This window comes from Rutidosis leptorrhynchoides, chromosome 5 (assembly GCF_046630445.1).
Source record: "Rutidosis leptorrhynchoides isolate AG116_Rl617_1_P2 chromosome 5, CSIRO_AGI_Rlap_v1, whole genome shotgun sequence".
NCBI lineage: Eukaryota > Viridiplantae > Streptophyta > Magnoliopsida > Asterales > Asteraceae > Rutidosis > Rutidosis leptorrhynchoides.
In genome coordinates, this window is record NC_092337.1 from 5,241,552 (window position 1) to 5,313,640 (window position 72,089).

Genomic DNA, 72,089 nt, shown 5'->3' on the forward strand with positions numbered 1-72,089 from the left:
ATTCGTGTGATGTATTTTATTTCAAGACTGTATTGCTTGAGGACAAGCAACGCTCAAGTGTGGGGATATTGATAAGGCTAAAAAGGAACATATATTTCATAGCATTATTCCCCAAGAAAGACAAGATTTTAGTTGCAATTGTTCCATTTTCAAGTAATAATCGGTTATATTAAATAAGTGCGAAGACAAAAGGCGAAAACGACGAATTGAAGACACAAAGGTCCAAAAAGCTCAAAAGTACAAGATACAATCAAAAAGGTTCAAATTATTGATGAAGAACGTCTAAAAATGACAAGAGTACAAGTTACAAAACGCAAAGTACACGATATAAAATTGTACGAAAGGACGTTCGAAAATCCGGAACCAGGACATGAACCAACTCTCAACGCTCGACGCAACGGTGTAAAAATTACGAGTCAACTATGCACAAGAATAAAATATAATATTTAAATAATTCATAATAAGAATAATATTAAATAATAAAAAGTTGTTAATTGAGCATAGTTCAGGGGTCATAAATGAAAATTCAATTTCTAATTTCGCCTATAAAAGGCTATGTAACGATGAATTGAAATATACATTTTTTTCTATCCTAAATCTATATATCGATCCATCTATCTATTATCAATATCTATATTCTATATCTCTATCATAATGTTAACTTAATAAGATATAACAATAATCTTAATTTTAATTTTAAATTATGATAATAATAAGATTTATGATAGAGATCGTTTGAGTGTGTAAGTCGAAATTCTGTCCGTGTAACGCTACGCTATTTTTAATCATTGTAAGTTATATTCAACCTTTTTACATTAATGTCTCGTAGCTAAGTTATTATTATGCTTATTTAAAACGAAGTAATCATGATGTTGGGCTAATTACTAAAATTGGGTAATTGGGCTTTGTACCATAATTAAGGTTTGGGCAAAAGACCGACACTTGTGGAAATTGGACTATTGACTATTAATAGATGGGGGGTATTGTCTAATTGAGTGACAACTCATTGGAGTCTGTCGAACCTATCTTCAAATTAATTATCCTAATAATTAATAATGATTATGGTTGTCCTATTTAGTGACGTTGTCCTATTATAATCATTTAATTAATTATTTGGGTTGGGTAATTGATTATTCAAACTGATCAAGTGGGTAAATTAATACTCATATCTAATCAAAACAGGGGTGGATTACATACAGTGATAACTGGTGTAATTGTTGACATAAGTGATAACTGCGTCACAGTTTAAATCCTTAATTAGTTGGAATATTTGACTTCGGGTATAAGGGTAATTTGACGAGGACACTCGCACTTTATATTTATGACCGATGGACTATTATGGATAAAAACCAGATAGGTATCAAATAAACCATGACAAAGGACAATTAACCCGAGTAACAATTAATTAAAATCAAAACGTCAAACATCATGATTACGGAAGTTTAAATAAGCATAATCCTTTTATTTCATATTCTATCGCAATTTTATTTATTGTTATTTTATTTATCGTCATTTATTTATTTTACGCACTTTAATTATTGTCATTTATCTTTACGCTTAAAAATATAAAATCGACAAACCGGTCATTAAACGGTAAAAACCCCCCTTTTATAATAATATTACTACTTATATATATATATATTTACATAAATATAGTTATAGTTAAAAATATAGTACGTAATCACTAGCTCCCTGTGGAACGAACCGGACTTACTAAAAACTACACTACTCTACGATTAGGTACACTGCCTATAGTGTTGTAGCAAGGTTTAGGTATATCCCATCCGTAAATTAATAAAACTTGTGTCATATTTTGTAGTATTTTGTATTAAAAATAATACTATTTCGTACCCTCACGCTACCACATCAAGTTTTTGGCGCCGCTGCCGGGGAGCGCTAAAACGCTATATTTTTAATTATAATAATATTGAAATAAAATATAATAATATAATAATATTGAAATAGAATATAATAATATAATAATATTGAAATAAAATATAATAATATAATAATATTTTAGAATCAAATTTGATACGTAAAAGTTTTAAAAGTTTTAAAAAGTCGTATTTATTAAATACTTCAGGGGTATATTATGTAACTTATAATTAATAATTTCTATCATGTCGCTTTCATGTAAATAGTAAATTAATTAATTTATTTTCATTTACTATTCATGAATAGTAAATGAATTAAAAAAAAAAGTTTTGAAAAAAAAATAATATTATAATAAAAAAATATTCGTTTTAAAAAAAAAAAAAAAAACGTTTTTAAAAAAAAAAATTCGTTTTAAAAAAAAAAAATTAAAAAATTTTGTGTAAAAAAAAATCGTTTTTTTTTAAGAAAAAAAAAATTTTGTTTTTAAAAAAAAAAAAAAAAAATTTTGTGTAAAAAAAAAATTGTAAAAAAAATCGTTTTTTTTTTTTTTAAAAAATTTTTAAAAAAAAAGTTTTAAAAAAAAATTATATAAAAAAAAAATTTTAAAGTCCTTAAAAAACGAAATAAAAAAAAATTAAAAATTAAAAAAAAAAGTTTTTTTTTTTTTTTTTTTATTACCTTTAGATTTTTAGACTCTAGTTACAATTTTTAGTATTAAGTTTAGTTTTGCCATAGTTATTTTTATTTCTAGAATTTTTAGGTTTGCCGTAAAATCCCTTAAGTGCTTATTCCTTAGACTAAGATTTATGTGCTTTAGAATTTTGCGACGCCGTTTTTCGCGCTACTTTCTTATTTTTATTTTTCGACGCCTATTTTTCGACCTTTTATTTTTCGACATTTTTCGACGCGTAATCTTTTTCTCTCTTATTTCTCGCCATTCTAGTTTTTAGGACTTAGAATTTTTTCTACTTCTTCTCTAAATTTCTTAAAATTACGAAAATTTATTTTAAGTGGTTAAATTGATAGACATCAAAATTTTCTGGTTCGTAGTAATAGTTGGATTTGTACGTGGACCGGGTTATTGGAGCCAAACAGTACTCAATTATATTGAGACCAAACGAATCCTGCCCCTCTGCTGCATCTTTTGGCTATTCGAAACGTGGGCAAAATCAGAAAAGTCTATTGATTGGATAACTTATTATAATTTTTCTTTCCTTTTAAAAACTAATAGGATATTCAGTGAATGCACCGAGCAAGACGTTCACCACCTTTTGTACGTTCACCACCTGTAACTAGATCAAGACATTTAGCAAATATAACCGCCGTTGATTTTTCTTTAGAATCGTCATCCAGTCGACCAAGTACTTCAGTTCAAATTTCCGATAACCCAGTTTTTGAAACAAACCTCACAATTGAGAATCCGGAGAATACTCAGGGACAATTCCGAGACCCTGATCCACTAATTATTCCTCCAGAACCACCAATCATTCAAACAGAGATTGTTGAGGAAGAAACCATTAAATTAGAAACCTCTAGTGATTCGGATACAACACTTTCAATCATGGAAAATCTAGAACCTCTAAGTATGGAAGACCGAATGAGAGCCACACGCACGGGCCAAGGTCACGCCATTATTAAGCCAGACATTAATGCGCCAGATTATGAAATCAAAGGACAAATCCTACACATGGTAACTAATCATTGCCAATATAGTGGTGCGCCGAAGGAAGATCCAAACGAACATCTTCGTACGTTTAATAGGATCTGTACACTATTCAAAATCCGAGAAGTTGAGGATGAACAGACCTATCTCATGTTGTTTCCCTGGACTTTAAAGGGAGAAGCCAAAGATTGGTTAGAATCGTTACCTGAAGGGGCGATTGACACATGGGATGTTTTAGTTGAGAAATTTCTTAAAAGATTCTTTCCGGCATCCAAAGCCGTGAGACTTCAAGGAGAAATTGTTACGTTCGCGCAAAAGCCAAATGAAACATTATATGAGGCGTGGACAAGATTCGGAAGGATGTTGAGAGGATGTCCTCAACACGGTTTAGACACTTACCAAATAGTACAAATATTCTACCAAGGTGTCAACGTTGCTACACGAAAAGACATCGACATAACAGCCGGTGGTTCCATCATGAAGAAAACCGCAACTGAAGCTTACAAAATTATTGATAATACAGCCTCCCACTCTCATGAGTGGCACCAAGAAAAAGATATCTTTCGATCATCTAAAGCGGCTAGAGCCGATTCTAGCCACGACTTTGATTCCGTTTCCGCAAAAATAGATGCTTTCGAAAGACGAATGGAAAAGATGAATAAAGATATTCAAGCAATACGAATCAGTTGTGAGCTATGCGGTGGACCACACTTATTGAAAGATTGTCACATTGAACCAACCATGGAACAACGAGAGAATGTTTTCTATATGAACCAAAGGCCGGGAAATAATTATCAAAATAATTATCAACCGCCAAAGCTAAACTTCAATCGAAATCAAAACATTCTTTACAATCCAAAAGGACCCGAAAATAACTGGTATAACCAACAAGGTCCGAATAACCAACCAACTCAAAACAACACTTTCAATCAACAAAGACCTGGCTTGTATAAACCACCACAACAAACCGAAGAGAAAAAGTCAAATATGGAAGACGTGGTATTCAAGCTAGTTGAATCTCAAACACAATTTATTGAAACTCAAACCCAAACAAATGAGAGGTTTGATCAGTCATTAAGAACTCAACAAGCTTCCATTTTGAATCTAGAAAAACACGTAGGTACTCTTGCTAGCTTAATGAGTGAGAGGGAACAAGGAAAGCTACCGAGTAATACTGAAGCAAATCCTCGGAATGAGAATGTTAACATGGTTTCAACAAATTCTGAAAAACCAGCTCCGGAAGATGGGAAGGTTTTAGATGAGAATAAAAATGAAGAAGTTACACCACCACCACCAGAGTATGTAAAGCCAGTGGTGGCACCATACAAACCACCCATCCCGTTTCCAAGAAAAGGAGTTGAGTATGAGCAAGTAATAAGTAATAAAGATTGTGATACTTCTGGAAAGAAGAAGAAGAAAAAGAATAAGAAAATACAAGAAACAAAAGCCGTAGAAGTAAACCCGGTGAATACAGTTCCACCAAAACCTCCACCTAGGGTAGGTGATCCGGGTGAATTTATTGTTCCTTGTCTACTTAGTGATTGTGTCATGTATGATGCACTAGCATATTTAGGTGCAAGTGTAAGTGTTATGCCTCTTTCCTTATATAAGAGATTAGGTGTAGGTAAGTTAAGTCCAACGGATATGAGTGTTCGACTCTTTGATCAAACCATTAAGCACCCAGTTGGAATTGCTGACAACCTACCCATTCAAGTAGGTAATTTAACCTTTCTAGTCGAATTCATTGTCATTGACATAGAAGAGGACCCAAACATTCCTCTAATTTTAGGTCGACCATTCTTTGCGTCCACCGGGGCGTTATTTGATGTAGGAAATGGAAGAATGACACTTAAAAGTGGTGACAAATCGATCACCTTTATGATTCGAAAATCTAAACCTCCACCAACCAAAACCGTTGAACCAATAAAAACGATTGGTAAGAACCATGTTGTTTTACCAACTCCAACGGCAGTGCTTAGCAATAATGAAACGCCTAAGTGTGGGAAAAATGAAGTAACACCTAATGATGACTTGATAATAAAGAACCCCATAGTTGATACGAAATTAAATAACCCCGTTATTAACAGTTCAATGAAGAAACTTTTCAAACGGGTTATTGATGCTAAAAGTAAGGGGAACTTTAAGTTATGTAACCGGTTAGTATCCAATCTGTCGCCTAAAGAAAAGGCGAAGCTAGTTGAATTTGTGGATATTACGGAAAAAGCTGGTCACTGGCTTAAAGCAAAAGTCACAGATATGCAAGTTGATTATGGTCCAAGAGAAATTGACGATGAAGTTAATCACAATTTCGACACCACATCTACCTAAGTGTGAGGAGATTCAAATATTCTAAAAAGAAAATGCTGTTTGGAGTTAGTTGTTCTGTTCTCGTGTAGTTCCGAGAATGGAATTCGATTGGTCTTTTCCGCTAGCAGACACTAAAGAACTAGTTTTCTCCCTCCATTCTGAATTTTTATTTTTTTTAGGTTTTATTTGAAATTAATATGCATTTTAATTTATGTTTTATTGTGATTTTAAAAAACAAAATTTACTTTATTTCTTTAAGTTAAAAATATGATTTTTAAAATTCGTCGTAAGTTGAACACTAGGTCATTGAACCGAAATTGCTTTACCCGAGGGCGGGGCGACAAATTTTGTTATCATTATTTTTAATTTTATTGATCTAAAGGATGCCAAAAATATTATATATTATAAATTTTTGAACGTGGGTTTATGTACCAAACTTCAAAAATATGTATATATATGTTTGTATTTTATGTTATGTACACAACAGGGTAAAAACAGCGCACTTTCAAAGACTGTCATGAAGTTCAGCAAAAGCTACTGATTTTGACAAGACGCAAAAAATCAAATGTGAAATAACAATATGTTTGCAAACTCGGTATTTTTAATCACTTTTCTACGTTAATCACCCTCATGAATTTATAATTATAGTCTGATTTAATGCAAATGAGGGCATTGCATGATCTTAAGTGTAGGGAAGGGTTATAAATTCTCTCGGGTTTACACTTAGTTTAATTGCCAAATTTTGTGAAAATTTGAAAAATTTTCAACTAAATGAACTCAAAATCATGTTTATACATATTTATGAACGATGAAAACTAGGTGTTAATACCGAAATTATCGTTACCTCGAAAAGAACATAAATTGAGAAACAACTTAAAACGCTTGAATTCATTTAAAATGGAATAAAGGAGAATAAAAAGGCAAAGAAAGAAACTAAGTGTGGGGAGAATGTACCAAGTTATTCAATTAAAAACTATCTATCACATATTTTTGTACAAGATTATTGCAGGTACTTTTGTTTTGGATAATACTAATCAGTTTTACCCGATTTACTATAATACTTTTGAAAGAAAGATGGATCTACACGATGAATCAATTCCATCATTTGAAGGAAGTAAAGTCTTCCGAAAAAGACACACGCTTCTTGATTTAGGTCAAGAAGTTGTCGTCCAGACCAGCTGTAGGTTGACGAAAAATCTAGAAAAGTCATCACTAAAATCGGCTGAAAATCCACGGACCTCAGCATCAAACAGGGTCGCCAAGTGGTCTGATTTATCCTAACCATGAGAAGGATTTATCTCGTATAATGGGGAGGCACCGTGCAAATTAACTTGATAAGACTAATGAATCAGATCCCCAGAAAAGGATAATCTCCTTAAAGATTAAAAATCAGCTTTTAAGACTGATAATACTCAATCCTAGAGATTGACCTTAAAGATTGAGAATTCAAACTCATGGAATTCGATGATATCTAAACTCGAGCATGAACGAGAAAATATTTTGATCAAAAATACAAACCGATTTGTTTTCTGAAAAACCATTTTCAATGCGTTCATTACCATTGAACGTAAAATCCTAAGAAATTCACCTGGAATTCATTAGGTCACCTGAACCAAATCGGGTGTCAACCGTAAGAACGGTGGTTGCATAGCATGGTCGGAGACAGGACCTTGTGCCAGACCAAAAAATCATAGGATGATCTTTACTATTGCTCCTACAAAGGATAGTACTAGCATCCGACACGTTTTAAGACCATAATCATATGCTTGTCATTAGACATTGCCTTAACAGTTTCTTGTTCATCGCTTTCTTTTACAACCGGACGGTAGTTTGCCGAAAGGTAATATACGGGATAAGTAAACTGGACGTGTTGCTTTCCTAATACAAGGTTAGCAAGTGGGTAACACAAAACCACAAGTGTTGAGCTAAAATTTTCAAATCTGAAACCCACACAACCCACAAAAAAATATTTTGCAAACACCGGTGAAGGGTTATTCCGGAAAACTTATCTAGGGTAAAAGCTAGATTAAATTTTCAAAAAGATCAAATGTTTTCATAAAGATCCAATTTCCTTAAGGATCTACATTTTCATAGTCATGTGGGACTGTAAACCACCTTTCAAATGTGCACTTTGCTTTGGAAACCGAAAGTAAATCGGCTATTTGATTGCAAGTGTCGTTGACCTAAACCCAAGGCAACTATGGATGACACACCCACCTTTAACCATGGTTCTATCGTTACTATCATTGTTCATATCGCCGTATCAAAATCACTGATGTATAAAGTGTGAAGAATAAAGAAGTGATTCGTGTGATGTATTTTATTTCAAGACTGTATTGCTTGAGGACAAGCAACGCTCAAGTGTGGGGATATTGATAAGGCTAAAAAGGAACATATATTTCATAGCATTATTCCCCAAGAAAGACAAGATTTTAGTTGCAATTGTTCCATTTTCAAGTAATAATCGGTTATATTAAATAAGTGCGAAGACAAAAGGCGAAAACGACGAATTGAAGACACAAAGGTCCAAAAAGCTCAAAAGTACAAGATACAATCAAAAAGGTTCAAATTATTGATGAAGAACGTCTAAAAATGACAAGAGTACAAGTTACAAAACGCAAAGTACACGATATAAAATTGTACGAAAGGACGTTCGAAAATCCGGAACCAGGACATGAACCAACTCTCAACGCTCGACGCAACGGTGTAAAAATTACGAGTCAACTATGCACAAGAATAAAATATAATATTTAAATAATTCATAATAAGAATAATATTAAATAATAAAAAGTTGTTAATTGAGCATAGTTCAGGGGTCATAAATGAAAATTCAATTTCTAATTTCGCCTATAAAAGGCTATGTAACGATGAATTGAAATATACATTTTTTTCTATCCTAAATCTATATATCGATCCATCTATCTATTATCAATATCTATATTCTATATCTCTATCATAATGTTAACTTAATAAGATATAACAATAATCTTAATTTTAATTTTAAATTATGATAATAATAAGATTTATGATAGAGATCGTTTGAGTGTGTAAGTCGAAATTCTGTCCGTGTAACGCTACGCTATTTTTAATCATTGTAAGTTATGTTCAACCTTTTTACATTAATGTCTCGTAGCTAAGTTATTATTATGCTTATTTAAAACGAAGTAATCATGATGTTGGGCTAATTACTAAAATTGGGTAATTGGGCTTTGTACCATAATTAAGGTTTGGGCAAAAGACCGACACTTGTGGAAATTGGACTATTGACTATTAATAGATGGGGGGTATTGTCTAATTGAGTGACAACTCATTGGAGTCTGTCGAACCTATCTTCAAATTAATTATCCTAATAATTAATAATGATTATGGTTGTCCTATTTAGTGACGTTGTCCTATTATAATCATTTAATTAATTATTCGGGTTGGGTAATTGATTATTCAAACTGATCAAGTGGGTAAATTAATACTCATATCTAATCAAAACAGGGGTGGATTACATACAGTGATAACTGGTGTAATTGTTGACAGAAGTGATAACTGCGTCACAGTTTAAATCCTTAATTAGTTGGAATATTTGACTTCGGGTATAAGGGTAATTTGACGAGGACACTCGCACTTTATATTTATGACCGATGGACTATTATGGATAAAAACCAGATAGGTATCAAATAAACCATGACAAAGGACAATTAACCCGAGTAACAATTAATTAAAATCAAAACGTCAAACATCATGATTACGGAAGTTTAAATAAGCATAATCCTTTTATTTCATATTCTATCGCAATTTTATTTATTGTTATTTTATTTATCGTCATTTATTTATTTTACGCACTTTAATTATTGTCATTTATCTTTACGCTTAAAAATATAAAATCGACAAACCGGTCATTAAACGGTAAAAACCCCCCTTTTATAATAATATTACTACTTATATATATATATATATTTACATAAATATAGTTATAGTTAAAAATATAGTACGTAATCACTAGCTCCCTGTGGAACGAACCGGACTTACTAAAAACTACACTACTCTACGATTAGGTACACTGCCTATAGTGTTGTAGCAAGGTTTAGGTATATCCCATCCGTAAATTAATAAAACTTGTGTCATATTTTGTAGTATTTTGTATTAAAAATAATACTATTTCGTACCCTCACGCTACCACATCAATTACCTACTCCTTAAAAGAAATTTCGTCCCGAAATTTAAGTAGGCGTAGTAGTCGTTGTTTCTTCCTCGGAATCCTGCGTTTCCAGAATTGGGAATAAATGAGGGTATTTCTTTTTCATTTGATCTTGCCTTTCCCAAGTAAACTCGGGTCCTCTTTTGGCGTTCCAACGGACTTTAACAATCGGGATTCGGCTTTGTTTCAATGTCTTGACGGAGGTGTCCACAATTTCAACCGGTTCCTCCACAAAATGAAGCTTGTCATCAATAGTAAGTTCTTCGAGAGGGATGACGATATCGGGTTCGGCAAGACACTTTTTCAAGTTAGATACATGGAAGGTAGGATGAACGGAGTTCAATTGAGGCGGAAGATCTAAACGATAAGCAACGTTTCCAATACGCTCCAAGATTTCGAAAGGACCAATATACCGTGGATTTAGCTTCCCGCGTTTCCCAAAACGGATTACACCTTTCCAAGGTGCAACTTTTAACATTACTCGGTCACCGACTTGAAATTCGAGGTCGTTGCGTCTTTTGTCGGTGTAGCACTTTTGACAACTCCGGGCCGTCCGGAGCCTATCTCGGATTTGTACGATCTTCTCGGTGGTTTCGTGAATGAGTTCGGGTCCGGTTATTTGCACGTCGCCTACCTCGGCCCAACAAAGAGGTGAACGACATTTTCGGCCGTATAGCGCTTCAAAAGGTGCGGCTTTAATACTCGCGTGATAACTATTGTTGTAAGAGAACTCGGCGAGAGGTAAGTGCTTGTCCCAAGCTTTTCCAAAATCAACCACGCAAGCTCGTAACATGTCCTCCAAGGTTTGAATTGTACGTTCGCTTTGTCCATCGGTTTGAGGATGATATGCGGTGCTCATGTCTAAACGCATTCCCAACGCTTCTTGCAAGGTACGCCAAAATCTAGAAACAAAACGGCCATCTCGGTCGGAGATAATCGATAAAGGTACACCGTGTCGGGCTACGATTTCTTTAATGTAAAGTTGCGCAAGTTTCTCCATTTTGTCGGTCTCCTTCATGGCAAGAAAGTGTGCGGATTTGGTGAGACGGTCAACAATAACCCAAATGGTATCATAACCGCCCGTCGTTTTTGGTAGTTTGGTGATAAAATCCATCGTTATCCTTTCCCACTTCCATTGCGGGATCTCGGGTTGTTGAAGTAGTCCGGACGGTCTTTGGTGTTCGGCTTTGACTTTGGAACATGTCAAACACTTGGAAACATAAGTAGCTACGTCCCTTTTGATGTTCGGCCACCAATATTGTTGTTTAAGGTCGTGGTACATCTTATTGGCACCGAGGTGGATCGATTATCGTAACTTATGGGCTTCATCTAAAATGAGACTTCGTAGGTTCCCATAACTAGGCACCCAAATCCTTCCTGCGAAATATCAGAGTCCGGTTTCCTTAGTTTCGAATCGAGAGACGAGAATGTTCAAGAGCTCGTGTGAAACGTTTTCATCCTTGAGAGCCTCATCTTGGGCTACCCGAATTTGGCTATTAAGGTTGGTGTGGATGGTGATGTTTAAGGCTCGGACACAAAGAGGCACCGCTCTTTCTTTTCGACTTAAGGCATCGGCTACTACGTTTGCCTTCCCGGGATGGTAACGAAGTTCGCAATCGTAATCGTTTAAGGTTTCAATCCACCTTCGTTGTCTCATGTTTAGTTGCTTTTGATCGAAGATGTGTTGGAGACTTTTGTGATCGGTAAAGATAGTACTCTTGGTTCCATAAAGATAGTGTCTCCACATTTTAAGTGCAAAGACAACGGCTCCGAGTTCGAGATCATGTGTCGTGTAGTTTCGTTCATGAATTTTGAGTTGTCGAGAAGCATAAGAAATGACTTTCGTTCGTTGCATCAACACACACCCAAAACCATGTTTCGAGGCGTCGCAATACACAACAAAATCATCGTTGCCTTCGGGAAGTGACAAGATAGGAGCGGTGGTAAGCTTTGTCTTCAAGATTTGGAACGCGGATTCTTGCTCGGTCGCCCAAATGAATTTCTTTCCCTTGTGAGTTAATGCGGTTAGAGGACGTGCAACCAAAGAGAAGTTTTCGATGAATCTACGATAGTACCCGGCGAGACCCAAGAATTGACGAATGTGAGTCGGAGTAGTAGGAGTTTCCCATTTACTAATGGCTTCGATTTTTGATGGATCGACTTTAATACCTTGGTCACTTACAACATGACCAAGAAATTGAACTTCCTTCAACCAAAATTCACACTTGGAGAATTTGGCATAGAGTCTTTCTTGTCTTAAAAGTTCAAGCACAAGTCGGAGGTGTTCCTCGTGTTCTTCTTCGCTTTTTGAATAGACCAAAATATCATCGATGAACACGATAACGAATTTGTCAAGATACGGTTTGCACACGCGGTTCATAAGATCCATGAACACCGCCGGTGCGTTAGTGAGACCAAATGGCATTACAAGAAATTCATAACTACCATAACGAGTTCGGAAAGCGGTTTTGGAGACATCTTCCCCCTTAACCCTTAATTGATGATAACCCGAGCGGAGATCGATTTTTGAATATACGCAAGACCCTTGTAATTGATCAAAGAGGTCATCGATGCGAGGAAGAGGATATCGGTTCTTAACCGTCAATTTGTTTAGTTCACGATAATCAATGCACATTCGTAGGGATTCGTCTTTCTTTTTAACAAACAAAATCGGAGCGCCCCAAGGTGAATGGCTAGGTTGGATAAAACCACGATCAAGTAGTTCTTGGATTTGACTTTGCAATTCTTGCATTTCGGATGGAGCGAGTCTATATGGTGCACGTGCTACGGGTGCGGCTCCCGGAATAAGATCGATTTGGAATTCAACCGGTCGATGGGGTGGAAGACCCGGCAATTCGTCGGGAAATACATCAAAAAAGTCACTAACAATAGGCACATCATCGATATGCTTCTCATCGGACTCGACTTTCTTAACGTGGGCAAGGATCGCAAAACAACCCTTACGGAGTAGTTTTCTAACTTTAAGGCACGAAACGAGGTTGAGTCTGGTGCAACTCTTATCGCCATAAACAATCAAAGGTTCATCATTCTCGATAGGAATTTGGATTGCGTTAAGATCACAAAGGATGTGAGATTTCGTTTTGACTAACCAATTCATACCGATTATTACATCAAAGCTTCCTAGTTCCATGGGTATCAAGTCAATTTCAAATTCCTTACCCAAAATGTTTAACGTACACCCCCGGTAATATGTGTCGGCACTTAATAGTTTCCCGTTAGCCACTTCAATGGTATAAGTGGTATCTAGTGGAAGTGGTGGAGTGCTAAAAGAATGAGTCAAAGTCTTGGATACAAAACTCTTATCGGCACCCGAATCGAATAAACAAGTAACATAAGTGTTGTTGAGGAGAAACGTACCCGTGACTAATTCATTGTCATCTCGGGCTTCCTCGGTGTTGATGTTGAAAGCTCGGCCGCGTGTGTTGGGGTTGGCTTTCTTCTTCGGACAGGCATTTCTAAAATGACCCGTTTGGCCACATTCATAACAAGTACCCGATTTTGGTGCATTGGGCATCTTTTGAGCGACGGGGGCGGCACTTCTACAATCGTTGGCCATATGACCACCCCTTTGGCACCGGTGGCAAAATAGATTGCTACATTCACCATAGTGGTGTTTGTGGCATTTGTTGCAAAAGGGTTTATTTTCGCCATAACTTTTCTTGGCGTCGGAGGTGAAAGGCTTTTTGGTGAAGTTGTTGTTGTAGTTGTTGTTGTAGTTGTTGCTTGATTGAGGGGCTTCCCATTTTCTTTTGTTGTTACCCGACTTGTCCTCGGCTTTAGGCGCCGGTACTACGATTTCGTCAACCGTTTCGATCAATTGGCGGGCCATGTTCAAAGCTTGTTGTAGGTTAGCGGGTTTGGATGACGTCACCCCTTGTTTGATGCTCTTTGGAAGACCATACATATAAAGTTCGACCCTTTGAGATTCGGGGTTCACGAGGTTTGGGCACATCAAGGATAGTTCGGCGAATCGTTGATTATAGGCATTGAGATCGTTTCCGACCGCCTCCAAGGTTCTTAGCTCTTGTTCGAGCTTTCGGGTTTCTTCGCGAGGGAAATATTCGATGACCATCTTTTCCCTTAAATCGGCCCAAGAGAGGGCGTGAGCTTCATCGGTACCCACCGATTGTACATAAGTATTCCACCATGTAAGAGCGACACCGGCGAAAGTGTGAATGGAGTATTTGACCTTGTCTTGGTCCCGACGACCACTTATGCTAAAGACGGCTTCCGTTTGCTCAAACCATCGGGTGAGCACAACCGGTCCCCCGGTTCCATCAAAAGTGTGAGGTTTGCACCCCATGAAGGCTTTATAGGAGCATCCCTCGTTTGAGTTACCGGCTCCATTGTTGTTGTTGTTGTTGTTGTTGTTGTTTTGGTTGTTGTTGTTGTTGTTATTATTGTTATTGTTGTTGGATGAGTGACCGGCCATGGCCGCATCTACGGCGGTGGCTATCATGCGTTGTAGAGCTTGTTCGGGTGTTTCACGGCGTGGTGCACGACGAGGAGGCATTGTTCCTTCAAAACAAAAGAATACCGTTGGTTAGTATTCTAAGTAATACTAACCGTGATATGGAATAAAGATAGAGAGAAAATTTTCCTTGACTCGCCTTAAATTCTTTATGTCATAATGTCGGAACGTTCATATGAGTCACCGTAATATAATCCCGGAAATTATATTACCCTGATTCATATGTGCATTCGACATTATTTCATATAGTCAAGGTGGCGTGTCAATCAAATTAAACAACGTGAGATTTAGATGAAATAAGAGTAGATATGAGTAGAAGCGTTCAAGTATAAATGCACAAATAGTCAAGTAATTCCTACTTCAAGTCTATATGCCGGTTGTAGTCTAGACTCACCAATGTACCCTATGACTCGGGGTTGACACCAATGAACTCTAAATCCCTACAACCAACGCTCTGATACCATCTGTAGCGACCCGACCAAATCATGTTTGACGGCGCCGACTACTTCGGTCCCGTTGCGTGGTCATAAGTCTTTATTATGACTTTTGACCAAAATATGTCGCATTTATTTTATAAGAAAAAGGATGTTTCAAGTTAACAAATGTAGTTCGAAAGACTAGTTACATTACAATGTTTAACGTACGAATGAAACCTATGCGACACAATTTAAAGTAGTCAAAATACGCTCCATCTATGCATGTATACTCGACATCCAAGCAAGTATCAAAAAGAGTGCGGAAGCATGTATCAAGTAGCTTTCAAGGACCTGAGAAAACATATAGAAAACTGTCAACGAAAACGTTGGTGAAATCATAGGTGTTTTAGTAAACATTGCATTTGAACCACAAGATTTAATATAATATGATTATCTAAATCATTTGCATTTCAAAGTTGTTATTTGTTTCGCGGGCACCCAATTATCAAACTTAACTGTTTTGCACCCTTCGCGTAGTGTTAGAACATACACTAGACCCGAAAATATATTTCATCCGCTAACGGTAGCGAACCGTCCGAATGAGGCTCGTCAAGCCCATGTGATCACATAATATAAGTTCACGTTTACACCCTGCAAGTGTAACTAATGATAATTGAATTGAGGCTTTTTGTTCAAACCCGTACGTGGAATGTTCGCTTTCGTACTTGTGTTCAAAGTGTAAAAGTATGATACGTATATGTTTCTCATCCCATAGTTTAAAGCATAAAAGTTGTTTGAAGGATGGGACTATGATCTCACCTTGAGTGCACGTATGAAAAGTACTTCACAAAGTAACGTGTGCGAAGGATAGTGCTAGTCTTGACCTAAACCAATAGGTCGTATCAATAACGGTAAACACGATAGGTCAAAGATGTTTAATTAGTCCTATGGCTCGTTACGACTCGATTATGTAGCATGTGAATCAAATTGTCAAGTTTCATGCAAGATACAAGTACAGAAACAAGTTAGGAAGGTTGCATAATCATTTGGTTAAGTTTGACAAAAAGTCAAACTTTGGTCGGTCAAAGTCAACGAAAGTCAACACGTTCGGGTCGGGTCCCGAACTATTTTTCTGAGGTTTTTATTCATATATAAGCATGTTAGAACAAGTCTCATGTGAATCGGAGGTCTATAGTGTGCCAAACATTTTTCGTATTTTGACCAAAGAGGTCAGAAACTGGACACGGCTTAGGCCGCGCCTCGGCCCCAAATTGTCGTGCCTCGACAATACACGGGAACTGGTACCTGGTCAGTCTCAAATGTCCAAGTCTCAATTCCAAACACTTTCAAGCATAACTCGCAAACCGCTAATACTTAGAACTCGTATCTTATATCGTTAGAAAGGTAATTTGACAAAGAACACATCTAAATACATTTCACCAACCAAAAATGTTATTTGTAACAATCGGCTTTCCAAAGTAAATGATCAATTAATGCACACATTTAATACACAAATTTGATAAGTGCACATTTATGATTCGGGCATTTAATGCATACATATAACATGCCGTTTTGTAGGTAATCGAGCATACAATACAACTAACTACTTACTAACTACAATTCATGTCATTCAATGCATCAAATATTCATTTCAAGCTTATCAAACCCTAACCCGAATTCACCAAAATCACTAATCAAGTTTATGGAGTTTTCTCAAGCAACCTACACATCAATTTGAAGCTAGTGATACTAGGAACACATTTAATACATGCATTTATAACATTTAACAACATTCAAACAATCAAATCACCAAATCAAACACACCAAAGTTCATACTCAAGCTAGTTACTTCAAATAACGAAATCGAGCATATAAATCATATATTCATGTTAGACTTGAGCCATAGACACTAATTAACAACTTTATAAGTTCAAAAATATCAAGAACACAAAATCTAGTGATTTTAGAAAGTTACCCAAACTTGATGAAGTCGGTATGGAATCGAAGAGGAAGTTGCAAGGATTTCAAATATGTAATTTGTTTTGCAAGACACCCGCTAGCTTGGATTTAGATGATGATTCCTTGTTTGAGAAATTGACAGAAAATATGGAAGTAGAAGAAGAAAAGGGAAAATGAAAAAGAAAAGATGGGGGTGGGGGTTGACTAGTCAAAGGCTAGTCACCTCTTTGGCATTTTGGCGAAACTAGTCCCTCAAGTTCGGTTGCGGGTGCGTGAATTACCTAGACGAGATATTTTTAAAACACGTATTAACGGGAGATGTTATAAACATATAACGGGATTTAAATAGTTAAACGGAAAAGTAAACGGAAAAACGCGGGATGTTACACACCATGCTTCAAAATGAAGCCTTATACTCAAGGTTGTAAAACTCGCGACTCGGGGAGTACTCGCCCGGAGGTTTTTGAGGAGTAATCGGCTACTCGGGGAGAACTCGGAGGAGTACTCAGATGTTGACTTTTGTTGACTTTTATTTATAAATATATATAATAATATATATAATATGATATTATATAAATAACAGGGGCTATTATTGCCATTTGATTAAAGATTTAAGAGTGTATATCAATTTTGGTCTTGTTATTAAAGTTTAATAAAAGTTTAAGGACTATTATTGTCACTTTGATAAAAAAAACTAGAGTATATAGCTTTAACTTCGGGTTCCTTTATTACTCCGTACATCAACTTAAAAGATAAAACCCTAAAAAGTTAAAAACTCACAGCCGCCTCTTTAATTTGATGAACTTGCTTTGGATTTCTTCTTTAATCATAAGGTATGTATATCAAACACATCTCATAATTTGTTTTCCTTTGTTTTTCCTTCTTTCCTTCTTCATCTTTTCCCGTTTCCAGCAAGTTACGAGTTTTCCGACGCCGTTGACCACCATTTGACCGGCGTTGACCGAGTTTTGGCCGATTCTTGTACCGAGTTCTCGTTTTCTGCCTTCAGCCGATTACTCGCCGATTACTCGGCCGAGTTGGCCGAGTTTTGCAACCTTGCTTATACTCTTGCTTCAATACATGTTTTTTAATCAAGTTTAAATTATTTGTGCGGGAAGAATTGGGCGGGATAAACCAATGTATCGACATTTACAATACTAAATAATAATTATATTAGATTAAATATTAAATATATTATATTAGTATTTTTGAATTCGGTTTTCGGTTTAACCGAATTCAGAATTTTTTCAATACCGAAAAATTTGGGTTTCGGTTTCGCTGGATCCAAAAACCGACTTTAAATTTTGGCTTGGTTTTTTTCCGATTTGGTTAAGGTTTGATTTTCGGGTTAAACGGTTTCAAACCAAATACTGACGACCCTACCTTTTTCCTTTTACCCTCAACTTAATTCTTCTGTTTAATAAGTCTAAGTGTATCACCCATTTTCAAACAAAAGTAGCCTCATCTATATCAATTTTAGCAATACCCATTTCTACGGTTGCATCCGAGTCTACCTTTCGTACCGAGGGTAGAGTTCTCGACACATTTAGGAGTTCTTTAGCCCTGAAACTGTTGAGGCATTAATATGTTGTCAAGATTGAATCCGTTAAAGTGATGTTCCTGTTGATGTGGAAGAACTCATTGGAGATCATGAAAAATTTGAAGAAGGTAAGTTCATTTCTCTATATTCTTTTCATTTGCAATAATATTATTTGAATCATGATTTTGACGATATGTATATTGACTATGTTCCGTAGTTATTATTTATCAACAATTTTCAATATACTTTAAGTATGTGTAGGCAATGACTGATCGTAGTATAGTTTAAAAGAAGATCCCGCTTGCATTTGCTCCCAAAGTGATTAAACTTCAGCCGGAAGTGGGAAAAAGTACCGGAATCCTTATATTATTTACTTTTTCGTGTATATCTACAACTTTAGTGCAACGCACGGGCTCATAAAATATATGATTTGACCCGTTTGGCGACTTTTTGTGTTAACTTGTAACTATCCTAATCATAACTTTATGTTGTGAATCAATTTATGTATGAACTAAAATTTATCAAAGTTTTGCTATGTGTTTTTACAAAAATATATTTTACTAATTTGATCACAACAATACTTTTGACAATTTTCCTATAATATCGTTATTTCACATATAAATTTAAAAATAAATAATGTTTGTGGATAAGTTTCCGTACAACACATGAGCTCATAAATCTAGTATAGTAAATAGTCTCCATTCATGTATGAAAACGTAAGGAAGTTGTCTAAATAAATGTTTTATTGCTAAAATCTAGGTATTGTTATAATTCAGTAGGCTTATAACTACCTTTAATGGTTATAAGAACAAAGAGAGAAAAAGAGAGAAGAAGGAGAGAAGAAATATTGATATTGATATTTCAAGAGAAATGGTGCGCCTTAAATGGTTACCATACATGTCTATTTATAGCATAAAATATTACTATGCAAGAAATATAATAATAATAAAATTAACATCCAATCTAGATATTTTATAACACTCCCCCTTGGATGACAATTTTATTAGAGAATAACTAGTACTGCCTCGTTAAAAACCTTGCTAAAGAAAACCCATTGGGATAAAACTTTAGCTAAGGGAAAAAGAGTGCAGCATAGAGTTGACTCCCCCTCAAGTAGGCAACGTCTGAGTTGTTACATCTTTTGAACATGCCTCATGCCAATATTATGAACGTGTGTTCTAAAAATAGCAGTTAGCAGTGCTTTGGTATAAAGATCAGCAGAGTTGTTGATTGAACGTATCTCATTTTAATCTGGTTGTCTTTTACGATATCTTGAGTATATGAGAAAAATCTGAGGTTTTCATCTGAAAATGTATCATCTAAATCTTTTATGTACAAGTTTAGCCCCTGTGATTTGTCTACAGTCTCCTTCATGGTTTGCTCAAACCCTTGTTTCAATTCCTATTCTCTTGTAGTCTTTTCTGAGCCTTACCAACATACCATTCTTTTCCATCAAACTTATGACCGTTAAGATCGTCTATGATTTTGGCGCCTCATCAACATTTATATTTTGTTCTGTCACTTTTGATACTCTTCTTTCATTTGTATTATGCAAGCTGCATTATCTTCATATATAGTTATTGGTGAAGATAGTTGTTGGTCTTTTATAGCGTTCTAGTCCACAAGAATCATTAATGATTTGTGTCATTGATCTCAACCAAACACATTTTCGAGTAGTTTCATATAATACAATCACTTCGTCATGATTTGATGATGTTGCAATCAAGTGTTTATTTTAAGAACGTCATGATTTTGTGGTACCTCCATTTAGGAATACATATCGAGTTTGAGATTTATCTTTATGAGGATTTGATGAATGACCTGCATATACATAATCAACCAAATCTTGTTTTGAAGCGTTAGAATAAAATAATTTTAAATAAGCAGTTCCTCAAGGGTATCAAAATATGTGTTTGATCCCGCTCCATTGTCATTTGAGCTGAATCTTGCCAACAAATTAACTGCAAGAGAAATGTCAGGTCTTGTACAATCTATAAGATACATAAGAACCTCAATTGCACTAAAAAAATGGAACTTCCGATCTGTTAAGATTTTCATGATCTTCGCAGGGATGGAATAGATCAGTGTCAATATTGAGTGATCTAACAACAATGAGTTTGTCTTTAAAAAAAATGTTTTAAAATTTTTCGGTATAAGTTGTTTGATGTACAAGTAAACCATTAGGCATATGCTGAATTTGCAATCCAAGGTAATACTTGGTTTTTTTTAAGATCTTTCATTTCAAAATAATTCTTTAGAAGTTGAATGATTTCATAGATTTCTTTATTTGTTCATATGATGTTAAGAACATTGACATAAACAACTACGATCACATATCCGAACATTGTTTTTATAAAACGTACGTGCAAAATAAGTTTATATGTATACCCTTTTTTTATCAAGTAGTCATTTAATCGGTTATACCACATACGTCCCATTTGTATAAACCCATTTAGAAATCTTTGTGATTTAATGGAATATATTCCCTTGGGTTTTACATTAGATGCTTATGATACCTTAACCCTTTAGGTATATTCATATATATCACTATTAAGTGATCCATACAGATAAGTAGTAACAACATTCATGAGATGCATTTAAATAACTACCAGGTTGATTAAGTATCTAATAAGTAATTGTATCCATTACAGGAGGATAAGTTTTCCTCCTAATTCATTTCTGGTCTTTGTGGGAAATATTGAGTTACAAGTCTAGTTTTGCCTTGTAACTTCATTTGCACATTTCTTTTTGGATAAAAATTCATTTGTATCCCATACGTTTCACATCTTTAAAAGTGATAACGATTGATCCGAAAACTTTTCTTTTATCGAGCGATTCTAATTCAGCTCTTATTGCTCCTTTCCATTGAGCTCAATCATGTCCATTTTGTATATTCAATGACAGATTTTAGTTCCAGATCATCATCTTTATTCATGATGTCATTGTAACATTATATGAAAATATCTCATAGAGATTTTAGTTTCATTTCGGTTCCATAATATTGCATAATTTATCGCAATTTTAGTATTTACATTTATCAATATCCTCTGCAGAAGGAATATTGATTTGTGGTTCTTCTTGAACACTTTCTCTTACCTCATTATCAGCTGATTTTCTTTTTCGAGGATTTTTATCTTCGGAACCAATTGATCTTCCACGTTTGATGCGTGGCAAAGACTCAACAGTGACATTATTGTCAGCTTTTAGAATTTCAGTTCGAGCTGGAGCATTTATCGCTGGTATATATGATTTAGTCACTTTTTTATATCTGTAAATGCATAAAGTAATTAATTTGCAAGTTCTTGCATATGCATTATTTTTGAACTTTCGTTTCACATTCTTTTGTGCGAGTTCAATATACCTTAATTGATGTTCACATCATGAAGCATCATTTTATTTTTTATTTTTATTTCTCCCCCTAATCTAGGGAACAATGTTTTATTAAAATGACAATCAGCAAAACGTGCTGTAAAAACATCACCCATCATGGGTTCAATATATCTTATGATTGAAGATGTTTTATATCCAAAATATATTATCATCTTTCTTTGAAGAACCATTTTATTGTGTTGTGGTGATACAATTGGAACATACACTGCACAACCAATGTTTTAAGGTAGAAAATATTTGGCTCTTGGCCAAAATCAAGTATTAAGTGAAAATATTTACGACTTCCACATGGTATAATGCGAATTAATGTCGCATCATGTAAATTTACATGTCCACATATAAATATTGAGAGATTTGTACTCATTATCAATTGTCTAGTTATTAGCTGTAAGCGTTTATCTATTGATTCAGCTAAACCAATTTTGTGTATGCACATGAGCAACTGGATGTTCAACAACAATCCCTGTAGATATATAATGATCATTAAATGCTTGAGATGTTAACTCACCAGCATTATCAAGTCTCATCCTTTTAATGGTGTAATCAGAATAATGTGTTCTCAATTTAATAATTTGTGCAAGAAACTTTGCAAATGCCATATTACGGCTTGATAACATACAAATATGAGACCATCCGCTAGATGCGTCTATTAGAACCATGAAATATCAAAATGGTTCACATGATGGATGAATTGGTTCATATATCTTACCTTGAATTCTTTCAAGAAACATTTGTGATTCTTTTTCACAATATACTTTTCATTAATCACCATATGTGCTTTCCATTAATCACCATATGTGTTTTTTTTTTTTTTTTTTAAATCACCATATGTGTTTTTTTTTATCATATATCCTTTTCACCATATACGCTTTTAATCATATGCGCTGTGTTTTTCACCATATGCGCTTTTAATCATATGCGATTTTCATCATATGCGTTGTGCTTTTCATCATATTCGCTTTTTATCATATGCGCTTATCATATGCGATGCGCTTTTTATCATATGCGCTTTTTTATGTGAATAGTAAATTAATTAATTTCGTTTTACTATTCATATGAATTAATTTAGATTTACTATTTTGTTAATTGAGTAATATATATATACATCATATACTTGTGACTCCGAAGGCTCAAATGAATTTGACCATATAGTTATACGTTGTACCTTGCACATTAATTTTCAGTAGAAGCTTTAGATGCATATTATTTTCAGTAGAAGCTTTAGATGCACTTTTTTTTTTAATCACCAAATACCACAAACATTTTGTTTGCGTTTGTTCATAGTCATCAATGAAAACCATTTTCTTTAATTTTATTTTATACAATAAAATTAACGCATCATTATTCTTTTCAAAAACAATAATCTATTGTTATTGTTCACTTATGCCATGTTTAACAACAAAAGTCAACAACCTCTGTCTTGTTTGTTGTGGCAACCAAAAACAACCTTTGCTTTTGTTACCGAGAATCCAAGACCAAAAAACAATTAATTTTTAATTAATCTTTTATCAAAACCATAAATGATTTTATTGATCTACGTTGATATGGCCATAAAGAATTGACGGCTGACCTACTTTTGTAAGTGTATTTCGGCTATCATCCCGAAAACGCACAACGACCTTTTTTTTTTTTTTATGAACTATTTGTTTCATATCTAGCTTAGGCAATTATTGTGAACATTTGGTCCCTATAAGAGCATTTATTTTTTAGACTTTTAGTTGATTTGTACTTGTCACAATTAGGGATAGCACCCGCGGGTCGTGGATGCGGATCCATTGGATCCATCACCCGTACCCGCGGATTTTTTTTAAGAAACATCCAATTGAACCCTTGTTCGTTGAAACAATTTGACTATCTTTTTAACTCCCCATTATTAAACGGGCCATTTTGATGCACACTCTTAAAAAAATAATTTGTTTTTTTTTTTTAAGTTTTATTATTCAACCTCCTTTTTTTTTCAACGGTCACGTTTTTAACGAAACATTTGACAAGTTTGGAAAAAGTTTTTTTTTTTTTTTTTTTTTAACATAAACAAATGTACTCCGTACTTTAATTTGAGAAGTAACCGAGTAATAATTAACGACTGTTGTTCCATAAAAAAACTTTTTTTTTACGTTACCCGTAAATTATAAAAAAAACTTTTTGTTTAAAAAGAACTTTCTACTGAGTTAAATGCATCATGTTAGTAATTTAGTATTTTGTACATATCGAAATCCTTGATTTACTCATGCATGTCTCAAAATATACGAGTAATTATTTTGTTGTCACGAATAGAGCTAGGTAACATATCCTACACTTTCGCATATAACTAAACATCTATCTTGGTTCCAAAGTTAGATTTAATTATCACATAATTTAATAATACTAATAAATTATACATGTTAAAATAGAAATTACGGAGTAACTAATGTTTCGATTATCTTTTTCTACTATTACTTCTATATTACCCTTTTTAATTTTTGTTGACTCGGTAAACAGTACTTTTGTCTTTCTGAACTCGTAACTTTCTTTTGAGATTCAACTACTTTCTTAGTGTTAGGTTGACAAGATTATTAGTGAGAGGTTATTGGTGAGACACGTATTTACATAACACCCACCTGTATGTTTACTCTTTATCTTTTTCATTGGTTCATTCTCTGTATCTAAAATCACCCACTTCCTTACATACCAATATTTCTTCATGTACTTGGTATCTAAAATCAAAATCACGAATTCTTTTTTTTTATGGAAACACTTTATTTTAGTCGTTTTGAAAGTGGATATTTAAAGTTACTAGACCACATGTTCCTTCACTGAAAGTGGGTAGTTGGGTTAGTAGCCTACGTGTTGCTTTCCCCATTTTTTTAACTGGTAAAAAAAATTATATGGAGTAAAATAATCAGAATCCATAAAACAAACAAACCCTTACCTACCATTCATCTTTGAAGCTTACTTTCTGGAGCAGACACCATAAACGATCAACCAAAATAAGAAATTATACATAAATAATAAATTTTAAGAATAAACATTAGTATGCATGAAATAAATAATGATTAATTGCATAAGTAATCATAAATGTTAGATAACATATAAAGATCCCATTGTATTCGTATTGATCGGAATTAATCTCGACCCATGGTACCGTGTTGTCAAATGACGTGTTGCGTACATAAAGTACCGTGTTGTCAAATGACGTGTTGCGTACAATCATGAGGTCTTATTAACATAAATATAAATGTTAGTGAAGTTAATAAGAGTTAGATTACATAAAATATAATTCAGGCGGTATAACCGGCCATATATAACTTAAATAACATAAATATAAATGTTAGTGAAGTTAATAAAAGTTAGTAAACATAAATGATAGTTAGGCGACAGTGTCGACCATATATAATTTAGGTGGCAGAGCCAACCATATAATAAGAACAATACAAATGCACTAAGAACTTAATAAAAATTAGTAGTTCAAAATGTTAGTAGTCCAAAATTTGATATGTCCGAGTCTGAAAAACCTTAATAATTTCATACCTTGATTAGTGACTCGTGATCGTTTGAGATATCCTTTGATTACACTAAGCTCTTCGTGCTGATAACGTGTTATAATTCAGTAGGCTTATAACTACCTTTAATGGTTATAAGAACAAAGAGAGAAAAAGAGAGAAGAAGGAGAGAAGAAATATTGATATTGATATTTCAAGAGAAATGGTGCGCCTTAAATGGTTACCATACATGTCTATTTATAGCATAAAATATTACTATGCAAGAAATATAATAATAATAAAATTAACATTCAATCTAGATATTTTATAACAGGTATAAAGATTTTGTTATTAATTGCAAGTTCTATTCTCTTAAGTAACATATTAGTAAGCAAAAATATTATTGAGTTCTTCGTATTTATCAAAAATAAAATTTCTGGCGTCCTGACTCGTGAACAATGAATGTAAACATAAATATAAATATTACGAGTAGTAGTTATCAAAAAATTTGGGTTATTATTAATTGAATATTGAATATTGATTGATATTTTTTTATTAGACAAAATTGTTGAAATGGTCCATGTAATTTATACCAAAATGCTGTTTTAGTACATGTGGTTTTTTATGACGGAGATAGTCTCCGTGGTTTATCAATGTTGCTGATTTAGTCCTTATTTCTGACTACCATTAAAAAATTACATTAACTTCAGTTATGTGCCAAACATGTGAGAGGATTTTCATCTGTTTTTTTCCCTTTATTTAATGAATCGATATGAATATGATATTGATATGATATTTTGTATTATTTAGAAAAGAGAAGATTATAGCCAATGTAAATTAAAATGATAATTACTTAATATTGATACAATTTGGGAATAATTGTGTTGAATAATATGAACCCCGTGGTTATTATGTTTTATTCATCGACTATAAATAGAGATTACATAAACCCTAGACATATATTTAACCTTAACGGACCCAAACCCACGTGGTTATTATGTTTTATTCATCGACTACAAATAGAGATTACATAAACCTTAGACATATATCTAACCTTAACGGACCCAAACCCACATATCGAACTTGGGCCAAACCTATTATCTAACAAATTGGAGTTTTTATTTTAGTCAGTGGTTCATTAAATGACCTATTTGCTTATCATGTGCCCATCACATGTCATTATTTAACAGAATAAGTTAACTAAAGTTACAAATTGGACTAGCGTCTAGCAATTTTAAAATTATAAGTACTACTGATTTTTTTTTATTTTATAAAGGAACGATCCGTTTAATTTTGTGTAATGTACGAACCAACCGGTGATATCATTAACTCTTTAATTTAATACGGGGTACCAATACCAATTTTATACCAACCCCGTTCTGCCGGTTCCCTTCCGAACGGGAGATGATAATTCCAACACCAATATTACTTGTTCCACCATAATTTGAAGTTTTTTTCCCAAATTATCCCTTAATAAATTAGAACAAAAAGTTTTAAAAATATTATATAAGCCTTTCATTAAGGGTATTATAGGAATTTTAGGTGAAACAAGTAATTTCCATGTTGGATAGGCGTGTTCGTTCGGTCGGTTTATGGTTTGCGTGGTTTGTTCGGTTTGATTTATTCGGTTTTCAAGAATATTTTTGAGAACCAATAACCGAACCAAATTTGACAAAACCAAACCAATCCAACCAAATAAGAAATCGGTTTACATGGATTGGGTTTGGTTAAACCAAATTTAAACTTTTTAATAAACAAAAAAGTGTATAGTATTTTTTTAAAGAAAACATATCTTATTGATTAAGCTATAAGTATACAATTGATGATACAATATTTCATGCCAAACATGCAGTATGAGAAGTAGCCAAAGAGTATGCAATCCATATTTACAATCTAAACTATATCAATGAAATGAGTAGCATAAAAATAAAAACGAAACTAAAAATAGCTAAGTTTTCAGGTATAAAAATTTCATATTATAGAATAATTGATAAACAAATTTAATTGTTAAAGTGAAATGAAATCAATAAAAACATTACACTCAAACAAGAATAAATAAAAGATAATTCAAACTTAAAATCTAAAATATAATAAACTAAATATTTAATATATATTCCATAAATAAAAGTATACTTCGGTTTATCGGTTTGAAACCAAATGTTAAGTTTACAAACCAAATCCAAACCGAAAACCATAAATATTTTCGGGTGAAACCAATAAACTAAACCAAAACCAAATAAGTCAACTCACTTTAACCAAATCAATTTGGTTTGGTCGGTTTCGTGGTCGAAACCGTTTAATGCACACCCCTAATGTTGGAAATATCAATTCCCCTTCCAAAATCATAAGTATCAAGTACAAGTATTATATTATATTTTACCCTCTCTAAATTCAAATTCAAATAAGTTCCAATTTTGTATCTACCCCTCTGTCTCTCATTAATGCACCGAGTTGTACACGTGATTATAAATTACATTACAATTTATTGGTAATTCTTGATTCTTGATTCTTAATTCTTACTCTTATCAATTACAGTATCAATTTCTAGGGTTGCGATCTGGTTTGAAATGGATAGTTCGGATGTAAAAAATGGATCTCAGTCAGTTCGAGTTGCTGTAAATATCCGACCTTTGGTTACTTCGGAGCAAGGTTGAAAAAGACGTGAGACGGGGCCGAAACGGTAGCGACCTCAAAACGTCGCAACGGAAAAAACGGGGCCGAGACGGGGTCGAAACGAATGTTGATTAATTTTGACTTATATATATATATGAATATATATTTACACATATTTTAGAGTTAAAAAACCTTCGTTGACAAGTTTGTACCTATAATTGCTATTAGCGTTAATATAATACAAAATGGAATACTAAACTAAGTCAATTTTGATTGATTTAACCGACTTATAACCGATTTTAACAGAATTTCTGACTTTTGACCGGCGTTGACCCAATTTTTCCTGCATTTGACCTGACTTTTGACCGTTGATCGGCTTATAAGAAAACAGGACGGGTCGAAACGGTTTAGTCACCAAAACGCCGCAACGGGCGTCGCAACGGACGCAACGGACGCCGTTTACAACAATGCTTCGGAGCTTGTTGGTGGTTGCTCTGACTGTATCATTGTTACTCCACATGAACCCCAGGTGATTTCACTGACCTTAATTGCTAACTATATGAATTTAGTTTTTTGTGTGTGTGTGTGTGTGTGTGTGTGTGTGTGAGATAGCTTTGGTGTGGTAATTTAGAGATATCTGTGAATTTATATGCGAAGTATTGTTTTATGTAAATGTAAATCAGGTGCAAATTGGTTCAAGTTCCTTCACATTTGATTATGTGTATGGAAGTACGGGGTGTTCATCTTCCCGGATTTTTGATGACTGTGTTGCTCCACTTGTGGATGCTTTTTTCCATGGCTTCAATGCTACAGTATTAGCGTATGGCCAGGTATAGCTTTATGTACCTTGTTTTCATTTTCCAAGATTATTTGCTTTGTACTATTTCCGAGTATCTTTTTTGATTACGATCAAATTCCTTCTGCCCATATTGATTAGCATTTTATTTCAGCAGAAATACTATACTGCTTATTATTTTGTTTGAAGCTCATAATGTATAATGTTTTGTATTGCCAAAGACTGGCTCTGGAAAAACATATACTATGGGTACGAACTACCACAGTGACAACAATAATGGCATCATCCCTAACGTCATTCAAAATATATTTAAAAGAGTAGATGAGACAAAAGGAAATACTGAGTTTTTAATCAAGGTGTCGTTCATTGAGGTACTACAATTTATTGTGTTGGAAGCTTCGACGAGCCCAACACACCCACTATAGAGGACCTAGACTATACTAGACTCACTACACCAACACTCTGACGTTGGTTAGCCTTTAATTTTATAAATCCTTAGTGCACAATGTACTTAGGCGACAGTGTCGACCATATATCTTTAGGCGGTATAACCGACCATGTATTACTTAGGCGGCAGAGCCGACCATATAATAAGAACAACAAAAGTGCACTAAGAACTTAAACACAAACTAAGACTTGATCGAGAAACTTAACAAAAACACTTATATTAAATTACAATTACAATATTACTTACAAGCTTTCTCTTCTCTACTTTCGCTAACTCACACTCTTCTTCTCTTCTTCACAACTCACTTCTTATTTCACTCTCACAACTTCACACTTACTTCACACTCTACAAATGAAATCCTCACCCTTATTTATACTACTCCATGGAAGTTTCTAGAAACTAGATATTTCCATGGATATATATAATATCTAGATATTTTTATACATATAAATATCTAGATATTTCTTACACACATAAATATCTAGATTTTTCTTTACATTTTAATATCTAGATATTTTTCATATACATATTAATATCTAGATATTTTACCCATATACATATACTAATTCCATATTATTCTAAATTTGCATTGTATTTTAACACTCCCCCTCAATGCAAATTTTCTTCCAACGATGTCTTGCAGACCATTCCAAGTGCTTCTCTGAATTTTGTAAACTTCGGTTTACTTAGGCTGTGAATATATCTGCAACCTGTTCATCTGTCTTTGTTGGCATCATCTTGATCTCTCCTTCAAGGACCTTCTCGCGAACATAGTGATAGTGCACTTCTATATGTTTTGTTCTCGCATGAAAGACTGGATTTTCTGCTAGACGAATAGCTGATAGGTTATCGCAGAAAAGCTTTACTTAATAATCTGTTGATTGATGAAGATCTTCCATTAGTTGCTTCAACCACATAATTTCTTGTGTTGCTGATGCTGCCGATCGATATTCTGCTTCAGTGCTTGACAAGGATACTGTTGGTTGTCTCTTGCTGCACCATGATATTACTCCCGATCCAAGACTAAACATGTATCCAGTTGTTGACCGTCGTGTATCATAGTCTCCAGCGTAATCGGCGTCACAATATCCAGTCACGTGACATTCTTTTGTTTTCTTGTATAAAATACCAAAGTTAATAGTGCCTTTAACATACCTTAAGATGCATCGTACAACATCAAGGTGAGGCTTCTTCGGATTGCTCATGTATCGACTAACCACTCCAACTGCATAAGATATATCTGGCCGGCTTATTGTGAGATAAATAAGACTTTCGACCATCTTTCGATACATGGTAACATCTTGAAGACATTTTCCTTCATCTGCTCGTAGTTTTGTATTCGGATCCATCGGAGTTGAGATAGGTTTGCAATTAAGCATTCCGTACTTTTGTAAAAGATCTCGCGCATATTTCTGTTGTCCCAGAAATAATCCTTCTCTTTTCTGCTCTATTTCGAGTCCAAGAAAATGTTTGAGTTCTCCAAGCTCCTTCATATGAAATCTGATAGACAGATTCTCCCTTGTTCTTTGGATCTCCTCATAGTGATCTCCCGTGATGATTAAGTCATCCACATATACTAGCACTATGGCTAGTTTTCCTTGATCTTGTTTCACAAATAAACTAGAATCTGAAGGAGCAACTGTGAAACCACTTTGTACTAAGAACTCGCCAATCTTTCCGTACCAAGCTCTTGGAGCCTGCTTCAAGCCGTATAGTGCTTTCTTTAATTTGCAGACATGGTCAGGATGGGACTTGTTCTCAAAGCCTCTTGGTTGCTCCATATAAATTTCTTTGTCAAGTTCTCCATGTAAGAAAGCATTCTTAACATCCATCTACCACAGCTTCCAAGATTTGCTAGCGGCTAAAGCTAGTAGAGCTCGAATTGTTGTGATCTTCGCCACTGGACTAAACGTTTCTTCATAATCCAGCCCATATTGTTGAGAAAAACCTCTAGCAACAAGTCGAGCTTTATACCTTTCAATGGAGCCATCTGATCGAGTCTTCACCTTGTAAACCCATTTACAAGATATTGGTTTTACATCTTTTGGCTTTGGAACTAAACTCCATGTCTGGTTTTCTTTTAGTGCATTAATTTCTTCTTCCATCGCTTTCTGCCATTCTTGACTTTGTGCTGCTTCTTCATAAGTGGAAGGTTCAATAGGTATTGATTCATCCACATGAGCAGCATTGGCATACCTCGGATTAGGTTGTCTCGGCCTTGTTGATCTCCGTAATTCTTGCACATGCTCCTCGGCATCCATTTGGCTTGGACGAACCTCTTCGGATGTAGATTGATGTACCCCAATTTTCCATGGACTCGTTTCCTTAGAGTACGATCCATCTCCTTCTTTAATTGGATCCGATATGTGCTCTTTATGTTCTTCTTTCTCTTTTGGACCTTCTTCTAATCCATGAGATTCTGGAAGCTCTATCTTTTGAGGTGACCACCATGAAGAAGCTTCATCAAATACCACATTTCTTGAAGTATAACACTTTCCAGTATTTGGATCACAACATCTCCATCCTTTTCTTGATTCATCATAACCTACAAAAATGCATCGAATTGCCTTCTTATCAAATTTGCTTCGGAGATGATCTGGCACGAAGACGTAGCATACACATCCAAAAACCTTGAGATGATTGACGGTTGGCTTGATCTTCCATAATCTTTCATATGGTGAAATATATCCCAACTTTGTTTGCGGGAGTCTGTTAATCACGTATGAAGCCGTCCTCATACATTCGGCCCAAAATTTTCCTGGTACATTCTTACCATGAAGCATACTTCGACAAGTTTCAGCAAGATGACGATTCTTACGTTCTGCCACTCCATTCTGGTGTGGAGAATTAGGGCAAGTTAATTGCCTTCTGATCTTGTGCTTCTCAAGATACATATTGAACTCAGTCGATAAATATTCTCCTCCATTATCTGTGCGTAAGCACCTAATCTTATTATTGAGCTCACTTTCTATCTTCTTCTTGAACTCTTTAAACTTCTGAAAAGTCTCCGACTTTTCCTTCATGAAGTAAACCCACACATACCTTGAGAAGTCATCAATGAATGTCACCATATACTTCATTCCTCCAAGTGATGTTTGTTTCACTGGGCCAAAGACGTCTGAGTGTATGAGCTCTAGTGGTGTCTTGGACTGATGTTGTGACTCCTTGAATGGCAATTGGTGAGCTTTTCCAAATTGACATCCATCACATATTGTATTTGTTCGGATATCAATTTGAGGAAGCCCATTTACTATGTGTTTCACCATCATCTCCTTTAACTTGTTGTAGCCCACATGTCTAAGACGTTCATGCCAAAGATCAGCCGTCTCATTCTTTCGAGTCTTATCCACATATGCTGTTTCAGCAGATAGTACATAGACCGACTCTATTCTTCTTCCTTGCATAATTGGATTGCCAACCACCTTCACTCTCTTGAATACGGACACATCTTCTGGTCCAAAGAGCACATAATTCCCTTCTGCTGTCAGTTGTGGTACTGACAGTAAATTCTTCTTTAGGCCAGGGACAAGATACACCTTCTCGAGTTGGAGCTTATGAGAGCCGCCTTCATTTGGAATTATTGTCTTTCCAATGTGAGAAATAGATAACCTTGAATTGTCGGCTGTCAACACGACTCTCTTTCCTTTGTAATCCTCCATTTCTTGCAGCTTTGTCCCATCGTTGGTCATATGATTTGAGCACCCAGAATCAATGATCCAATCATCTTTGTAGTTTATTTTTGACTTTAAAGTTGTTGTAAGAGCTTGATCATCTATGTCAGCTTCAACAGAGAGTCCAGCTTCTGCATCCCATGTTTCCTCATTAATGGTTGCTTCCAATGTAACATCTTTCTTCTCATCTCTTGCAGCGGCCACATTTCCTTCGAAAGTTCGCCTTCTGGGGAATCTACAATCTCGAGCAAAATGACCCTTCTTGCCACAATTGAAGCATTCACCATTCTTTCTCTTATCATTTTCCCCGTATTGTTGGCGATGATCTCTTCTTCCTTGTTGAGCTCCCCCTGAAGCGTTGCCTTTTGATTTTGGGTGACCCTTCCACCCATATGTCTTACTTTCTTTCATCGCCTCTTGTCTTCGAGATGTTGCTTTCTTCTTATTGGTGAAGAGTGCATCTTCTCCGTCTTTTATGGTTACTTCATTCATCTTCTTGGCTAATGCCTCTTGATTAGCCAATAAATTCTCCAGCTCTATTAATGATGGTTGAGTAGGCCATCCTCTCACAGCGGCTATAAATCCATTATACTCGGTGTAACGACCCGAAAAATTTTGACTAATTTTAAACCAAACTCTCGATACGATTTAATATTCTGGACACGATTTAGTCATCCGGGATAAACTGTCGGTAATGTTGATGGCTTTGCTATATGTGATATGAGATATTTTGTCTTAAGATTCGATTACTATTTTTACTTTTGAATTACGTTCACCAATTATTGTACTTACATATGTGTACATATATAATATATAATTGATAATTTTCAAATATTATTATCAAATATTTGAAATTAATATTTATAATTAAAATATTTATAATGTATCGGGTTGTTACATTTGATAATACAAACAGATCAGCACACACTTACTTTATTAGATTCTTTCTTATTTCTGTTTACTTGTGAGGAGCTGTCTAGGAAATTCAAGATACAAATAAGTGTCAATTAAGTTTTATATAATATTATTAAATTATTAATTATTACTATATCTATAATATATACATATATGATCTATGTTGTATATCACTAACCCCATCACCATTTTCATATTTCCGTTTCTACATCGAGCATCAAACAAACACCTCTCTATATATATACATACATATATGTGATCCATACTCAAAACCCACACACTTTCACCCGACCTCCACCACCTTCGGCCACCACAAACCGAAAACAAAACCCAATTGAGAAACCCATTTCACCACCCTACTACTAACCGCCGAGCACCACCTTCTACCACTCTAACCTTGATAATCGACATCATCTTCAAACCAAACACCCTCACAGTGAACGTTATCGATTTCTATTTTACAAGTCTTGTTTCTGTTTTGTGCGAATGGAAAACCCACCACCGAACTTTATTCGATTCCTACTGTTTGTTACCATTTTCTATTTCTATTTGGAGGACGACAAACACCACCACTCGATGGTTTGTTTTCTTTTGTCATCGAAGCTCAAACCATCATCCTTAATTTCTTTCTCTAATAGTATACTCAAAAACCATCTCCATCCTATCACCTCCAATCACCATCGAATATCACCACTAAACCCACTTCAAATCATAATCACAACCATAGACTTGCAACCAATTCACCATGCTCACCACCTCTTTTATATTCCTACTGCTACTATACTGCCATATTACTTACTCATGTTCAATTTACAATCAAACAACAACCATCACCCTAACTATCACCACCACTAGACCACCTTGTTTTCTGTCTATTTCCTTACGGCTATGACCACGTAAACCACTATGGACACCTCCATCGAATTACTTCTATTGCATCTGCATCCATATTACTGATCGAAATTATGATGAATGGGTATGAAAGAAGAAGATTATTATGTTATATAAATAATGTTGTGGCTAGGATAATGATGAAAATGATTAAGATAATTGGGTTTGTTCCCCACCATGTCTATTATAATCCCACTTGTAAACGCATGCAAATACAAATCATAAAGCATAGTGTCGGTTGGGTGAGGAACACGTATTTACAAAGAAACAGGAACCGAATTTGTAGATAGTTATAATTCTAGCCAAGCAATTAGGTGAACCCGTGAATATTAATTTGGGGTACCATGTTCGGATATATATATTTCTCTTTGGGCCGTAATTAATTGTGAGGTGGGCTGTAATTCTGGTTTGATATCGATATAGACTGTTAGATGTGGTAACAAAAAAAGGAAAACGGGTATATGTAAATATAAGTTTAATATTAATCATAGAAGCTGAAATGGTGAAACGGTTTAAGCGTGATGTGTGTAACCGAGAGGTCTCGGGTTCGAAACCTGCCCAAGACATATTTTTTTTGGAGAAAAGCTTAAAGGTAGTTTATTTATTATTATTATTATTATTATTATTATTGTTGTTATTATTATTAGTATCATTAATAGTATCATTATTTTTAAAATTTACCACTTTTATCAAAAGTAATATTATTATTGGAATTAACAACTTAATAAAAATTAAAATTTTTATTACAGTTATCATTATTATTATTATCATGATTTTTTTTTTATCATAATTAATATGATTTTTATCATTAATATTATTAGTATTATTAATATATCACATACATATTTTCTATAAAGAAATATATTTATGCCATAAGACATAACTATGTTAATATCAATATTATATAATAAATAATAATTTAATGAGTAATTAGTATATTAAAATTTAATGTTATAAGTATTACTTATATAAAATATATAGATTAAATATAAATTATTCTATATAACATATAATAAAACAAGTATCTTATTGATAATAATATATATAAACTTTTTCGATTATTATTTTGTATTAATATATATATACTTGACATAGGTTCGTGAATACGAGGCCAACCCTATACTTGATCAATGATGTTATATGTATTTTTACTACAAAATACAGTATGGTGAGTATATAGTCCCATTTTTAAACTCTAAGTATTTCGGGATGAGAATACATGTATTTTATGTTTTACGTTATGGACACAAGTAACTGAAAAATATATTCTACGTTGAGTTGTACCACTGGCATACTTCCCTGTAGCTTGGTAACTACTATTTACAGCGGTATTGTAAACGCGAATCCTGTTGATAGATCTATCGGGCCTGACAACCCCAACCGGACTGGACGACCAGTATTCAACGGTTGCACAGTACTTCATTTCGTGACTACACCTTGGTACGGTGTAGTAAGATTTCATAATAAAGGGAATATGCGACGTGATTAAATGTTAAGTATGGTTACCAAGTGCTCAACCACTTAGAATATTTTTATTAAAATGTTTATATATGAAATCTTGTGTTCCATTGTTATAACGCTGCTAGCATCAAACCTATATATCTCACCAACTTTATGTTGACGTTTTAAAGCATGTTATTCTCAGGTATGAATTAAGTCTTCCGCTGTGCATTTGCTCATGTTAAGGACATATCTTGGAATCGATCATTGCAATGGAACTAAATGTTGATGACTTCGTCCAGGAGGATTAGGACGGGTTATCACAGTTGGTATCAGAGCGTTGGTCTTAGTGAACCAGACCTCGCATTAGTGTGTTTAACTGGTAGTTGTTAGGATGCATTAGTGAGTCTGGACTTTGACCGTGTTTGCATGTCAAAAGTTTTGCTTACCATATTTAGTCGGAAATCATCTGCTTATCATCCTTAGGAATTGTCTGCTTAGTATTCTTAAGTCTAGACACGTCTTACTACATTTAGTGCATCGATAGTGTATAGACAAAATTCGTATCCTAGCGTATCTGTTGCTATAGACATTGCCTGACGAATTTCAAAGATTCTCCGTAAATCACGGGATTTTGAGTATTATAAATACATATGTAAGTTATGTATTGAAGAATATCAAACCCAACTCCTATAATTTATCCCAAACCAAAAATTCATTCCCCGACTATACAAGATGAACTCCACGTCCAGTTCAAATTCCTCCGACTCCGACAGCTACGCTGATATGGAATTTCATTCGGGCTCCGGAGGCAGCATCACTGGAATGGATCAACCAATTTCCCATCATCTATTCTGGATGAATTGGGGGTGGATTCGTAGTATACTAAATTATTGGAGACAAGAAGAAGGTGATCCCTTTCACCCACCAAATTGCCCTATTGACGACGAACCTGAAGCACTTACCGGCGAACCTGTTCGAGAAACCATTTTCTCTCTCATTTCTCGAGTATCTCGTCACGAATATATCCTATCCCATATTTCGGATCTTGTTCGTTCGCTCACCCCAACCGCCAATCATCCTGGTGTACTAGCAGAAATTAACGAACTTCGCGCTCGTGTGACGGCTTTGGAGAACACGGTGCGAAGGTTACAAACATCAGCAGCAGCACCAGCAGTATAATCTGTATCATCATCATCAACGCCGACAATACTCTTAACACCCAACCACAACCGCGTCGTAAACCTCAACATCTCATTCTGTACCTTGAGCCTAATCATTGTTCTACGTATAGTTCTATCTACTTTTCGTTCTACATATTGTTTTATATCAATTATCTTCGCCTTACGTAACGTTTTACCTCATTTATCTTCGTTCGACATGACGATTATTTAATCTCTAATGTTTTAGAGATCATGTAATCTAGTAATAACGATAAACCAAATGAGTTTAATATCTTATTGACTCATTAAATCCATAATTACATCTAAAGAAAATATATATGCAAGTATATTTTCATAAAGATTGTAATTAAAAATTCTTTTGTACAAACTGTTAATGATGAAAATATTTTAACGGGTAGGTAATACCCGAGGAATATTTGGGTTTCACATTAATAAGTTACACTGTACATTCTTCAAATCCGATTTAACAGTCATTTACTATCCTACTTACATCCACCGATATACGTATCCGTTCATCGCATAATAACCCTTTTCATTCAATTTCATATTTGAATTTTGACTTATCAAAATCTAACAAGTGGCATAATGAAGAAAACATTGGACAAAATAAAATTTGTTAGAAACAAACGAATTAACTAATTGAAATTTTGTTAAGAATCCACGCTAACTGTTCCTAGCTAACTGATTACATTTTATTTATCGCAATTTAATTATCGCAATTTTATTTATCGTCATTTAATTTCTGTTATTTACTTTACGCATTTACTTTATCGTCATTTAATTTCTGTTATTTATTTTACGCACTTTAAATAACGGAACACGTATACAAGGTTTCGACCTATCATATCGACCCATCTATATATATATTTCGGAACAACCATAGACACTCTATATGTGAATGTTGGAGTTGGCTATACAGGGTTGAGGTTGATTCCAAAATATATATATGGTTTGAGTTGTGATCAATACTGAGACCGGTACACGGGTCACGATACGTATTAAATAATTCGAATATTATATATTAAACTATATATGAATTATTGGACTATTGGACTCTGGGACTATCAATATTGGACAATTAAAAATGAATTAAAATATTGATTATAACATATGAAACTAAACAATTCTTCAAGTTTGCCACTTAATTTCATCTTAAACCTCATTCGTATCTTGACGATTACAATTCGCATTCACAACTTTTCATGATTCTTGAAAACACCTCGATCGGAAAGATGAACTAACCGCACTTCATCTACGGAAGAAAAGATTTATGCACCTGAAAAACTCTCGAATCCAAATTCATAGTTTAACACATACCGTGTTGAACCCTTTGCCATTTATTAGCAAAAACAACCCTACAATTCCTATTCAAGAAGCTAATTTTGTCACAGCTCCACTTCGACTTCTCAGTGAGACTACTCCTATTATAACCTTGATATTTATACATTGTCCTTTCGCCGTCGTTACCGGAGAACCTCTTATATTTCACAACATCATCAGTAGATGTACCAGCAACTCGTTATCTCTTTGGCGAAATCCGCAATCAGTATTTTGAAAATCTCGTAAAAATTCTTCAAGTTGTATCTATAACGACTATTCCTAGGAATTTCCTACTCCGAATGTGAAGTTTCTGAAAAACACCTGAACCGTGAACTAGTTCTCAAAATGCTGACGAAGCAGCATGTTGTAGATGGTCTTAATGGCCAAAAGTTGATGATAAAGAAGGAAGTGTTAGGAACGCTCGATAGAAAATTTGGTAAAGAAACGGATTGAGCTAACCATGAAGGAAACCAAGAGCAAATACAAGGACCAAATCCTATATTCAAAGAATCCAGGAAATTCTGGATCCGCCAAAATCTTTAGAGGAAATATTGCTCTGAAGTCATGTTAAAATCCTTGCGGAAACATTTTCTACATCATCCTTTGATCTAGAAATTTCAAAATATTGTCATAAATATCTTCAATATTTCTGAAGATATCTTCATAAATATCTTCGTCTGAAATTATCTATCTTCTCGTGCTATCTAGGTTACCTTATAAAAGAAACTGTGTCAGTTTCTATCCTTATATAAAATTTGGGTTTAAATTATGGATGATTTTTGGAGAAGTGTAGGGAATTGAAGCATGAGTTAGTATAATATAATGACGCCGGGCCAACGTGGTTATATTACAGTAAGTCATGCTAAATTTCTAATGGAAGCGATGATGGTTCACAGATCTTATCCTCATCATGTTCCATGTTACACAACTCTTTCATTCTACTTAATCTCTAAGCATATCACAGAAATATTTCCTTGATATTCCTGTTCGTCCGTAATTCTAACAAATCGCTAATAAATCGTGCTGTTACACTTCTTTTCTGCTTAGAGGATTTCTTTAAATTCCTTGAATTCTGAAAATTTACCTTGACTATGTCAGACGTTAAGACAAACCTCTAATCACTTCATTTCACTCTTTTGTGATAGCTTCACTCGTACGCTTCGCATGATCGAATCGTTTTATCCATATTAATCGAAAATGATAAAACACTATTCATATTCGTCATGAAAAATATTCTTATTGTTAGCCATGACGACCTCGATCAAATTTCGGGGACGAAATTTCTTTAACGGGTGGGTACTGTAACGACCCGGAAAATTTTGACTAATTTTAAACCAAACTCTCGATACGATTTAATATTCTGGACACGATTTAGTCATCCGGGATAAACTGTCGGTAATGTTGATGGCTTTGCTATATGTGATATGAGATATTTTGTCTTAAGATTCGATTACTATTTTTACTTTTGAATTACGTTCACCAATTATTGTACTTACATATGTGTACATATATAATATATAATTGATAATTTTCAAATATTATTATCAAATATTTGAAATTAATATTTATAATTAAAATATTTATAATGTATCGGGTTGTTACATTTGATAATACAAACAGATCAGCACACACTTACTTTATTAGATTCTTTCTTATTTCTGTTTACTTGTGAGGAGCTGTCTAGGAAATTCAAGATACAAATAAGTGTCAATTAAGTTTTATATAATATTATTAAATTATTAATTATTACTATATCTATAATATATACATATATGATCTATGTTGTATATCACTAACCCCATCACCATTTTCATATTTCCGTTTCTACATCGAGCATCAAACAAACACCTCTCTATATATATACATACATATATGTGATCCATACTCAAAACCCACACACTTTCACCCGACCTCCACCACCTTCGGCCACCACAAACCGAAAACAAAACCCAATTGAGAAACCCATTTCACCACCCTACTACTAACCGCTGAGCACCACCTTCTACCACTCTAACCTTGATAATCGACATCATCTTCAAACCAAACACCCTCACAGTGAACGTTATCGATTTCTATTTTACAAGTCTTGTTTCTGTTTTGTGCGAATGGAAAACCCACCACCGAACTTTATTCGATTCCTACTGTTTGTTACCATTTTCTATTTCTATTTGGAGGACGACAAACACCACCACTCGATGGTTTGTTTTCTTTTGTCATCGAAGCTCAAACCATCATCCTTAATTTCTTTCTCTAATAGTATACTCAAAAACCATCTCCATCCTATCACCTCCAATCACCATCGAATATCACCACTAAACCCACTTCAAATCATAATCACAACCATAGACTTGCAACCAATTCACCATGCTCACCACCTCTTTTATATTCCTACTGCTACTATACTGCCATATTACTTACTCATGTTCAATTTACAATCAAACAACAACCATCACCCTAACTATCACCACCACTAGACCACCTTGTTTTCTGTCTATTTCCTTACGGCTATGACCACGTAAACCACTATGGACACCTCCATCGAATTACTTCTGTTGCATCTGCATCCATATTACTGATCGAAATTATGATGAATGGGTATGAAAGAAGAAGATTATTATGTTATATAAATAATGTTGTGGCTAGGATAATGATGAAAATGATTAAGATAATTGGGTTTGTTCCCCACCATGTCTATTATAATCCCACTTGTAAACGCATACAAATACAAATCATAAAGCATAGTGTCGGTTGGGTGAGGAACACGTATTTACAAAGAAACAGGAACTGAATTTGTAGATAGTTATAATTCTAGCCAAGCAATTAGGTGAACCCGTGAATATTAATTTGGGGTACCATGTTCGGATATATATATTTCTCTTTGGGCCGTAATTAATTGTGAGGTGGGCTGTAATTCTGGTTTGATATCGATATAGACTGTTAGATGTGGTAACAAGAAAAGGAAAACGGGTATATGTAAATATAAGTTTAATATTAATCATAGAAGCTGAAATGGTGAAACGGTTTAAGCGTGATGTGTGTAACTGAGAGGTCTCGGGTTCGAAACCTGCCCAAGACATATTTTTTTTGGAGAAAAGCTTAAAGGTAGTTTATTTATTATTATTATTATTATTATTGTTGTTATTATTATTAGTATCATTAATAGTATCATTATTTTTAAAATTTACCACTTTTATCAAAAGTAATATTATTATTGGAATTAACAACTTAATAAAAATTAAAATTTTTATTACAGTTATCATTATTATTATTATCATGATTTTTTTTTTATCATAATTAATATGATTTTTATCATTAATATTATTAGTATTATTAATATATCACATACATATTTTCTATAAAGAAATATATTTATGCCATAAGACATAACTATGTTAATATCAATATTATATAATAAATAATAATTTAATGAGTAATTAGTATATTAAAATTTAATGTTATAAGTATTACTTATATAAAATATATAGATTAAATATAAATTATTCTATATAACATATAATAAAACAAGTATCTTATTGATAATAATATATATAAACTTTTTCGATTATTATTTTGTATTAATATATATATACTTGACATAGGTTCGTGAATACGAGGCCAACCCTATACTTGATCAATGATGTTATATGTATTTTTACTACAAAATACAGTATGGTGAGTATATAGTCCCATTTTTAAACTCTAAGTATTTCGGGATGAGAATACATGTATTTTATGTTTTACGTTATGGACACAAGTAACTGAAAAATATATTCTACGTTGAGTTGTACCACTGGCATACTTCCCTGTAGCTTGGTAACTACTATTTACAGCGGTATTGTAAACGCGAATCCTGTTGATAGATCTATCGGGCCTGACAACCCCAACCGGACTGGACGACCAGTATTCAACGGTTGCACAGTACTTCGTTTCGTGACTACACCTTGGTACGGTGTAGTAAGATTTCATAATAAAGGGAATATGCGACGTGATTAAATGTTAAGTATGGTTACCAAGTGCTCAACCACTTAGAATATTTTTATTAAAATGTTTATATATGAAATCTTGTGTTCCATTGTTATAACGCTGCTAGCATCAAACCTATATATCTCACCAACTTTATGTTGACGTTTTAAAGCATGTTATTCTCAGGTATGAATTAAGTCTTCCGCTGTGCATTTGCTCATGTTAAGGACATATCTTGGAATCGATCATTGCAATGGAACTAAATGTTGATGACTTCGTCCAGGAGGATTAGGACGGGTTATCACACTCGGACCTTAAGCCGTGGATGATAATCTCTTCATCCTTGCATCACTCACTTTCTCTTCAGGAGCAAGTTGAGATATCTCACGACAAATAGATTTCACCTTGGTGAAATACTGAGAAATAGATAGACTTCCTTGTGAGATACCTGCCAGCTCATTTTCCAAGAGCTGGAGGCGTGCTTCATTCTTCTTTGAAAATAACTTTTCAAAAGTTTCCCAAGCTGCCTTTGGTGTTTTCTCGTCACGGATGTGCTCCAATAGATCCTCCTCGATTGTAGTCTTCAATATAAATAAAGCCTTCCCGGCCTTGATGTTCCATTTTCTCAAGGCTTCGGCATTTTCTTTCGGTGGAGGCGTTGTGTCACTGCCAGCAACTATTTCCCATAAATCCTGTCCTTGTAGGTAGGATTCTATACAAGTTCGCCAATAACCATAGTTGTGGTTATTGAGACTCTTGATACCACTGCTCGTACTTGCAAGATCTGCCATCATGACGTCCAACGTCCAATAAGCTTGGTCCCTGACCGATGAGCTTTCACAGTTCCTAACTATGCTCCGACAGAATCTCCCTTAGAGCCTTGGTGAAAACAAGTCGATGTAAACGTCCAACGTTTACCGATTTCCTCCACTAGAAATGATCCCGAACGACCCGCTCTGATACCAATTGTTGGAAGCTTCGACGAGCCCAACACACCCACTATAGAGGACCTAGACTATACTAGACTCACTACACCAACACTTTGACGTTGGTTAGCCTTTAATTTTATAAATCCTTAGTGCACAATGTACTTAGGCGACAGTGTCGACCATATATCTTTAGGCGGTATAACCGACCATGTATTACTTAGGCGGCAGAGCCGACCATATAATAAGAACAACAAAAGTGCACTAAGAACTTAAACACAAACTAAGGCTTGATCGGGAAACTTAACAAAAACACTTATATTAAATTACAATTACAATATTACTTACAAGCTTTCTCTTCTCTACTTTCGCTAACTCACACTCTTCTTCTCTTCTTCACAACTCACTTCTTATTTCACTCTCACAACTTCACACTTACTTCACACTCTACAAATGAAATCCTCACCCTTATTTATACTACTCCATGGAAGTTTCTAGAAACTAGATATTTCCATGAATATATATAAATATCTAGATATTTTTATACATATAAATATCTAGATATTTCTTACACACATAAATATCTAGATTTTTCTTTACATTTTAATATCTAGATATTTTTTATATACATATTAATATCTAGATATTTTACCCATATACATATACTAATTCCATATTATTCTAAATTTGCATTGTATTTTAACATATTGTTCATGAATACTTATGTAGTTATTTATAATTTCTAAACGCATGCTCATTTGTACCATACACGTTATATATTATGATAAAGTAGTAATTCTCTTTTTCCAGATATTCAATGAGGATGTTTTTGATTTACTGGATTCAAGTCCATCTGTTGATACTAAAGTTGATTGGAATCGGAAGGCCACAGGGCCCTCTAGGGCTCCTATTCAAATCAGGGAAACTACTAATGGCGGTATTTCCCTTGCTGGTGTAACAGAGGCTGAAGTCACATCACAAGACGAGATGGCTTCATTTCTGCTGCGTGGATCTGTGTGTCGTGCGACGGGAAGCACAAATATGAATAGTCAATCAAGGTTTGTTTCTTTATGATATTTTTTTAATCATATGCCATGCCATTGGATAAAGTAGTAGGTTTTGTTGTATCCAACACTAAATCAATGATGTGTTCAACAAATTAGTGTCTGATTTTATAAGTAGTCTATTTGAAGAACAATGATACATTTTTTGACCTACTAAGAAAGTATGATATATCATAAGTTTATTTAGTTTGGTTGTTTTACATATATATATTATTATATATGTATCGCCTTTTTTAAACCAATATTTTTTTATCTTCAGTCGATCACATGCCATTTTTACGATCTCCATGAAACAAAAACGGATTGCTGGGATAAAAAGCGGAGGAGGCCATGATGATGTAGGGGATGATATATTATGCGCCAAACTTCATTTGGTTGACCTTGCTGGTTCAGAACGGGTGAAGAAAACAGGAGCTGTTGAGACACATTTACGGGAAGGTGGGTAACATTTATCACTTTTCCATATTAACACATTTATATTTGTATTTGTATTTGTATTTGTATTACTTTTATAACATAAACATTTATTTGATTTAATTTAATTTAATTATGTTATGTGGTGCAATTTTTGTATGTCTGGTTTGTTTGTTATTGTTGATTAAACCAGTATGCCATTTAAGTTGATTGTTCTGCTAACTTTGGTGTGTAACAATTACTATATATAACTTAATTATTTTTCTATTCCAATATAAAGTTGAATTATTTGATGTGATTACATATATGATATATGTAAGTTGGTGTAAATTTATGTGATCATATATTGATGATTGTATATGTATATAATCTTTTAATAGGAATTAAAATTAACAAAGGTTTTTAAGCTCTCGGAAACGTGATTAGTGCATTGGGTGATGATAAGAAGAGAAAAGAAGGGGGCCATATTTCTTATAAAGATAGCAATTTAACCCGCCTTTTACAGGTATGACTACTTTATATATCTCATGCGCTAGAGTTTACTTTTCAAATGTCTTGCGTAAATAATATAAATATAAAATGTATTATATTCCAGGACTCTCTTGGGGGAAACAGCAAAACAGTTATGATTGGTAAGTTACTGAACTTGATGATGCTTTAGCTATAGAATGATTTTTGTTGTTTAACATGTGATCTATTGGCAATTACATCGCATTATGTTTTGTGTTTGTTAGCTTGTGTAAGTCCATCGGAATATAACATAGAGGAAACCCTATGCAAATAGAGCTCGCAACATTCAGAACAAAGCTATTGTAAGATTGATGTCTTCAGAGAATAATAAATTATTTTGATCAAATATTCAACTCTGTCGTTACAATAGTATTTTATATTGTAGGTAAACTGTGATCCAGTTACTTCTCAAATGCAAAGTATGAGAAACCAAATCGAACAATTGCAGGCTGAGCTTCTTTATGTAAAGGGTGACTTCCATTCCTTTTGAAGAAATTCAGGTTAGATATATGTCATTGTGTGCCCTTAATGCACATAGATAGATGTGTCACCGTTATTTATTTTGCTTGTTAGATTTTGAAAGGAAAGATAGCATTACTTGAAACAAGTAATGCAGACTTACATAAGCAACTTCAAGAACACACTTCCATTCCTTTCAACACTTACGTAAACAAGCAATAGACTCAGGTAAGTTGCACTTGATGAGTGAGCTTCTCCCTTCAACTTTTATGTTGTTTAAATTTGTAGAATGTGTTACGTTACTATAAACTGCTTGATTGACAACTTTTGACACATCATTGTTTATTTCAGTTTGAGAAAGACAAGCTGTTACTCAAAATTCAGTCTGCCCGTGATTGTAAATCATGGGATGTGATCGATAATGATTCAAATGAGGTTGGTTGAATTTACTTTCAGACTTTTATGATATAATCATACATGAATGCCATATTTCTGACCATACCAGAATATTTCAGGGCATAGTCTTGTTGAAAAGTTATGCTTCAAAAATTCAAGAGTTAGAAGGAGAAGTAATACACTTGCGAAGATTGAATACTTCAAAGCCTAATGACCTAATCAGTTTCTTGGATTTGGATGAGAATATACTTCACCCTGACAGTGGCTTGTTCCCTGAATTTGATTCTAAAGCCGCCACAGTTGTTGGTAAACTGCTATCTACTACTTTTACACATGGCTTTGTTAGATTATGTCCATGCATAATATGTGAACAATTGACAGTACTGTCTGAAGTTAATTAAAAATCAAGTTAATAGCTACCAATTAAGGAAATTTATTACAATCATATTTGTCTGTAGGCGACTCAGAAGTTGAAGAGAAGGAGCTAGAACATTGTTCTTTGCAAGAGAAACTTGACAATGAGCTTAAAGAATTGGACAAAAGGCTGGAACAAAAGGAGGTAACTTTTTGTTCTACTTGCTTTACATATACATATTGTTATGGACTTCCGTCTTTACAGTGAACTTGTAATTATGAATACAGAGTTATACACAACCATCTTAGGTCTATTCTTGTAGGCATATATTAACATAATTCAGTATGTTATTTTATTGTCCACTCATGTACATGAGTTATGACCTGAAGTGGCTGACATACTATAGAATGATCTCTTTTTTGGATAAAGGGTTACCCCGGTGAATATTATTAAAAAAATAATAAAAGAATAGTTACAACGAAAGCACAATGGCAACAGGCACGCCCTGAAGCCCTCAACGACAACCAAAGGCAAAAAAAGCCACAAAAACCAAAACACCTAACGACCTACAAACTAGCCGCTAGACATTAACGTTATACAACCTCCAAATATCTCTAATTCGCGACACATTAGAAGAGTTCTTAAAACTAATTGTCATTAGTTTCAATCGGACGTTGGAAACAATAGCATCAAACACCTGTTTTTCAGTCCGAAATACCTTCTTAAAAATCCTTGAGTTACGTTCCCGCCATAGACCATAAATTGTAGCCGCGAGACACAACTTAGAAACCATAACACGTGCTAGCTTGCGAGCAGCCACAGGCGAAATTCTGTCCACCACAACATGCCAATCGAAAACATTGAGATCCATAATCATCATAGGTTGCATCATCTTCCACACGGACATAGAAAAAGGACATGAGAAAAATAAATGAACATGAGAATCCGGGCCCACTTTGCAGAAGGCACACACCATACTATTCCCATCTCTAATCTCCCAAGCTTTAAGTTTGTCCTGAGTCTTTAATCTCTCCCCCATGACTAGCCACAACAAGAATGCATGCCTGGGGATAACTATAGAATGATCTCACTTGCAAACTCTTTAGAAAGATACTTAGATGTGAGTAAATGTTTTATTGTGCAAGTCTTGGTAATTTAACTTTTTTTTTTTGTAATTTTCAATAAATACATGAAAGGCTGAAATGAAGCAGTTTGCGGGCGGTGATACCTTTGTATTTAAGCAACATTACGAAAAGAAAGTTCAAGACTTGGAACAAGAAAAGAGAACATTGCAGGTTCTCCCATCTTTAGTCACCGTTTCTTTTTTAATCTTAAGCTGAATTTTTTAAGTTTTGCTAACTTGTTTGACTTGTTGGTTGACAGAAAGAAATAGAGCAACTGAGGTCCTATCTTGCAAATATTTCTTCCACCTCTTATGACAAGGAAAACTATATTCTGAAGTTTAATTTTTTGGAATCCCAAGTGAGTTCTTCATCTTAATTTACAGATAATCGCATGTATCAACCCTATCTTACTGATCATGTTCAATAATATTCCATGTTTGTCCTCAGAAGCAATTATGTGTTAATATGGGGTAGGATATTGAATAAGTTTTTTGATTGATAAATGAGTACAATAGATTTTCTAAAATTCTAAATTTTTGTATTTCAGGTTGCGGAGTTAAAAAAGAAGCAAGATGCTCAAGCCCAGCTTCTAAGACAAAAACAAAGGAGTGAAGAGGCAGCAAAGAAACTTCAGGATGAGATTCATAGAACCAAAACGCATAAGCATCTTTAAAAAACAACAATTAATGAAATTTTTTGCTTTTCAAAAAGAAAAAAAGAAATATATTCTCTAGTAAATATAAATACCATACCATATATAAATAATGATAAATAAAATATAAATAAATTAAAAGTATTTAGAAATTTAGAAATAGAGGGGGACGAAATTAATTAAATTAGGATTGAAATTAGGGTATAATCTGAAACGCGTATTTGAGTGACACGGTTAATAATGGTAATAATTCTAGCCCAAAACCTTAGATAATAATCGAATCCAATTGCTATAAATTGAAAGCGCCTTTGAATGTAACATTGACGTAAAGCATTCGATTGATTACGTGTGGCCGAGATCAGGTGTGGTAGCCAGCAATAGCGTTTTGGTGTCGGTTGTCTTGTTTGCAGGTATAACTCTAACCTTGTTCTCTTCTTCTAATTATAATTTGAATCCGTATTATGTAAACGTTAGTAATGATGTTTTGTTAGAATTGTATGTTAAGATTAGATTAGATAAGAAACATATGAATTGGTTATCCTGATCTGAAAATTTTGTTTTGTTTTTTTTTTTTTTTCCCTCTGTTTTGATCATAGAAACACTGGTTTTCAAAACAATGAAAAGTTTAAAACTTTTGAAGAAGATAAAACAATAATTAGGTTGGGAATATTTTTAGTAATAGGTGGCCTAATATAACACTGTATTGATTGATTAAAGGAGGAGTTTTTTATCATAGAAAAACTGGTTTTCAAGACAACATGAAAAGTTTAAAACTTTTCAAGAAGATAAAACAATAATTGGGTTGGGAATATTTTTAGTAATAGGTGGCCTAATATAACACTGTATTGATATTGAAGTGACTGTATGTTTAAACGAGTACACCCCATGACTTTGAACAGTTATCAATATAACTAGAGTTTATGCTTAATAAGTTTCCATAGTCATTATTTGGGTATTGTTATTTTAGGTTTTGGCAAAGAAAGACGGAAGAAGCTTCTATGGCTACAAAACGATTAAAAGAATTGCTAGAATCACGAAAGGCTTCTTCACGTGAAACATTTGGTAAACTTTCATTGGAACTACATATTCACTTCATGTTCTATCTTAGCCTTTCAATATTTAATCATATAATAATGTTGTAAATAATTTTGTAGGAAATAGCAGCGGCCCCGGAGTTCAGGTGTAATAATTGTGCATGGAGTTGATTATTATAAATGTATCCTACGAGTATAAATTATTTTTGTTGACGTATGTGCTGAATCTTAATTGATGAAAATGAATGTACTCTTAAAAATGCTGTACTGCTATTTATTATTTACATTTACAACAGGCAGTGTTGCATGCAATGGAACATGAGCTCGAGGTTACTGTGCGTGTGCATGAAGTACGTTGCGAATATGAGCGTCAAAAGGAAGAGTAAGTCCATTGACTATTTCTTGAAAAACCAAAAAACATGCCTGTACCCCTCCTTTTTAAAAGAGTTTTGGTCATTGTTAATCTTTATTGTTAATCCTTATTGTTAATCTTTATATCTAATTTGTAATACCAGGAGGAATAAAATGGCTAAAGAGGTAGCACAACTCAAGGATGAAGCAAATATAGCAAAACGTTCTTCTTTAAGGTTTTACTGAATAACTTTCTTGATATCTTGTTTATTCTAAATGTGGAAAATTTGACATATTAACCCGACCTTTCTGACTGCACAAGTCGTAACTTATTTGACCAGAACCTACCTGAAAGGACCGGTTATAGCCCAACAAGCACCAAACATATAAGCCATGAGCTCCCACATTACTCTAAAACCAATTGGTAGTAGAGAGAGACACTCATGAGCTTATATGTTGATCTTGACATTTATCCCCAACCAATGTGGGATTGGGTTTGCACCCAACAATCCTCCCCTCAAACCGAAGACCACATCACCAGGCCTCCCCTTCAACGATATTCCGCACATGATCCATTCATCTTATATCGCCGGCCATTACCCGCAACTCTCAACCTGACCAAGGCCAAATCAGGGAGATCTTTTGATATAAGGCACACACAATGATCCATTATCGTTGTCTAACTGGGGCGATTAATCCACATAATTCTAGGCTAACCCGCTCTGATACCACTGAAAGGACCGGTTATAGCCCAACAAGCACCAAACATATAAGCCATGAGCTCCCACATTACTCTAAAACCAATTGGTAGTAGAGAGAGACACTCATGAGCTTATATGTTGATCTTGACATTTATCCCCAACCAATGTGGGATTGGGTTTGCACCCAACACTACCTGTGTTGATTGTGTTACTCCATGTGCTGACCAGCTAGTTTTCTCATTTGTTCAATTAGTTATTTGAAATTTTTTATGGAATATTGCAGTGATTGTGCTCAGACAATGTCGCCTGGTGCAAGAAATTCAAGAATATTTGCCCTTGAGAATATGTTAGCCACTTCATCCAGCACGATTGTTTCAATGGCCTCGCAGCTGTCAGAAGCAGAAGAACGAGAAAGGGCCTTTTCTGGCCGAGGTCATTGGAATCAAATTCGTTCTCTTCCTGAAGCAAAAAATATGATGAACCATTTGTTCAACCTGGCATCTTCTTCAAGGTATGTATGTATGTGATAAAAAAAAGCTTGTTTATTTATTATTTGAGAAGTGCAAACTATAATAAGTTCTTGTCCCTTGATAAAGGTGTCAAGTTTGGGATAAAGAAGTTGACTGTAGGGAGAAAGATTCCGAGATTCGAGGTTTGAAGGAAAGAATAGTGAATCTAATTAGACAAGTAGAGATGCAGAAGATGGAGATCAGCCGCCACGAGAAGCTTAAGGTTTGCGATTCTTTTTCCCTTGTGTAAAAAAATGCCACTTTTTAAAATTTTAAACAAAATCAATCTTGTTTTAAAGGTAACTTCTATTCTATAATGTTCACGTGTTTTTATAACAGAAAAAACTGATGATGTCAAAGAGCTTTAAGGAGGAGTCAACAACAGTTGAAGATTCTTCTGTCATGGATGATGGCGAAAGACATGTTTATGGTTTACGACCCAAGGTTCTTTTCATCCTATATCTAATCCAGACATGTTTGTACTAGTAGTAACTAGATGTTGAATATTTAACTAGTGTGTATTCTATTTATGCTGAATCTAACTGTTTTTCTTTTTTCTTCTCTATAAAGGGACTCCGTAACTCTGTAGGGTACAATAGTAGTGGAAATGTATTAGAAGAGGAGGACATGGATACATCTGAAGAATCAGAGCATTATTCAGAATTAGATGAAACTGATGATGATGATGATGATGAATGGCTATATTCAGAGGATTTTGCAAATGAAATGATGATACCTTCAGGTCCCTGTTGTTCATGCACCAAAAGCTCATCTTGTAAAACACTGAAATGCGAGTTTCGAGCCATTGGAGACAATTGCTCCAGATCTTGTGGGTGCCTCCCTAAAAAATGTAGCAACCGAGCAAGTTCGGTGAAAGCATCTGATGGTGAGATAATAAGCCTGGCAAGTCATGGTGCTATTATGCTTCTTGAAGCAGCTGCTGCACTATCGGATATTGGAAACAAGATTGTAAGTTGTCACTCTCACCTCCTCCTCCTCGGTTTCAAAAGACGTGCAATTTTTTAATTTAGTATCATATTCGACAAACTTGTTTTAATGTAGGGGGAACTTTAAGAGTTGCTTTTACTTGATGATGGTTGGTTCCAGCTTAAAGTATATTAACAAGTCAAACTTGCAGGTCAAACCAAATGTGCCTAAACCTTCGGCGGCTCCTCGAAAGAAATGGGGAAAATCAATTCCAAACCAACTAATTCCAGTGCCATCATCATCAGACCGATCTCAAGTGTCCACTAATATTATTATTATTTCTACTAGTAATAAAGAGTGAGTATCATCATCATCATCATCATCATCATCTATGTAAACTAACATGTTTTACGTTTAGGTTTAACATACATGATGACTCCTAGATAGAGTTGGGAACCATAAGTAAAGTAGGGATGGAATTCATGAGAATAGAATAGTGGCAGTCTGTTTCGGTCAAATGTTATGCTTGTTCATTGTTACTTTGGGAAAAAAAAAAAAAAAAAAAAAAAAAAAAAAATGATGTTGGGTTGGGTCTCCTCGTTCCATTGGCTTCTTTTGTGTTTGGTGTTCATCTCTTTCATAATGTAAATTCATCATTAAGTGCTCCCAATGAAATGAAGACATAGACTTCTTCCATGACTAGCTAACCATTCAGCGTCACATCATTACTTTCATCTCACTTCCTTCACAGGATTAAACCCATGACTAAACACTCTCAATAATGACACTCCTCCTTCCATATTTTTATTTTCTTTTTTAATTTTTTATATTATCAAATAATTACAATTATTTAAATAAAACTAAACTTTTATTTACTAATAATATTAAAAGAATTATTAATATTAATTATTAAATTACATTTAATTAACACTTAAAAATTAATCAAATAGCAAAAGATAAAATAAATAAAAATGTAATAAAGTACTTCATAAATAATATTAACCGCACATATATAGGACCCACAATAATAATAATATTTAATTAAAAATATCTCTATTTAATCTACCTTCACCCTCTCAAACTTCCTCCTTCCATTTTTTTCATCAGAATCAACCCACCATGAAAATGGGTCCATTTTCATCTCCAACCAAAATTAATAAATAATAAAATTAATCAACAAATATACCAAAAGCTCGTCCACAAATATGCTCAATATGGATGAAACGGGAGACGGAGCACCTGGGCGACATCGTGGGCGGGAGCTGGGCGGCCTCCGTGCCAACGGCGCCCAGCCTGGACGGCTGTGGGCGGAGCTCCTGGGCGGACCGATGGGACCTCCCTTAGTATTATTACTTATTAGTATATTAGTATTAGTATCAATGTGTAACAATATGACTGGAAGTCTACTTATCAAATGTTTATTAACCGTGTTCTTAAGGATAAAATTAATTTTGTATTATATAAATCTAGTTAATAAACTTTAGATATTATACAAAACTTGAAAACTATGTGTGTAAAGGTAACTGTTCTTAAGTAATGTCTGTCAGTTTAATTAACAAATGAATTTACAAATATAACTATATATGTAAATTAAATGTTCTCGGGTATCTCAACAGATTTTGGTTAAAAGATGTGAAATGAAAACCAGTTTACAATAACTCAACTATAATAGAAAAGGCGGCAGGATGGTAGCATAAACTCGATCAATATCATCATCAATCAATATATAAGTTATATAAACCAGAATATCGACACAAAATTAAACTCGATCAATATCATCATCAATCAATATATAAGTTATATAAACCAGAATATCGACACAAAATTAAAAATGATCCTAATATTTGCTCGACTAAGGCCTTAAAAAAACCAAAAGACCAAAATATAGAATAAAATTTTCTCAAGATAAAAGGAATGTGTACCGACCTACTACGACTGTCCCTCCGATTTAAGAATCGTATTCAGTTGATTACTACTAGACTCAGGAGGAGGAGGAGGCTGCTGCTCTTTTTCTTCTTCTTCTTTTTCATCATGTTTAGAAACTAATAATAATCCAATCGCTTTATTATCTTGTTGGATGGATTCAGGTGAGTGGGCTGAGCTGGAATTGGAATGTTTAACCTCATCAACTTCATCTTTAACTTGAGACGACCCATTTATCTCATGGCCCATGCTGCCCTGTTTCAACTGACCCACCACCGGTGGGACGGCATTTGCGTTATTAGTAATAGAATGGCTTGAGCCTACTAGGCTAGACCCCCGTGGTGTGTTGGATGATGAGAGTAGTATAGAACGACAATAGTCTGAACCACCCATGTGATGAGGAGCCACAACATGTGAAGGAGGAGGAGGAGGAGTTGTTGTTTTGATGTGGATGACACTAGTAGTAGTACTAGTCGTCGTCTTCATCATTTGTAGTTGTTGTTGCTCAAGTATTAATGCAGCAGCAACCGAATGGGTAGCAATTCTAGCACCAGCAGCAACCGCAGCTGCTTTTACTGCATCTGATCCTCCTCCTGGCCCAACAACACATCTGCTGCTGCTGCTGCCTGTAAATGACGCTGCTTGTTGTTGTTGTTGTTGTTGTTGATGGTGTCGCACAAATCCTGCTCTTTGTGGGAGGAGAGCGTCACCCACGGTTGTTGGTTTTTGTATCGATAAATTTCCAGTATTTGTCCACCCTGCTTCCATTCATTCATTACAACTAAAATATAATTAGATTACACTAGTAGAGGTGGCTATTCCAATCCTCCATTTATTTATTTATATTTATGGATGGGTTTAATTGCCTAGGTTTTATCTCTATTGTGTAAAAAAGATTAACTAAAAGGAAACAGGATAATTGGCTCGAATTTCTAATAATAATAATAATAATAATAATAATAATAATAATTCTGGCTTACCCTCCCATTCAGTAATAAATAGCTGTAGCATCTGACCTTGTGAAGATGCCACCTTTGGAGTATCGAGTCTAGGCTTATCAAGGGCCATGTGGATTGCCCGTCGAGTTGCCAGTTGTCCCTCCGAGAGTTGTGACCCCCCGCTTGTCAAGCTCAGGTATCTTTGACGTTTCTTAATAATGTTCCACCTCTGCAAATATCATATCATTTATTAAATCATATGACTTGATAGAAAAACATATATCAACAACCGCATTGTTTATCATGTCTACTATAACAGACATGTTTAGTTTATCAAGTTTACTATAGTTTACAAACAAAACACATTCGACTCGTCAATTAACATGTCCAGCCCGTTTATTAAAAAAAAAAAAAAAGGTTTGGATAAATAACCTGAGATAGCTGTGAGGCAGTTCTATCAGTCTTAAAATCTCCTTTTAACATGGTGGCCCAATTTCCTTCCCCAAATCTTTGAACTGCAGCAAACAGTTCCCGGTCTTCTTCTGCAGACCATGGGTTTCTTTTCCTCTTAAGTGGGCCCAAATTGTTGTTGTTGTTGTTGTTGTTTGAATCCAACCCTTCAGCAGCAGCAGAAACAACTGTTGGGAGCACTTGCGTTGGAACGTAAACAGGTACTGATATATTCACTCCACTAATATTTGTTGAACCACCACATTCTGTATTCTCTAATTGATGTTGATGTTGATGTTGATGTTGGGTCGATTTGGTTCTCGGTATGTTTATAGTCAATGGAGCTTCAATAATCAACCCTTTCTCTAAACACAGCTCATTTGATGAACCTGAACCCATGAGTACCTACATAATTCGTAACATTTTAAATACCAGCTTAAGAAGTGGAACTACAGATGGTGGTAAAACCGGCGGGTCAAGCAGGTTTGTTAACAGGTCAAACCATGTTCTTTTGTTACAAGTAAAAAACGGGTCAGGGTTTATTGTCCATTAGTTAACAACTATTTAGTGTGTCAAATATGATTGAAAAGACTATATTATTAAATACTGTAACAAATTTAACCTTCGTCTATGATATATTCGAAAGTTTTATGCATTAATTCCCTTTGGGTGATTGTTGACCCGCCCACTTGACTCGTTAGAGACATTCTCTTTTAAAATACTCTTTTTCTATGCAACCCATTGGATAACCATTAAGAGAGAGTTATACAAATATTAGCCTTAACTATATTCACTAGACTTGTTAACATTGTAAGAGAAGAAAATCAAAAACAGATGTTTAATGCATAACAATTTTATTATGTAATGTTGTTTACCTTCACGAAAGCCGCCGCCTCCGCTGAAGCTTCATTGCTAACAGTTGGAAAAGCTTCAAGTTCACATTCTAAATCACTGTCATCATCCTATCAATTTATTGGTATTTAATAACTTGGGTATAGTAGTTTTATAAATTTATAATAACAAGAAGATTCATTCATTAGACTTGAGTATTTCAACAAGAGGGTGTCAAGTATGATGATATTTATTTATTTATTTAAGAGCACTTACAAGAGGCTGAGCTTGAGGTTCAAAGTGGTGAAGTAAAGGGTGAGAATAAGCTAAATGACGCCACAACATTTGGTACTCGCGCGGGTTTGTTATGCCCGTTTTCGTGTTCTTCACCAATGCATTCCAATCTATCTTTACTACATCTTCTACTTGACCACCCACTTCCTCAAGTAAACCTATAATACTTGTAGCCCTATACCTTCATTTACACAAAACAATAAACCAAAAACCCAACATCTTTTCAATCAACTCAAGAAAATAAAAGAAGGAAAAAGCACAACTATGTAATGTAGGCATCAGGAATGTGTGTGTTTTTTCAAAATATTAATTGATTATTATTAGTATTACCCATATAAAAAGGTCAGTGAATACAAACGCCTTTTCAATACACACATTCATTTATATTTACATATAAGTATCTCAGACGGCATTGTCCTACAATAGCAATACCGATTTCATTTAAATGAAACAGCAGTTCTGGTTATGGGTCAAAAAATGCAGTTTTTTTTTAACAAAAAGAAATATATTTATATATAAGAAAACGTGGGGGTATTAAAGAGAAAAAGGAGACCTTTGGAGGATAAGAGAGACATCTTGTTCAGTGATGGATGATGATGTTCCGTCTTTTCCCATAATCCTTTTCTGTTACGAATTCTTCAACTGCAGTGAGTGATAGAGATAAAATTAAAATAGATGAATTAATGAGGCAGGTGCGTAAATAAATTAAATATAAATAAATAAACCCTAATAAATATTTTGTGAGGTTGTTTACTCGTCTTGGTTGAGGGCTGATTTCATGAGGGAGGGAGGGACGGAGGAGAGGGATGATAGCTAGGTAATTACTGTAATTAATTTATTTATTTATCTTAAATCTATTATTAAATTAAATAACTTTTTTGATAAACAAAGATTCTGATAATCTGATAATTATTAACGAATCATCAATCATGATCGGTGATTTGTTTTCTGCGGTTATCATTGTTTTTCCTTCTACAAATGTTTTATTTCTTTCTTTATATCTTATCTCTCATGTATAAATATAATATTTAATTTATTTTATTTTAACCATATCATCATCATCATCATTCTTATTCTTATTCTTATACTATATAATAACAAAACAGTTTTTGCGTAATCTTGGATTTAAAAAAAATTAGTTGAGTAATAGAGAGAGAGGGATGAGAGAGAATTATACTATATAATAACAAAACAGTTTTTGCGTAATCTTGGATTTAAAAAAAATTAGTTGAGTAATAGAGAGAGAGAGATGAGAGAGAATCCTAGAGAGAGAGAGTCCCTTCTGGAGAGAGAAAACAATGGTGTGTGGCAAGAAGTGAGGAAACTAAAATCAACGGGCACGACTAGGTCTAGGGTAGTTCATAGCGGTAACAACGGGATCGATTTCGGGCGTCAATTCGGAAATCATATCAAATCTTTCATGTTTTTCAACTTTCCGGAGGAATGGAACGTTGAGGAACTATGGAGGATGTTCAAAAACTACGGCTTGGTGAAAGACGTGTATATGGTGAAGAAAAGACTTAAGAATGGGCACAGGTTTGCCTTTGTTCGATTCGGTAACGTCCAAGATGAAGACTCACTACTACTCATACTGAAAGATATCAATATTGATGGGGTAACACTTCAGATCTTTAAGGCTATAGACAGAAATGCAAAGGATTCTTCCAACCATCAGGGAGTAAATTATGGAATCCGTCCACCTCCAAAAAGCCTCGAGAAGATCAACCTTATCCCTAATAACAACATGAACCAACACACTTCTGCCTTCCGTGACTACAGAAGGTTTAGTGACGTTGTGGGAGATAGAAGAAAGAATGAAGGGCAGTGTACAAATCGTGATGACAAGGAACGAGCACGTGATAAGGGAAGGGTTGTTAATATCTATGATGACGATAGGGTTGTAATCGTTCCTGATGATGAAGATAATATTGATATCATGAAAAGGTCGATTATTGGTGATGTTAAATCAATAGAAATTCTGGGTAACATTCGTTCGATTTGCGAAGCAGAAGGGTTAATGAACTTCGAATTCAAATACCTGGGAGGTCCAGGTATCATGATCACTTTTCAAAATGAGATCCCTTGTAAAACTTTCGTGGAAAAAGACGATCATTGCCTCAGCAAATGGTTGGACAATATTAAGCTTGGGTCAAGTCCGTACTTAGTAGCTAGTCGACTAACTTGGCTTAGCATCTTTGGAGTCCCTATCAAGTATTGGAAAGAAAGAACCTTAAAAACTATAGCTGGTTGGTGGGGGCAGATTTTTGAAACGTCGAATTGTAATCTCACAGGTGATCAGAATCTTATCTCCGGCAAGGTGCTCGTTAAAGTATGGGGTATTCAACTGGTAAATGAAACGGTAAAACTCAAGATTGGAGATAGCATTTTTTATGTTAAAGTCCTAGAAGATGTCAACGATTTCATTGAGATAGATATGGATGGTTCGGCTTCAAGTGATTGGGGTGACGATGATCGTGATAACAGTGAGAATGAAGATTTCTTGTTATATAGCTCGGGGGAGGAAGAAGGTAATTTTGCAGGTGCAGGCAAAGATTCCGGCAATAGACGGCCGGAAAAAATGGTGGAAGATGAGGGGTCGACTTTTTTTGCTGAAGGCATTGGGAATAATAAAAGTAATGATGATGGTGCTGCTTTTTCTGAGAAAAACGGGCACGCTCTATATCAAGATAATCTTGGAAATTCAAAAGGCGTGTGTCATGAGCAGGATCCTTGTCCCCCAAACACTAATGGCTTTTTTCAAGACGGCTTCAGAATCGAGAAAGGCATTAATGACAAGGCATGTATTTTGAATGAAAAAATCTCACGGGTTTGTGAACCACCCATCAATATTGGGCCAGAGGTGGGTGAGCCCAAGAATTCAAATGACGGGCCTGAGTGTGATGTAAGGGTAGAAAGCCCTATTGAGCCTGCTGTTATGTCCACTAACATTAATGTGGACTTGTGTAACGAGCCCAAGAAGTCAGATAAATCTAACGATGATAAATCCAATACGCCTGATGTCTTAATCGATTCTAGTCTTGATCCAACTAAGGGAGTTGGGGACATCAATCATGTCGATGAAGGTTGCCCTGAGTAACATCACCATCAGCCCGTAGTATGATATTGTCCGCTTTGGACACAAGCCGATCACCGACGGGCTACCCGCGCACGAGTACAACCCCGGATCGCACTTCTACCTCACGGATTTGCTTCTCGGGTAAACACCCTCAAAACGCGTCATACTAGAAGAGGTATCCACACCCTTATAAGGAGTGCTTTGTTTTCCTCTCCCACCGATGTGGGACGAGTCTGTTACAACTCTCCCCCCCTTCGGGACACTGCGTCCCCGCAGTGCACATCGATGCGGGCCCCAGCTCTGATACCATAAGTAACATCACCATCAGCCCGTAGTATGATATTGTCCGCTTTGGACACAAGCCGATCACCGACGGGCTACCCGCGCACAAGTACAACCCCGGATCGCACTTCTACCTCACGGATTTGCTTCTCGGGTAAACACCCTCAAAACGCGTCATACTAGAAGAGGTATCCACACCCTTATAAGGAGTGCTTTGTTTTCCTCTCCCACCGATGTGGGACGAGTCTGTTACACCCTGTATATGTGTGACGATCGCTCCAAATCCATATGGACGAACACGTCATTCATCGATTTCATTGCGAGGTATTTGACCTCTATATGATACGTTTTGTAAACATTGCATTCTTTTGAAAAGGCACACCATAAATGAATATTTAAATCAAAGGTTTTCGACATCTGATGATTTCTACATATAGACAATCACCGTAAATAATAGTTTACAATAGTAATTCCGTTGACAATGCAGTCAAAATAAGATACATGGTGATGATTTGGTGAATGCAACGTTTCCTTGATAAATATGCCATGTAAGACTCCATGCACATAGCTTGTCTAACATATAAGCAAACAGCGGAAGACTTCTAGGGAACCTGAGAATAAACATGCTAACAAGTGTCAACACAAAGGTTGGTGAGTTCATAGTTTTAGTATTTCGCATAATCTGTATATAAAGGTGGATCACAAGATTTCAGTTGTTTCATCCGAAACGTTTATCAAAATATTCTACAAGATTGAGCACCCTGGTAACTAAGCTTTAACGTTATAATAAGTACCCCTGTTTTAACATACATGCAACCAACATGTACAATACACGCAAACCAACGTGTACTAAACTCAAATAGCATACGTCTGTTTTATAGTTCAGGCTAGGGTTTCTATGCCTGGAACAGACGGGGATGTCAAGCCCTATGGATCCATATACTACTACTCGAACCCACCAGTTCTTATAACTGGCAGTTACTAGTTACCAAAGCTAAGGGATTTTCGGTTCAAACTCAGTGTAGAATTTAGTATGTACTTGTATCCATTGCGTTTAAAATAAATTGCATGTATTCTCATCCCAAAAATATAGATTGCAAAAGCAATTAAAAAGGGAGCAATGAAACTCACCTTAGCAGCACATAAGGTCATTCATCAAAAAGTGACCATAACTCGGAATGCAAGATTAACCGTAGATCTCAACCTAGAGAACATATGTTGGTCAATACATGTCTAATAAACTAGGTTGGGTTATAGTGTATCACAATCCTAATGCTCGAGATCGACATACAAAAGTTATCAAAAGTCATTTCAAAAAGTCAATTTTGACAATTGTTCAACAAAACGAGACGTGCCTTATATAAGGATTGCTAGTAGTATTTTATCAATCTCATAAACAGGTTGTTTAAATATTAATTGCAGATTCAAAAGCAATTCCAATTAACGTCAATTATAATTCAGTTGACCATATCTTTTGATTCGTTCATCGAAATTACGCGATTTCTAAATGAAAAGTTATTGATTTTTCGCCAGTTTTTCGAAAACATGTATATCATATACCTTTTACCAGTAATATATGTATTTAATTCGTGATTCATTATAAACTATTTAACGACGAAATTTAGCATACAAGCATGTATAAATATATACTCGAGCACTAGACATGTATACACTATTAATATATAAAAGATAAGATATGAATGCTCACGTATCAATATTGAGATTCAATATTGCAGGAAAGTACGTAGACGCAACAGAGATGATGAATACTAGGTTTGACTTGCGAACAATACCCATGAACATTATGAAAGGACCCGTCCTAACCCATCCGGACGAAGTCCATATTGATTATAAACGATTCACATCAGTTGATTACATCGCGAGGTACTTGACCTCTATATGATACATTTTACAAACATTGCATTCGTTTTTGAAAAGACAATCTTTCATTTCATCTAAAGTTGACAGACATGCATACCATTTCATAATATATCCAACTATAATTGACTTAATAATGATCTTGATAAACTCAATGACTCGAATGCAACGTCTTTTGAAATATGTCATGAATGACTCCAAGTAATATCTTTAAAACGATCAAATGCACAGCGGAAGATTTCTTTCGTACCTGAGAATAAACATGCTTTCAAGTGTCAATCAAAAGGTTGGTGAGTTCATTAGTTTAGCATAAATAATCATTTCATAATTTTAATAGACCACAAGATTTCATATTTCCATTTCTCATAAACATACGTCCCATGCATAGAGACAAAATATCATTCATATGGATTGAACACCTGGTAACCGACATTCACAATATACATATAAGAATATCCCCATCATTCCGGGATTCTCCTTCGGACATGATATAAATTTCGAAGTACTAAAGCATCCGGTACTTTGGATGGGGCTTGTTGGGCCCTATAGATCTATCTTTAGAGTTCGCGTCAATTAGGGTGTCTGTTCCCTAATTCTTAGATTACCAGACTTAATATCAAGGGGCATATTCGATTTCGAACATTCAACTATATAATGTAGTTTCAATTACTTGTGTCTATTTCGTAAAACAGTTATAAAAACAACGCATGTATTCTCAGTCCCAAAAATATATATTGTGAAAGCATTTAAAGAGGGAATAATGAAACTCACGCATATAAATATTGTAAAACAGTTAATAAAACATTTGCATGTATTCTCAGCCCAAAAATGTATATAAAAAGGGAATAATGAAACTCACCATACTGTATTTTGTAGTAAAAATACATATGACTATATTGAATAATGCAGGGTTGGCCTCGAATTCACGAACCTATATCATTTGTATATATATATTAATACACACAATCGTAGTCGAATAAGTTTATATATATAACTTACTAATGTTATTATTATTATTATTATTTTTTTATATTAATAATATATTTATATTTCATGTATTCCTTTTATATAATAAAATATTGTGTTATGTTATATGTTTTAAAATATATATATTTATGTATTTCATTTGTTTATCAAAACGGTAGTTCAAATTATATTAAGTTGATATTAGTAAAAATAATGATAATAGCATTAATAATACTAAAAATCTTATTTGCAACTATAATCATAAATATACGTATGTTAGTAATAATAATGATATTGAAAACTACAATACTTGTAGTAATATCGATAATTAATAATAATAATCATAATAATAATAATACTTGTACTACTATTAATAATAATAGAAATACTAATAGTACCTAGTGACATTAATTAGTAATAACAAAAGTATTAGTAATATTTTCCTTATCATCTATATTAATCTAATTAATAATAATCTTTAATAATAATACAATCATAATGACAATAATAATAATAATAATAATAATAATAATAATAATAATAATAATAATAATAATAATAATAATAATAATAATAATAATAATAATAATAATAATAATAATAATAATAATAATTATAATAATTGGGAGTTATACCTCAAAGAATTTCGGACTAAAAAAATGAAATGACACCAGTTAGGATCGAACCCGAGACCTCTCGCTCATCCATAAACACCCACGACCACTCCACCACTTCTCCTTTTACTGATTTAACTCGTATGTTATTATATTTAACCGTAATAATTTTCTTTTTCCTGTTCTTCATCTTCTCCATAAAAAAAACTCGACCAGATGATTTTCAAAACCAAAATATCAGATTTTATGGCTTCAATTTCGGCTAGTGAACATTAACAATATCATAAAGTGTGACCTTGAATAATAACAACAATGAAAAAAAAAATAAACAGCAAAATTGCTGCTGTCTGCCGTTCGCTATTATTCAAGGAGGAAAAAAAAATTCGATTTTTAAATACAACGAGTTTTACAAAATTGTTACAACTTAAAATATGATTCAATTGATCTATCAAAACTTTCCCAATCATTAATTTCAACAGAAATATGAAAACAAACCCGAATTTTTACTAAGAACAATCCTGTTGACTTTTTTTCTCAAAACTTTGACTCGCAAATTGATAATCAATTCGAAAAATTAAGGTTTGAAAATTTACCAAGAGTTTCACTATATGATTCTTAGTAATTCTGCATTTTTAGATTTTTACAAAAAACTCGAATTCATGTTTTGGCTGAAAAGGTAGCGTACAGAGGAGTGGGTTTGGTTTAATAAAATTTTCTGTTTGATGTACTGAATATCAGTAGACACTTTAAAGAGGAAATCGATGAATTTAAATCAGTAACAAGATTTAGTCTAAATCTGTTTTGTAAAATGATAAGCTCGACCAAGTATCACGAGTAGAATAAAGAAAAATGAAAAGAGAGTCAGAAGGAACAAAATAATACAGATAAAGATAGCGTAAGATCTGCCTTTATATTTATATTTATATTTATATTAATATTTATATTAATATTTATCTTTATAATTAAAATAATACTGTTATTAATAATAAAAAATATCTTAATATTATTGTTACACAGAATACTGTATGGAATAAATATCACAACAATAATTCAGTTAATAAATAATAATAATAATAATAATAATAATTTTAGTATTGTCATCATAAATTACTGTTATTACATAATTTTGAAATATTATAAATTTCTGTATTCATAATATTTATAAACTACTTATATTACCATGTCCATTTAAATAATTACTTATAGAAGTTATAAGTATACATATATAACTATAAAAATATCGAAATAGCTTTTATTACAACGTATAGTATTTTACATATTTATATATTACGTCAAATACGTATAATAGTTTATTAATAGGTTTAACATTTATATATAATTATTTATATATACATATTCCTTTACAAATAATTGTTCGTGAGTCGAAAGGTAAAGTCCAATGGATAATTAAAGGTACGAACTCATTTTAATGTAAAACGTCAATTTACTTATTTTGTCAATATTCAACATCTGAGTTAACTATATTTCCTAATTTCACTATCGTTTTAAATAATATGAAAACTAAATTGTTACTTATCGAAAGTCATGAGTGAAATATTGTAATGCATGTGTTGAAAATCAAACAAGAGTCTCCACTAATTTTTGTCTAACTCTAGTTAAGTGACACTTTGTTTTTTACATGTAAATCACTATACCATTTATTCCGAATATCGTTAAAAAGAACGGTTTCTCAAATCAATGTTGTCCTCGTAACAGAGACCCGTAAACATATCATAATGTATCAGATAATTCAATCATTTGATATTATCTTTTAATTCTGTCGATATTTATTTTAAATATATTTTGAAACAAATACGTTTATGTAAAATATTATACGTCTAATACTTTGTTAATGTTTTCAAGTTACAACATATATACATATACATATTTAATCATATCCGTTCATATAATAGTTCGTGAATCATGGGAGTTTGGTCGGGGTTAAATGAATTTATGAAAATAGTTCACAAGTTTTGAGACGCAACAGTACAGACTTCGCTTATCATGTCGAATTTCATATAAAGATTAAGTTTAAATTTTGGTCGGAAATTCCCGGGTCATCACAGTACCTACCCGTTAAAGAAATTTCGTCCCGAAATTTGAGTGAGGTGGTCATGGCTAACAAAAATGTTTTCATGACGAATCTGGGTTGATAAATAGAATTTAATCACTATTGATTAATATAGATAAAACAATTCAATTATGTGAAACGTACTAGTAAAGCCGTCATAAAAGAAATTGAGATAGAAATTTAACTTTTGACGTAGTCACGGTGGATTTCCTGAATTTAAGGGATTTATAGAAATCCTTGAAATCTAAAGGATTTGATTCATCGGTGAGTAAGGAAAATTAAGATCTCTAAAATTAAATACGGTGATCCGCCTCGATTACTCTGTCTGATATTTTCATTATAAATTTAACTCTTCCGTTCCATTATGCTCATCATTCCTATACTTTCCTTCTTATTTCATACATCCAAAAGATTGTGAAAATGCTTAATCCAGTTCTAATCCTTGATATTTTCCTAATTATCATTTCTGTCATCCTTCCTTTCAATCTTCCACCAGAAGAATCTGTTTACTTCTAATATTACCTTGGGATGGTGCTATTCTTCATTATACCGTGTTTTTATATTGCTATTCGTATTAATATCCACGGTTTGCAACATCCGTGTTATTATCGGGCTTTATATTTTTTCTTATATTTCGAAATCCCTGCTTCCGTTTTCTATAATCATTGTCATCCACAGTTAGTGCTCTCTCCTATTTTGCTGCGATTTATACTCAAATTTTCTATTTCTTTTGGAGTGTTGCCCCTTCGTTTCTTCTTTTTATGATTGGACATCTCTGGTGATTGTCCAGAATTCATAGATATGGAGTTTTGAATGAATTTAATGTTCTAAACAAGAAAGAACATTATAGCACGATTTGATTTGTCAAATTACCAGAATCACTGAGAATAGAACTATCAAGAATTTATTTTCTTGATATGTTCAGAAGTTAAACAGAATGAAAGAGTTATGTAACATGGTACATGATGACGTTAAAATCTGTGAATCATCGCATCCCATTAGAAACTCAGCATGACTTAATGTAATATAATCACGTTGATCAAGTGTCATTATATTATACTAACTCATGTATCAATTCCCAACATTACTTCAATAGCATTCATATTTTAATCTCGAAAGTTTACAGAATATAGAAACTAGCAGTTTCTATATGATGTAACACTGATAGCACGAAGAGATTATTGATTTCAGATAATAATAAAAAAATATCTTCAGAAATATGGAGGATATTTATAATGATAGATACGATGATATCTTGAAATTTTTAATATCGAAGGATGATAAAAACTATTGTCTGCAAGGGTTTAGAGTAAGGAGCAAGATATTCACTAAAGACTTTAGCAGACATTGAATCATTTGGATTCTTTGAAGTCAAACTTATTCTTTGTGATTTGTCCACGGCTTTCTTCATAGTTTCGTATAATCCGCTTTTCGGTACTAAATTTTCTCTTGAATGTTTCCAATATAATGATACACAGGAAGCACGAAGAGGTATATAATTTCGGATGAGAATATTTATGAAAATATCTTCAGAAATATCGAAGATATTGATGATGATATTTTGGAAATTTCTAAGTTCGATGGTTGCTGGAGAAAGATTTTCCGCAAGATTTTAACATGACTTCGGAGCAAGATATTCTCTAAAGATTTCAACGGATCCATAATTACCTGGATTCTTTGAATATAGAGTATGGTCCTTGTATTTGTCCTTGGTCTTCTTCGTGGTTAGCTCAATCCGTTTTCCAGTTCCAACTTTTCTGAGCTTTTCCAACATTCTATTCTTTATCATCAAACTTCCGATGATTAAGGTCGTTTACAGTTGTCTACGGTTTCTGCTGCTTCATTCAGCTTTTTCAACATTCAGAGTATTTGATTTGTAGACTGAGTGCTTTTCAGGATTTCAAATGAAAGATCATAATTCTAAGAGATAAATGTCATACATATAACTGTTGATGTAGATATGCTGTGAGTTTTCAAAGTACTGATTGCTGATTCCTAGTAATTGTTATGGCAGTTCTTGTTACAAGATGCGGATGAGTATATGATAGGGTTTCAATGGATAAATATAGTGATTTATCGGAGAGGTTTAAGCCAAGGAGCAATGAGGTTGCTGGTAAGTTTACTGCTAATGTGGTGGAATACAAACGGTTCCCCGAGTAACGATGATGAAAGGTAAACTTATATATCAAAGTTATAGTAAGACTTATTCGAATGAAAGGTCGATGTACTAGCTGGAGCTGTGACAAAATTTGCTACTTTGAAAAGGGATCGCAAAGTTATTTTTGCTAATAAATGTCAAAGGATCTGACGCGGCTGCGTGTTAAACTTTTACTCAGTTGCCGAGAGTTTCTCGGGTGCATAACTATATGCATAAATCTTCCCCTCCGTAGATGAAGTGCGGTTGATTCATCCTATCGATTGAGGTGTTTTCAAGAATCATGAAAGTTTGAACGCAGATTGGAATCGTCAAGATACAAATGAGGTTTAAATTGAAATCAAGTGGCAAACTTGAAGAGATGTTTAGTTTCATATGTTATAATCAATATTTTAATTGTTCAATGTCATTAGTCCACAGTTCATAGTCCACAATTTGTAGTACAACAATTCATATATAGTTTAATATATAATATTCAAATTAATTAATATGTATCGTGACCCGTGTACATGTCTCAGACTCGATCACAACTCAAGCTATATATATTATTGTAGAATAACCTCAACCCTGTATAGCTAACTCCCGCATTACTGCATATAGAGTGTCCATGGTTATTCCAAATAATATATATAGATGGGTCGATATGATATGTCAAAACTTTGTATACGTGTCCCGATATTTAAAGTGCGTAAAATAAATAACAGAAATTAAATGATGATAAATAAAATTGCGAGAATGTAAATTGCGATAAATAAAAGGTAATACGGAATTAACAGTTAGCTAGGAACAGTTAGCTAGGACTTTGTTAGCGTGGAATCTTAACAGAATTTCTCATAGTTAATTTGTTTGTTTCTAACAAATTTTATTATGTCAAATGTTTTCTTCATTATTCCACTTGTTGGATTCTGGAAAGTCAAAATCCAAATATGAAATTGAATGAAAATGGTTATTCTGTGGTGAACGGATACGTATATCGGTGGATGTAAGTAGGATATTATATGACTGTTGAAACTGATTCGAAGAACGTACAATGTAACTTATTAATGTGAAATTTAAATATTCCTCGGGTATAACCTACCCGTTAAAATATTTTCACCATTAACAGTTTGTATAAGAGAATTTTTAATTACAATCTTTATGAAAACATATATACATATATATTTTCTTCAGATGTATTCATGGATTTAATGAGTTAATATGATATTAAACTCATTTGCTTTTCGGTTAGAACTAGAATAAATAATCTCTAAAACTTTAGAGATTACATATTCGCCATGTCGAACGAAGATAAATGAGGTAGAATGATACGTAGAACGAAGATCATACTCAAAGTACAGATGATGATATTGAAGCATGAATTGTTGATGGTACTGGTGCTGTTATTGATGGTACTTTTGGTGCCGGTGATGTTGCTGAAGCTGTTACATTTTGCACCATATTCTCCGAATTGATTATTCGAGCGCGAAGTTCGTTGACTTATTACTCCAGGATGATTGTCGGTCTGAACGAGCGGATGAATAAGGTTCAGAATTGTGGATAGAATATAATCTTGTCGAGTTATCCTGGAAATGAGACTGAAAATGGTGTCTCGAACAGGTTCGCCGGTAAACGCTTCAGGTTCATTGTCAAGAGGTGAATTCGGTTGGTGGAAGGGATTGCCTTCTGCGCGTTTCCATTAATTAAGTCGACTACGAACTCATCAGATGAATTGGGGATGGATGATTAGTTGATTCATTCTGGTGACACAGCTTTCGGAGCTTAGGTGAAACTCCATATCGGAATAGCTATCGGAATCCGAGGAATTTGAACTGATTGAGGGATTCATCTCGTACGATCAGATGAATGATTTTCGATAAGAAATAGATTGTAGATTAGTATCCTGCAATATATAATTTACATATGTATATATAATACTAAAATCCCATAATTTACGGAGGAATCTACGGAAGCTGTCAGGCAAAGGTAGCAATAACAGATACGCTAAGATATGAATTTATCTATACACTGTCTATGCAATAGAGGCAGTAAGACATGTCTAGACTAAGAATAATACGCAGGTAATTTCCGACAAGAAGTGATAAGCAAAACTTTTGACATGCAGACACGATCGAAGTCCAGACTCACTAATGCATCTAAACAACTATCAGTTAGACACACTAATGCAAGACCCAGTTCCCTAAGACCACCGCTCTGATACCAACTGAAAGGACCCGTCCTAACCCATCCGGACGAAGTCCATATTGATTATAAACGATTCACATCAGTTGATTATATCGCGAGGTACTTGACCTCTATATGATACATTTTACAAACATTGCATTCGTTTTTGAAAAGACAATCTTTCATTTCATCTAAAGTTGACAGACATGCATACCATTTCATAATATATCCAATTATAATTGACTTAATAATGATCTTGATAAACTCAATGACTCGAATGCAACGTCTTTTGAAATATGTCATGAATGACTCCAAGTAATATCTTTAAAATGATCAAATGCACAGCGGAAGATTTCTTTCGTACTTGAGAATAAACATGCTTTCAAGTGTCAACCAAAAGGTTGGTGAGTTCATTAGTTTAGCATAAATAATCATTTCATAATTTTAATAGACCACAAGATTTCATATTTCCATTTCTCATAAACATACGTCCCATGCATAGAGACAAAATATCATTCATATGGATTGAACACCTGGTAACCGACATTCACAATATACATATAAGAATATCCCCATCATTCCGGGATTCTCCTTCGGACATGATATAAATTTCGAAGTACTAAAGCATCCGGTACTTTGGATGGGGCTTGTTGGGCCCTATAGATCTATCTTTAGAGTTCGCGTCAATTAGGGTGTCTGTTCCCTAATTCTTAGATTACCAGACTTAATATCAAGGGGCATATTCGATTTCGAACATTCAACCATATAATGTAGTTTCAATTACTTGTGTCTATTTCGTAAAACAGTTATAAAAACAGCGCATGTATTCTCAGTCCCAAAAATATATATTGTGAAAGCATTTAAAGAGGGAATAATGAAACTCACGCATATAAATATTGTAAAACAGTTAATAAAACATTTGCATGTATTCTCAGCCCAAAAATGTATATAAAAAGGGAATAATGAAACTCACCATACTGTATTTTGTAGTAAAAATACATATGACTATATTGAATAATGCAGGGTTGGCCTCGGATTCACGAACCTATATCATTTGTATATATATATTAATACACACAATCGTAGTCGAATAAGTTTATATATATAACTTACTAATGTTATTATTATTATTATTATTTTTTTATATTAATAATATATTTATATTTCATGTATTCCTTTTATATAATAAAATATTGTGTTATGTTATATGTTTTAAAATATATATATTTATGTATTTCATTTGTTTATCAAAACGGTAGTTCAAATTATATTAAGTTGATATTAGTAAAAATAATGATAATAGCATTAATAATACTAAAAATCTTATTTGCAACTATAATCATAAATATACGTATGTTAGTAATAATAATGATATTGAAAACTACAATACTTGTAGTAATATCGATAATTAATAATAATAATCATAATAATAATAATACTTGTACTACTATTAATAATAATAGAAATACTAATAGTACCTAGTGACATTAATTAGTAATAACAAAAGTATTAGTAATATTTTCCTTATCATCTATATTAATCTAATTAATAATAATCTTTAATAATAATACAATCATAATGACAATAATAATAATAATAATAATAATAATAATAATAATAATAATAATAATAATAATAATAATAATAATAATAATAATAATAATAATAATAATAATAATTATAATAATTGGGAGTTATACCTCAAAGAATTTCGGACTAAAAAATGAAATGACACCAGTTAGGATCGAACCCGAGACCTCTCGCTCATCCATAAACACCCACGACCACTCCACCACTTCTCCTTTTACTGATTTAACTCGTATGTTATTATATTTAACCGTAATAATTTTCTTTTTCCTGTTCTTCATCTTCTCCATAAAAAAACTCGACCAGATGATTTTCAAAACCAAAATATCAGATTTTATGGCTTCAATTTCGGCTAGTGAACATTAAAAATATCATAAAGTGTGACCTTGAATAATAACAACAATGAAAAAAAAATAAACAGCAAAATTGCTGCTGTCTGCCGTTCGCTATTATTCAAGGAGGAAAAAAAATTCGATTTTTAAATACAACGAGTTTTACAAAATTGTTACAACTTAAAATAAGATTCAATTGATCTATCAAAACTTTCCCAATCATTAATTTCAATAGAAATATGAAAACAAACCCGAATTTTTACTAAGAACAATCCTGTTGACTTTTTTTCTCAAAACTTTCGCAAATTGATAATCAATTCGAAAAATTAAGGTTTGAAAATTGACCAAGAGTTTCACTATATGATTCTTAGTAATTCTGCATTTTTAGATTTTTACAAAAAACTCGAATTCATGTTTTGGCTGAAAAGGTAGCGTACAGAGGAGTGGGTTTGGTTTAATAAAATTTTCTGTTTGATGTACTGAATATCAGTAGACACTTTAAAGAGGAAATCGATGAATTTAAATCAGTAACAAGATTTAGTCTAAATCTGTTTTGTAAAATGATAAGCTCGACCAAGTA

The 72,089-nt window shown here is 33.9% G+C and overlaps 1 protein-coding gene and 1 pseudogene across 1 annotated transcript; one reads left to right on the top strand and one right to left on the bottom strand.

Annotated features, from left to right (window-relative positions):
* Positions 1-27,856: 27,856 nt before the first annotated feature.
* On the top strand, positions 27,857-52,330 carry LOC139847305 (kinesin-like protein KIN-4C; annotated as a pseudogene).
* A 1,367-nt stretch (positions 52,331-53,697) lies between these two features.
* On the bottom strand, positions 53,698-57,356 carry LOC139847171 (uncharacterized). The gene is made up of 7 exons (XM_071836789.1): positions 57,143-57,356; positions 56,942-57,030; positions 56,371-56,569; positions 56,139-56,225; positions 55,246-55,668; positions 54,892-55,042; positions 53,698-54,633 (listed from the first exon to the last, which is right to left on the bottom strand). The coding sequence occupies exons 2-7, from the start codon at positions 57,001-57,003 to the stop codon at positions 53,882-53,884; spliced, it is 1,674 nt and encodes a 557-aa protein (XP_071692890.1). The 5' UTR covers positions 57,004-57,030; positions 57,143-57,356; the 3' UTR covers positions 53,698-53,881.
* Between the last annotated feature and the right edge of the window lie 14,733 nt (positions 57,357-72,089).

Bases quoted from the DNA above. Each gene is read 5' to 3' on its own strand.
- LOC139847171 (XM_071836789.1), bottom strand. From the start codon at position 57,003: ATGGGAAAAGACGGAACATCATCATCCATCACTGAACAAGATGTCTCT. The intron at 56,570-56,941 runs GTCTCCTTTTTC...GTGTAAATGAAG, and splicing joins GTCTCTCTTATCCTCCAAAG to GTATAGGGCTACAAGTATTA. The intron at 55,669-56,138 runs GTAAACAACATT...CGAATTATGTAG, and splicing joins AGGCGGCGGCTTTCGTGAAG to GTACTCATGGGTTCAGGTTC.